Here is a 69,772-nt window from a genome sequence, read left to right on the forward strand (position 1 = left end):
GAGGGGGTCACCTGGACAGTGGGCTGGTTTAGGCCTTGCTCAAATGCCATCCCCAAGTACAGCATTTAGTTTGTCCTATACATGCCTGTGTGCTGTTTGGACAGTGCCCTGGATCTGTTCTACTAGTGGGAGTGCTTTCCTTGGGGCATGGGAAAGGTTCCTTGTGCTGGAGGAGGGGGCCCCTGTTAGTGGGACAGGTCCACAGGATCCAACCCTGATGACCCCTCCCCCCACAACACCAGTCCATGGAGAGGGGAGGGGTCATTATCCAGATGTTCTACTCTCTGCCATCCTCTGCAATATACACCCCCTTGCTTCTCCTCACTCTCATAAAAATGTGTGGGATTTTGTTAGTTAATGCTCACCCCCCCCCCATCTTCATTCTTAAAATATTTTGGGATTTGCAGTGTTTTTCCTGAGTGGTAGACAGGGTTGCCTACTCTTAGGGTTGCCAGGCCCCTCTTCGCCACTGGCGGGAGGTTTTTGGGGCGGAGCCTGAGGAGGGCGGGATTTGGAGAGGGACTTCAATGCCACAGAGTCCAATGGCCAAAGTGGCCATTTTCTCCAGGGGAACTGATCTTTATCGGCTGGAGATCAGTTGTAATAGCAGGAGACCTTGTGCTATTACCTGGAGGTTGGCAACCCTAGTTGGATTAATCAGCACCTGTATATACTTCTCAAGTTCATGCCTAATAAAAAGAGTCCTGCTTTATTTTAACCTCGTTAACTCGAAGAGGTTTTGTTAGTTTTTAAGGTTCTCCTGGACATTTTCTCCAGGGGAGCTGATCTCTGCAATCTGGAGATCAGTGGTAATTCCAGAGCTCCAGCCGCTGCCGGGAGGTTGGCAAGCCTAAATGCCAGGAAGCCTAACCCAGTGGCCAGGCTGTGCTCGCTCGTGCCTGAGCAGAGGATCTTCTTTCGAGGGTCTGGGGGGTGGGTGTCTGAAGCCTTCGCCGCTCCCCTCCCCTTTCCCTCCTTTGCAAAGACGATCCCTGGCTGGGGTCTGAGCAGACCCCCACCCCCCGTTCCGGCAGCTGCTCTTCTCGCCAGGCGCGCGAGGCTGATCTTCGCCCAGCGCCGGTGGGATCCATCTGCAGGCACCTCTTCCGCCGGGCCGGGAGGGGGGGGGGGAGGGTTTTTTTTCGCCCCGGGGGGGGGGGAAAGGTTTTTTTTTCCAGCCCTGGCAGCCTCGCCGCGTTTTGCTGTTTTTGCACTCGCGTTTCTGTCACCTGCACCCAATTGCAAAGGAACTGGGTTTTAAAAGCATCTTGTAAATTCAATCCTCCCCCTCCCCGTGTCGGTCCCTGAACAGAAGCCTCCAAGAAAGGTTTTGCTGGAAGACGTGTGTGTGTGTGTGGGGGGGGGGTGTTGAACGTCACCCCCCCAAAAAAATCCCAGCCGTTTGCCCCCACTTTTTAAAAGAACTCTCTGCAGCGAACGAGAGTTCGTCCCAGGGGGGCAGCCACAGCTTTTTTTGTTGTTGCAAGGCCAGGGTTTGTCTTTGCAACGCAGGGAGGAACATGGCATTGAATGTGTTGCTGAGCGTGTGCAGAGCGCCTTTCCCTCACCCCCAGAGCGTCCCCCACGCGTGTGGGCTTCGGTTTTGCGATGGACGGGAAGGCAGTCGGACTCTCCAGTGGGTGTCCGTGTGCTCGTGTGTCCGTCGTTTGTGGCACAGCCGCAGCCTCAAGGCTGGGGAGGAGGGTGGGGGGGGGAGAACCAGTCCCCCCCCCCCAGGTTTGGGCCACCGGGATGCGCGGCTTTTCAAAGGCTCCCTCTCAGGGCCACTCTCCGCCTGGCTGTGCGCGCGCCCGATCCCAGGCGTGCGTCTGGCGCCCGTGGGTTAAAAATAGCATCCTTTGGAGAGCAGGGGAGGCAGAGATGCTGGCGGGCCGCTGGCCTCCGGGTGGAGGTCGTCTGGGTGAAGCCCCCTCCTCCTCCTGGGGGCTGCCACGGAGAATGGGTCGCTTTGGCCTGTTTTCTTTTTGGGTTTTTTTTGATACCGTGTTTTCTGTTCACCTTCTCTATGAATGCAGGGAGAAGCCAGAAGTGTGACTGGTAGTAAAATGGGTCCGTTGTAACTGGAGAGCCAGTGTGGTGTGGGGGCTAAGAGTGTCAGATTAAAAGATTCAGGTTCGAATCCCCACTCATGCCGTGGAAGCTCACCAGGTGACCTTGGGCCAGTCAAGCACTCTCAGTCTAACCTGCCTTATAGAATTGTTGTGAGGATTAAATGAAGGAAAGAATGTCAGCTGCCTTGGGTCCCCATTGGGGAGAAAGATGGGGTGTAAATGAATTAAATAAATGAATGACAGGTTGTGGCCACTGGGAACAGGTGTATCCTGGGAGGAAAGGCTGCCAGAATCTTTAAACCCTGTGGCTACTTCACTGCTTCATTCATTCATTCATTGGCTGCACTTACAACCTGCCTTTTCTCACTGAGCTTTAAGGCAGACTACGAAATACAGAAAAGAATTCAATCAGGCAGCAGAAGGCATCCAACGCTGTGCGACTAGAATTGCAGAACTGGAAAACAATGCAGATAAACAAATGGGAGAACCTGCCTAAAGCGTGACATTCCATAATGTGGGAAGTGAGTTTGCAGTGGTATCCAGGAGGTAACTGGCACATGTGAATGGACCTCTCTGGGCTTTTTTTTCTGATCTGGGCCCATAACCTGCTGCTGGAACGAGGCCTTGGGAAACTTTCCAAAGCCACATGGCATTCCCAGGCCCTTCTTGGCTTCCTGGCTGGCTGGCTGCGAGCCCTAATAGGTTTCTTCACTGTAAATGCTACTACTTAATACCATCTGAGGTTTCTTATATACAGGCAAGCCACTCAGTTTTGATTTACATTTGCAACGTTGCCCTAATGGATAATCTCTTGATTCCATCTGTCATCTTTCTGTAAATCATTCAAAATCCATCAAAACATTATGTTGTCAGATAAATGTTCTTCTCCTGGGAAACTGAAGGACCTGGTTGACGCTCAGCCCAGCTTTTAGATTGGTGGGAGTCCCCCACCCCCCCCTTGGCCCAGGAAGCTCCACAGGCTGATGGAGTTTCCTAGCCTGCTTTGCTAGAAGGGCCTTGGCTCCGTGACAAAACACCAGCGTTGCATGCAGAAGATCCTGCAGAAGAGCCAGCGTGGTGTAGTGGTTAAGAGCAGTAGTTTGGAGCGGTGAACTCTGATCTGGAGAACCGGGTTTGATTCCCCACTCCTCCACACGAGCGGTGGAGGCTCATCTGGTGAACTGGATTTGTTTCCCCGCTCCTACGCACAAAGCCCGCTGGGTGACCTTGGGCTAGCCACAGCTCTCTCTGCCCCACCCACTTCACAGGGTGTCTGATGTGGGGAGGGGAAGGGAAGGTGATTGTAAGCCGGTTTGATTGTTTCTTAAGTGGTAAGAGAAAGTCAGCATATAAAAACCAACTCTTCTTCTCCTCCTTCTCCTTCTTCCACAACAACAACAGCAACAACTGGGCTTCCAGTTTAGAAAATTTGAGTAAGGGGACTGGGAAAGATCCTTCCCCGTGTTAGGGTTATCACACTCCAGGTGGGGCCTGGAGATCTCCCAGAATTTCAACCGATCTCCAGACTACAGAAATCAGTTCTCCTGGACCAAATGGCTGCTTTGGAGGGTGGACTCTGTGGCATTGAACCCCACTGAGGTCCCTGCCCAAGCTCCACCCCCAAATCGCCAGGAGCTTCCCAAACTAGAGTTGGTAACCCTATCCTGAGCAGATGTGCTAGACTGCCGTTGTTATGTCTTAGGTTATGCTACTAGCTGGAGATCTCCTGAAATTACAACTGGTCTCCAGCCGATAGAGATCAGTTCCCCTAGAGAAAAATGGCAGCTTTGGCCATTGGGCTCGATGGCATTGAAGTCCCTCCCCAAACCCCGCCCTCCTCAGGCTCCGCCCCAAAAACCTCCCACCGGTGGTGAAGAGGGACCTGGCAACCCTATTATGCCTCCTTCCGCCAACAGGGTACCCCATTTTATCCTCACTACAACTCTGGTTTAGTATGAGAGAGACTGTCAGACCCAAGGTCTGTTTTGTAGAGTGGGGATTTGAACCGGTGGCTCCCTGGTCTGAGTCCATCTCTAACCATACCGGTTCTCTGGAGCACCCACTTGCCAACTGCAGCCCCCCCCCGCCCCCATCTGTCTGTTGCCTCCATGTCTCTTTGTCCCAACCCAAAAAGCACCCCGTGTTCAGCCACTCCTCCACGATCCCAGCGCTGGGGAGACCGTTTGCAACGGTGGAGGCTCTTGCAGTTCAGAAGTGCTGTGCGTGCGGTACTTCATGAATAACAAGTATATTAAAGTAGACGGTGGCAGGTTTATTTCTCCCTTGCTGGGGTTGGGACATCATTGTCTGCCTTTTCATTGCGGCAAATTGTCCTCTGATTTGTTTTGGGTAATAGGGTTCTTTCGCAGCCCAACGGGGGATGTAATGTGCTTTTTATATGTGAGAGAACGGATGCCCTTAATAATGCCTGGGGCAGCCTCATTAGAGGGCCATTCCATCTCCCTCCTAAGCAGGGTGCCGGAGATCTTAAGAAGCCACTGAGCAAAGAAATGGAGAGGCCTGGAGGGTCCCAACCAGACAAGCCCCTGTGGCCCAGGCCCGGTCAAAGCAGAACCCCGTGGCAGATTCGAGCCAATCCGTGTGGCACAGCTGAGCTGGGTGGACCGTGAATCGCCAGAGAGGGGCGATTTTTCTGCTAGTCTAAATTAAAAGCCTGATTTTATTAGAACGGCATTAATGTGCAAACAGCAACGACGCCGCTTTCCTAGAAGGCAGCCTGCCCAACCTTTCCCAGAGGGGCCTTTAAGAACATCAGATAAGATCACACAGAGCAGCGGGGGTGATCATGGGCGCTTGTGACCGTGCCCCCAGGGGGTGGGGTGGGGGCACATCTCAGAGCTCCTTCCTGGGCTCCCCGTTGCCTTGTTCACAGATGCTGGCAGCTGTGGCACGTGGCTGGGAAGGGAAGAGAGGCCAGACGAAAGGGTGGGAGAGATCTCTGGGGAGGCTCTTTCAAAGAGCCTGCAACCTGTTCTTTGATGCGGGGGGGGGGGGGAGGAGTCTGGGGCTCATGAGTCCGAATTGTGATCATTACCATAGGCAAGAGTTGCCAGCCTCCAGGTAGGGCCTGGAGATCTCCTGGAATCCCAACTGATCTCCAGACCACAGAGATCAGTTTCCCTGGAGAAAATGGCAGCTTTGGTGGCCGGACTCTATGGCATCCAATCCCTACTGAGATCCCTCCTGTCCCCAAACCACACCCTCCCAAGTGTCCACCCTCAAATCTCTGGGCATTTCTCAACCTGGAGTTGACATCAGGTGACTCTGGGGTGCAGTGTTTCAAAAAGAGAGAAAGAAGAAGAGTTGGTTTTTATATGCCGATTTTCTCTACTATTAAGGAGAATTAAACTGGCTTACAGTCTCATGAATCATAGAGTTGGAAGGGACCACCAGGGCCATCAAGTCCAACCCCCTGCACAATGCAGGAAATTCACAACTACCTCCCCCCTCCACACCCCTAGTGACCAGAAGATGGCCAAGATGCCCTCCCTCTCATGAACACATGAAGCTGCCTTATACTGAACCACACCCTTGGTCCATCAAGTTCCATATTGTCTATTGAGACATGCAGGGGCACAGAAAGGTGTTTCCCATCACCTACAACCCCATCCTTATCTTGGCATGCTTTTGGGGATTGAACCTGGGACCTTCTGAATGCCAAGCAGATGCTCTACCACTGAGCCATGGCCCCTCACCAAAACATGAAGCTGCCTTCTACTGACTCAGACTCTTGGTCCATCAAGGTCAGTATTGTCTACTCAGACTGGCAGCGGCTCTGCAGAGAGGACTTTCACATCACCTGTTGCCTGGTCCTTTCAACCGGAGCTGCCGGGGATTGAATTTGGGACTTTCTGCATGGCAAGCAGATGTTCTACCACTGAGCCACAGCCCCTCCCCATATTAGTAGATATCAGCAGACTATTAGTAAGCAGAAACATTTGCACAGGTTGATGTTCAACAGCAAATGCTACAAAGATATAAAAAACAGACCTAGGGAAATGTTTTAGTGATTTCACCAAAAACCTGCAACTGACCAGGGTGTTCTGAAGTTCCACTACTAGAAGGCAATCAGTCGACAAGATCTGGCCAATGTTCACCATCTTGGGAACCCTATTTGGGGGCAACGGTGGCATAGAAATGACTTAAATAAATTAAAAAAAATATGGTTGCAGAACAAAATTGAGGCTGTGTGGAAGGGGGTATGTGTAGCACAATATCCATGAGAGCCAGTGTGGTGTAGTGGTTAAGAGCGGTGGTTTGGAGCGGTGGAGTCTGATCTGGAGAACCGGGTTTGATTCCCCACTTTGTTTGTGGCTTCCTAGAGGCACCTGGTTGGCCACTGTGTGAACAGACTGCTGGACTTGATGGGCCAGGGACTGATCCAGCAGGGCTTTTCTTATGTTCTCCACATGAGCGGCCGAGGCTAATCTGGTGAACTGGATTTGTTTCCCCACTCCTCCACACAAACCAGCTAGGTGACCTTGGGCTAGTACAGCTCTCTCAGCCCCACCTACCCCACAGGGTGTCTGTTGAGGGGAGGGGAAGGGAAGGCGATTGTAAGCCGATTTGAGTCTCCCTTAAGTGGTAGAGAAAGTCAGCATATAAAAACCAACTCTTCTTCTTCATGTGTGCAATTTGGGCCCTGATTCATGAAATTTATATTCTAGCCTTGCCCACTTGGCCGGCACTATCGGCCCTTGACTTTCTCTTTTCTTTTCTTTTCTTTTTTTTTTTTTGGGTGTGTGTGTGTGTGTGAATGAATGGCTGATGTTTTCTGGTTTGGCTTTGTCATTTTGGCAGGAGCGTCTCCCTTCAGCCCGACGGAGCTGCTTCCTTGGTTGGCACTTCTGTTTTTCTACCACGAGCAGAGACAAAGCGGATGGGTGTCCACTCCACGTCCTCACGCAGTGGCCCTGGGACAGCTCTCGAGGCTGGCTCTTCCTCTCCCACTGGAAGGCTGCAACTTGGCCCCATAGTTTGACAGGGACCCCCCAGAGGAAGACGCTGCCCGCCTATCCGAGCGCCCGTGGGAATCTTTAGCTGTTTGTTCTGCACGTTCTCTGTCTCTCTTTAATCGCAAGATCTGAAAGGGGTTTGCGAGTGAGGCAGCAGCCATGGACGAAGGCTTCAGAGACCGGACGGCCTTCATCCGCGGGGCAAAAGACATCGCCAAAGAAGTAAAGAAGCACGCGACCAAGAAGGTGGGCAAAGGCGTGGATCGGGTGCAAGACGAGTACACCAAGCGCTCCTATGCACGCTTCGAGGAAGATGACGATGACGAAGAAAACTACCAGCCCCAAGATGGCTACTACCGCGGGGAGCCGGCGGTCGACGACGAAGGGGCCTCCAGCGACGCCACCGAAGGCCACGACGAAGATGACGAGATCTACGAGGGGGAGTACCAGGGCATCCCCCGCAACGACTCCCTCAAAGGGGGGGACCACTTGACGGCCAACCAGCAGGTGGTGAGCGAGTTCAGGGACTTCGAGGACCTGGAAGGGGACAAGAAGAAGGAGAAGGAGGAGCTGTCCCAGCAGTACGAGCTGATCCTTCAGGAGTGCGGACACGGACGCTTCCAGTGGACCCTGTACTTTGTGCTGGGGCTGGCCCTCATGGCCGACGGGGTGGAGATCTTTGTGGTGGGCTTTGTCCTCCCCAGCGCCGAGAAGGATATGTGCTTGTCAGACTCCAACAAGGGCATGCTGGGTAAGTCCCCTAGAAGGCAACAGGGGGGCGCCTTTTGATGTTGGGTTGGGTGGGGAGGGGGGAAACGTTTTACTTGTCTCCCCTTGGCAATTTCTCATCAAGGTTTTGTTTATTTTGCAAGGCAGCATTCTGGGCAGGGATGGGGACTGTCTTTGTGATGCACAACAAACACTTTGACACCACCAGGCACCGTCCGCATCTTTGTGGGTTCACAAGATTTTCTGCAGCAAGAAAATGGAGACATGATGGAGGTCTATAAAATTATGCATAGTATGGAGAGAGCGTACAGGGAGAAACTTTTCTCCCTCTCTCATAATACTAGAGCACGGGGTCATTTGCTGAAGCTGGAGGGTGAGAGATTCAAAACAGATAAAAGGAAGTATTTTTTCACACAACGCATAGTTAAATTGTGGGACTCCCTGCTCCAGGATGTGGTGATGGCTGCCAGCTTGGAGGGCTTTAAGAGGGGAGTGGACACGTTCATGGAGGAAAGGGGTATTCATGGCTATTAGTTGGAAAGGATGCTGGTCATGCTGCATACCTATTCTCTCTAGTATCAGAGGAGCAGGCCTATTATCTTGGGTGCTGTGGAACACGGGCAGGATGGTGCTGCTGCTACAGTCGTCTTGTTTGTGGGCTTCCTGGAGGCCCCTGTGAACAGACTGCTGGACCTGATGGGCCTGGGTCTGATCCAGCAGGGCTTTTGTTATGTTCTTATGTTCTTAAGATAAGCTCCCATATTTCCGGTTGTCGAAGTCCTAGAGGGACTGGGAGGAAGAGAGAAGCGGGGAATGACAAGAAATAGCAGTGCTTTTAAGGGAGAGCTAACCACATTGACTCAGAATCCTGATCTGAACTTTTGTGATGCCCTGACCTGACTGGCCCAGGCTGGCCTGGTGTCATCAGATCTCAGAAGCGGCTAAGCAGGGTCAGCCCTGGTTATTACTTTTATGGCAGACCACCAAGTAATTCCAGTGTCTCTATGCAGAGGCGGTTGATGGCAAACCACCTCTGAATGTCTCTTGTCACACGTGACTTGTGGCAGTTTGCTCACAATTTTTGCGATAATTCTGTCTTGAGGTCATGAGGGCGGCCACTCTGTGGCTGGGTTTGCAGCTTGATAAAAGCCAGGCTATGTTTCTTATATATATAAACCAGTTTTAGACCCTCCATAGAGAAATTTCTAACCATGAATTCTTGGCAGCTTGAGGGAAGCTATGACAGGCTAGCTTCAAACATACCACCTTGGGAGGTGGTGGGCTCTCCTCCCCTGGGGGTTTTGAAGCAGAGGCTAGATGGCCATCTGTCAGCAAGGCTGATTCTGTGAACTTATGCAGATTGTAAGAGGGAGGGCACCTTGGCCATTTTCTGGGCATGGAGTAGGGGTCATTGGGGGTGTGGGGGGAGGTAGTTGTGAGTTTCCTGCATTGTGCAGGGGGTTGGACTAGATGACCCTGGGGGTCCCTTCCAACTCTAGGATTCTGTGGTTCCAGTGCATTGTGCCCTATGGTGGCGATGCATTCTAGGTAAAGGCAGAACAATCATTTTTGTTGACCCGGCTAATGCGGGGGAGGGGGAGGGAGGGAATACTTGCAACAAACATTTGGGTACCACAGAATTCTGCATCACCCTTAATTTAAAAAGATACTCACATGCTCAGGCGGCTGGTAACCTAGCTGATCTCAGCAGGAATGTGTGTGTGTGTTTTCCTCTCTCTCACTGCTGGTGGATGGATGCTCCTTCTTTCAGGCCCCGAGGCCTGCAGTTCAGCAGGGGACACCCTGGGGTTACCATGGTTACCAGTGGTACCCAGATAGGGAAAAGCTGCTGAGTGTGGCAAGGGGGTGAAGCGACAGCGGGAACTGAACGTACTACAGAAAGGGACTGGTGTTCTTCAAAACAAAAACCCCATGCCCTGCCCAGTACCTCTTTCTTGTAAACAGCAGGCGAGAGACCGTTTCTGTGTTTCGCCCTTCTGACAGAGACCTGCAGGACCGGGTGCTGCTGCCTCAGAACACATCAGCTGCTGGGTACCCAAATAGCCAGCAATTCAGCCAGTCTAGCCTTTCCCCCCAAAATGCTACTTTTCTGCATTCAGGGGAATTTTGTGCAGGTGTGGAGAAGCAGTCATGGGTTTTTCCCACATCTGAAAAAGAAGAAGAGTTGGGTTTTATATGCTGTCTTTCTCTACCACTTATGGGAGAATCAAACCGGCTTCCAATCACCTTCCCTTCCCCTCCCCACAACAGACACCCTGGGAGGTAGGTGGGGCTGAGAGAGCTCTAAGAGAGCTGTGACTAGCCCAAGGTCACCCAGCTGGCTTCATGTGGAGGAGTGGGGAATCAAACCTGGTTCTCCAGATCAGAGTCCACCGCTCCAAACCACCACTCTTAACCACTACAACAAACTGCATTTTGAAATGGTGCAGAACTCACATTGAAGGTGTCACTGGAGAATGAGGCCCAAGGAACCAGATGGTGCCTATTTATGGGTTATTCCACCCATGGCACAGCGTGAGGCTGTAGGTTTCTGCTGTACCAGTGCAGAATGCAAGAGAGGAAGGATTATTTTCAAAAGCCCTCTCCCACCAAGCACGTTTGGGAAATGTTTGCAGTTTCCTGCAGAAATGGCATTTTCTACTGCCTTGTTTTATGGAAGAGAGAGAACCAGCTTTAAGCAGCAGACACCTGTTCAGAGGTGCTGTCTTCTTTATTACAACTCCACATCTTCCAGGCGGTGGGACCGTGGCTGAGTGGAAGAGCCTCTGCTTTGCTTGCAGAAGATTCCTGGTTCCATCCCCGGCATCTCCAGTCAGAAGGATCTGGCAGTAGGTCTCCATCTAAGACCCTGGAGAGCAGCTGCCAGTCTGAGCAGACAATACTGTCCTTGATGGCCAATGCGTATGTGGTCTTGTGCGAACAGAGTCCTGACAGAGGAAACGTGTGAGGTTGCTGTCTCCTGAGCCAGACACCTCCTTAGGCGGTCCCCTCTAACTGGGGTGGCTCTCTGGGGTCTCTGGCAGAGAAAGAGCATCTTCAGCAGACCTGCACCCTGCTGAAGCTCCTTCCCCATCCGGCAAGGACCCGAGGGGGTGAATTGCCCCTCGGATGAGGTCAGATCCTGCACAGAGAAGCTCCAGAACCCTGCCTGGCTGGAACGGGCACTGACTCATCCCTTCTCCCCCCTCCCCTCCAAAGTTTTGAATGATGTGTCAGAATAACAGTGGCCCCAAGCTTATCTCTCTGCTCCACAGAGCCGCCGCTGGGACCGTGCCGCTGTGGAAAAAGGCTTAGGCAGAATTAAATCCCCATGAAAGAAACTGTCGGGGTGGGGGGACGTCTTTTGCGGGGGTGGGGAAATGAGGAGGAAGTGTGGGGGTGGTGTGTGAACGCTGGCAGGGAGATGCCGGCTTCTGACGTGGATTTGGGGCCGGATTTCTAGGCCCCTGTGAACCGCAGTGCGGCAAAGGTGCCATGCGGCCCTCAGCTGAGGCCCGTCCCCTTCCATGTACGTCGGTTTGCAGGGCACCCTCCCGGAGGGGCTGTGGCTCAGTGGTAGAGCATCTGCTTGGCATGCAGAAGGTTCCAGGTTCAATCCCCGGCATCTCCAGTTAAAGGGACTAGGCAAGTAGGGGATGTGAAAGACCCCTGCCTGAGACCCTGGAGAGCCATGGAGAGGGGCTATAGCTCAGTGGTAGAGCATCTTCCTGGCAGGCAGAAGGTCCCAGGTTCAATCCCCCAGCATCTCCAGGGACTAGGCAAGTAGGGGATGTGAAAGACCCCTACCTGAGACCCTGGAGAGCCGCTGCCGGTCTTAGACAATATGACAAAGGGTCTGATTCAGTATAAGGCAGCTTCATGTGTTCATATACTCCAAATGTGGATTGTCTGTTGGAGAGGGGACGTGGCTCAGTGGTAGAGCATCTGCTTGGCATGCAGAAGGTCCCAGGTTCAATCCCCAGTGGCATCTCCAGTTAAAGGGGCTAAGCAGGTAGGTGATGTGAAAGACCTGCTCTGCCTGAGTCCCTGGAGAGCCGCTGCTGGTCTGAGTAGACAATACTGATTTTGATGGACCAAGGGGGGTCTGATTCAGTAGAAGGCAGCTTCATGTGTTCATGTGAGCAATCCCTGGAGTTTACGGGGGGAGAAGAGCTGTTTTCCCAGGCCCCTTCTGGAGAGGAAGAGGCTGGTTGGTGGTGAGAAGAGGGCACCCTGCCCCACCCTCTTTTGCGTGCCAGTGCAATGCACTTGAGTTGTCCACCCCCAGGTGTAGCCACTGCCAGTGTGTGAACTAAGGGGGCAGGGTTTTGAACACACACGAAGCTGCCTTATAATGAATCAGACCATCCATCCATTAAGGCCGGCATTGCCTACTCAGACTGGCAGAGGCTCTCCAAGGTCTCAGGCAGAGGTCCGTCCCATCACCTACTATCTGGTTCTTGTAACTGGAGATGCTAGGGACCGAACCGGAGACCTTCTGCATGCCAGGCAGAGGCTCTTCCACTGAGCCACGGCCCCTCCTCACATCAGCATGGTACATAGTGGGAAAGCTCTGCTCCTTAGGAAAGATTCCACAGGGGAAGAGGGAGGTGTCATACTTACTTTCATGTCAAAAGAGCCCAACATCTCTCTCTTCAGAAATGAAACAGGGGAGGGGGCATGGGTCAGTGGTGGAACATCTGCTTGGCATGAAGAAGGCCCAGGATCAATCCCTGGCATCTTCAGTTAAAGGGACTAGGCGAGTAGGTGATGGGAAAGTCATAAGAACATTAGAAAGGTCATGCTGGATCAAGTTCCATCAAGTCTAGCAGTCTGTTCGCACAGTGGCCAACCAGGTGCCTCTAGGAAGCCCACAAGCAAGATGGCTGCAGCAGCATTATCCTGCCTGCGTTCCACAGCACCCAATATAATAGGCATGCTCCTCCAATACTGGGGAGAATAGGAGTGGTTAAAACGCTTAGGGCTGTTTAGCTTGGAAAGAAGGTTGTTAAGGGCATGATAGAGGGCTATAAAATTATGCATGGTATGGAGAGAGTGGAAAGGGAGAAGCTTTCCCCCCTCTCTCGCAGTACTAGAATGCAGGGTCATCTGCTGAAGCTGGAGGGTGAGAGATTCAAAACAGGTAAAAGAAAGTATTTATTCACACAACGCATAGTTAAATTGTAAAACTCCCTGCCCCAGGACGTGGTGATGGCTGCCAACTTGGAAGGCTTTAAGAGGGGAGTGGACATGTTCATGGAGCAGAGGGCTAGCCATGGCTACTAGTCAAAATGGATACTAGTCATGATGCACGCCTATTCTCTCCAGGATCAGAGGAGCATGCCTATTACCTGAGGTGCTGTGCAACACAGGCAGGACGGTGCTGCTGCAGTGGTCTTGTTTGTGGGCTTCCTGGAGGCACCTGGTTGGCCACTGTGTGAACAGACTGCTGGACTTGATGGGCCTGGGTCTGATCCAGCAGGGCTTCTCTCTTATGTTCTTAAGCCTGTTCCACTGAGGAACCGCTCTAACTGTTAGAAAGTTTTTCCTAATGTCTACACGGAAACTCTTGTGATTTAATTTGAAACCGTTGGTTCTGGTCCGACCTTCTGGAGCAACTGAAAACAACTCTGCTCCACCCTTTATACGACAGTCCTTCAAGTAGTTTCTACTCATGAAAGTGAAAAGTCACACCCCTTCTAGGAATTATTAGAAAAGGGATTGAAAATAAAACGTCCGGTATTATAATTCCCCTGTACAGATCTATGATCTCCCTGTACAGATCTCAGAGGAGCATGCCTATTATCTTAAGTGCTGTGGAGCACAGGCAGGAGGATGCTGCTGCGGTCGTCTTGCTTGTGGGCTTCCTGGAGGCACCTGGTTGGCTGCTGTGTGAACAGACTGCTGGACGATGGGCCTTGGTCTGCTCCAGCAGAGCTTTTCTTATGTTCTTATGGTGCATCCTCATTTGGAATACTGTGGGCAGTTCTGGTCGCTGTATCTCCAATCGGACATTGCAAGGCAGGAAAAAGTACTGTAGAGAGCAATGAAGATGACCAGGGGATTGGGTCACCTTCCTTATGAGGAAAGGCTGAAGAGTCTGGGAAGTTTCAGTCTATCAAAAAGGTAGATAAGGGGAGTCACGATAAAGGTTTATAAAATAATTCATGGGGTCGAGAAAGTGGATACAGGAAGGTTTTTTATCCTTCGCCATTAAAAGTAATACTTAGGGACACCCAATGATGTTGCTTTGAAATAGGCTGAGGATAGACAAAAGGGGAAACTTCTTTATTCAACGAGGAATTAAATTGTGGAATTCACTGTCATGGGAAGAAGGGATGGCCGTAAGCACAGATGGCTGTGATAGATAATTAGAGACCTTCATGGAGGATGGGGAGGTCTGTCAACAGTTAAAGGGAACCTCCGCATCCAGAGGCAGTCAACCTCTGAATGTCAATGCTAGGAGTCAGCATCTGTTTGTTGTCCACCCCTGCCAGAAATTTTATTAGTCTTTAAGGTGCTATTGGACTCTTGCTCTTTTCTACTGCTAGTGACAGACTAACACGGCTACTTATCGTAAAAGAGAACTATAAAGCAGCCCAGAGTTATTCCCATGTCCCGGATGATGTGAGACGAAGGGCTATGACCAAAAAAACCCTGTAGCTTGCTGAAGCCCCCCTGTGATTTGGTGGCAGTAGTGGGATCTCCATCTGGCACCTCCTGGACTCGTTCCTTCCCTCGTTGGTGCCCCCTTCCCTTCCACAGTAGCTTGGAGCCGCACGCAGTCGGGTTCTAAAGTAGGTTTCCATTTCGGCATTGGCCCTCAGTCCTAGACTTGCTTAGCTCTCGAGTGGCCGTGAAGTCAGACAAACCTGAGTGTGAGCGCTGGCTGGGGTTTGGCAGGAGGGATTCTCCGGCCAGCAGGCTGGGAAGGTCCCCCTCCCCTCTTTCCCCCATACAGAACGACCTGCCACGTCTAATCAAAAGAGCGACGGAAGCAAAGAGTGACTCATCCCAACGAGAAGAGAAGTCGGTGGAACGTTCCAAGCAAGTGCAATTCCGGGGAAACAGCAGGGGTGGGAATTATTTCTGGATGCCGCAGGGCACCGGCTAGGTTGAGTGGGACGGGATCTCTCTTTCCCCTTTACTTTTGTACAGCTGCAGTGCGAAGGGCTTGAGCTGTGAGCAAGTATAGGTGGGAGCCAGCTGGGAGCCAGTGTGGTGTAGTGGTTAGAGCAGTGGTTTGGAGCAGTGGACTCTGATCTGGAGAACCAAGTTTGATTCCCTACTCCTCCACTTGAGTGGCGGAGGCTAATCTGGTGAACTGGATTTGTTTCCCCACTCCTCCACATGAAGCCAGCTGGGTGACCTTTGGCCAGTCACTCTCTCAGCCCCACCTACCTCACAGGGGGTCTGTTGTGGGGAGGGGAAGGGAAGGTGATTGTAAGCCAGTTTGAGTCTCCCTTAAGTGGTAGAGAAACTCAGTATATAAAAACCAACTCTATTTTTCTGCTTGAAAGTATACAAACTTTACTTCATTTATAGCCCACCTTTCTCCCCAATGGGGACCCAAGGCGGCTTGCATCATTCTCCTCTCCTCCATTTTATCCTCACAACAACCCTGTGAGGTAGGTTTGGCTGAGAGTGAGTGATGGTCCCAAGGTCACCATGGCAGAGTGGGGATTCGAACCTGGGTTTCAAGATAATAGAATCCTGTAGTTGGAAGGGATCACCAGGGTCATCTAGTCAACCCCTGCACAATGCAGGAAATTCTCAACTAACCCCACACCCGCAGTGACCCTCTGTGCCTAGAAGATGGCCAACCCCCCCCCCCACTCTCCAGTGGCCAAACTGTCCTGGAGAAAAATTGCTCCTTGACCCCAAAGTGGAAATCGATTGGCATTACCCTGGGCATGTAAGAAAGGGGCATGAGAGCCAAACACTGGCACAATCCTTCCTGGCCTCCCTCTCATGATCTGCCCAATGTCATATTATCGGCATTGCTGACAGGTGGCCATCTAGCCTCTGCTTAAAAACCTCCAGGGAAGGAAAGCCCACTCCAGGGAAGGAGAGGGCACTGTTTGGAGAGAGGAAGGACCTCAGTGGGGTACGATGCCATAGAGTCCAACCCTCCGAAGCTGCCATTTCCTCCAGGGGAGCTGATCTCTGTAGTCCAGAGATCAGCCTCAATTCTGGGAGACCTGCAGGCCCTAAGTCCTATGAGGAAAGGTTGAAGGAGCTGGGTATGTTTAGCCTGAAGAGGAGAAGACTGAGAGGGGACATGAGAACCATCTTCAGGACTTGAAGGGCTGTCATATAGAGGAGGGTGCCGAGTTGTTTTCTGTTGCCTTAGGAGGTCGGACCAGAACCAACAGGTTGAAATTAAATCAAAAGAGTTTCCGTCTAGACATTCGGAAGAATTTTCTAACAGTTGGAGCGGTTCCTCAGTGGAACAGGCTTCCTCGGGAGGTGGTGAGCTCTCCTTCCCTGGAGGTTTTTAAGCAGAGGCTAGATGGCCATCTGTCAGTAATGCTGATTCTGTGACCTTAGGCAGATAATGAGAGGGAGGGCACCTTGGCCATCTTCTGGGCATGGAGTAGGGGTCACTGTGGGTGTGGCGGGTACTTGTGAATTTCCTGCATTGTTGGGGGCTGGACTAAATGACCTTGGTGGTCCCTTCCAACTCTATGATTCTATGATCCTCTTCTATGATTCTAAGTGGAGGTTGGGCAGCCCTACAACAGCGGTGCTCTTCATCAAAATCACAGGGACCTCAGGTTCGGTCAGGAATCGGCCCTGGTGATTTCTGGCCTGTAAAGGGAGCTCCTGCCTGTGAAATGCATCAGGGAAGGGGGAGGGGGCTGGTGGGTACGGAAGAGAGGGATTTTCTGATGTCATGCTTTCTCAATCCACCCCCTCCTCGAAAGTGCTGCCGGCATCCTCCTCCGCCACCCGGCTTGTCACCTTGCCTCGCTGAGGCTCCAGTCCCGTGACTGCGGGTCAACTTGATCTGGCAGCCGGGCTAAAAATAGACTCCTCTGGGCTTCGGGCGCTCCGCCTCCCGGCCGGCCGCACTCCCCTCTTCGGCTCCGGCCTTCTTCCTCCCCAGCCAAACTCCTCTCTGCCCAGACATCCATCTGAGGTGGGCAGCCTCTCTCCCCCTCTCTGAATCTGTCCCTTAATCTGTTGCGCTGCCCCATCCCATGACAGGAGCCCGTTCAGCCCCACAGGACTGGGGCAAGGCATAGACTGGGCTGTGGTTCCTTTTTTTCTATACCAAGAACTGGTTCACGTGAGTCTCTCACTGTCCCTTGTTGGGAACCAGTTCAACTGCCCAGTCTGTGCGACTGTCCCGTGCTTCTGAACCTGCCAGTGGCACAAGCGTTTCCCAGTGACGGCAATGCACATGTTGGCCACTGGACGGCTGGTTCACACGTGCATGTCCATTGCACAGTTCCTACTATACTAAACAGCTGGTTGTGCGAATTGGTTCCACCCCAAAGTCTTGTGGTTCCATCCCAAAGACTTGAAATAATGGATTTAAATTGCAGGTGGAAAGGTATTGGATATTAGGGTTTTTTTTGTTTTTTTTTTACATGAAGAGTTGTTCGACAGCGGAATCAGCTACCTAGGGAGGTGGTGAGCTCCCCCTCACTGGCAGTCTTCAAGCAGAGGCTGGACAAACACTTGTCAGGGATGCTCTAGGCTGATCCTGCACTAATCATAGAATCATAGAGTTGGAAGGGACCACCAGGGTCACCTAGTCCAACCCCCTGCACAATGCAGGAAATTCACAACTACCTCCCCACTCCACACGCACACCCTACTCCATGCCCAGAAGATGGCCAAGATGCCCTCCCTCTTATCATCTGCTTAAGGTCATACAATCAGCATTGCTGACAGATGGCCATCTAACCTCTCCTTAAAAACCTCCAGGGAAGGAGAGCTTACCAGGGGGTTGGACTAGATGGCCTCTACGGCTCCTTCCAACTCTATGATTCTATGTGTTGAAGCCACAAGACAGCTGCCTTTGTATTGGAACTGCGAGGAGCCTTCCCACAGGGGAATCAATGCTTGAGGGACATGTACATGCAAAGCACCCCTGACGGGAAGAGGGGGGGGGGTCTTGTGGGTGTGACCCAGAGACAGAACTGTCTCTTGGTAGCTTGCATGGCAAAATTCCAGCAGGTACAAGAGTGGTGGGGGGGGGATGTCACAGTGCTGTGGGGAAGACCCACGCAAAGTGCGGCCCACGTGCACACAGGTGGAAGCTGGGAACCCCCCAAGGGCATCTCGGAACCCAATGTCTTTGGCTTTGAAGCACGTGGAAAGACGAGGTTGGCAGAGGACAGGGGTTCCCCCTCTCTTCCCCCTCCCCCCCCCGAAAAGCATCTGGCAATCTTGTGTGATTGGCCTGGTGTTTGGCACATTAATCCAGGGATTAGGCAGCAGGCAGAGAAGGGCTCAGCACCACTGAGAAGAGCTACTCAGCCACGGCCCGGCCGGAGGGATTAAGCGCCTGCTGCTCTCACTGTGGGGAGATCAGGCCATGATGTTCTTTTTCTCCTCCTGCCTCCCCCTTTTGCCTGGAGCATGCGCGGCGTTGCGGCAAAGCTGGGTTGCACCACATTTGAAACCGCCAATACTCCGTCACCCTCCTGCTCCAGGGGCCATGAGCCACGTGCCGTGGAAACAGTCCCTGCGGCCTGCAGGCTGGCACATGCAACCAAAATGATCAGGGGGTTGGAGCAACAGCCCTATGAGGAGCGGTTAAAACGCTTAGAGCTGTTTAGCTTGGAAATAAGGCGGTTAAGGGGGGGACATGATGGAGGTCTATAAAGTTACGCATGGTATGGAGAGAGCGGACAGGGAGGAGTTTTTCTCCCTCATAATACTAGAACGCGGGGTCATTTGCTGAAGCTGGAGGGTGAGAGATTCAAAACTGATAAAAGGAAGTATTCGTTCATACGATGCATAGTTAAATGGTGGAACTCCCTGCCCCAGGATGTGGCGATGGCTTCCAACTTGGAAGGCTTTAAGAGGGGAGTGGACATGTTCAGGGAGGAGAGGGGTATCCTACTAGTCAAAATGGATACTAGTCATGATGCATGCCTATCCTCTCCAGTCTCAGAGGAGCAGGCCTATTCTATTAGGTGCTGTGGAACACAGGCAGGATAAATGCTGCTGCAGTCGTCTTGCTTGTGGGCTTCCTAGAGGCACCTGGTTGGCCACTTTGTGAACAGACTACTGGACTTGATGGGCCTGGGTCTGATCCAGAAGAGCTTTTCTTAGGTTCCTTTGAGCATGTTCTTATGCATATTAGTCATGATGCATCCCTATTCTCCCCAGGATCAGAGGAGCATGCTGATGGGAGAATTTTTAGTTCTCCCCTGGGTTCTTGAATTGGAATTTCCCTGCCTGCTCTACTCACCAAAAGCAATGGCCAGAGAAGGTGACAGGGCTGTGTGACCGTGGTCTTGGTATTTTCTTTCCTGACGTTTCGCCAGCAGCTGTGGCAGGCATCTTCAGAGGAGTAACACTGAAGGACAGTGTCTCTCAGTGTCAAGTGTGTAGGAAGAATAATATATAGTCAGAAAGGGGTTGGACCATATTAACATTCCACACACTCATTAGCACATTATCTGGATACTTACAGGACAATGATGAGCACATTACCTTTGATACTTTTTGCAGGACATTGATTCAGCTCAACACCCCCTTTCTGACTATATATTACTCTTCCTACACACTTGACACTGAGAGACACTGTCCTTCAGTGTTACTCCTCTGAAGATGCCTGCCACAGCTGCTGGCGAAACGTCAGGAAAGAAAATACCAAGACCACGGTCACACAGCCCGGATAACCTACAAGAACCAATGAACTTTGACCGTGAAAGCCTTCGACAATATTTTGCCATATCTCGCTTTGAAGTTTCTGTTCCCAGTATGTTACTTAGTTAATGGAGTCGCTGACAATTGTTCGTCTGTGAAGTCTGTGTACCTTAACAATTTCCCCCCAATCTAGAGGATAGATTGTTGCCGGTCCAGATGTCCGTTCCCTTCCTGAAAATGATTACAAGCACCCTAGTGTGCCTTTGGGTAACTAGCACCTAGCCTACAATTTCTTCTAAGATCAGAGGGCTTAATTTGAAGCTGGGGTCAGCTAAAAGTCAGGTCTTCATATGGCTTCTAAGCTACAGATTAATAAATTGGTTCTTATTAACCCAAACCAATATTTAATATAAAAATTCAGCCACAGCCCCCCATTTTTGGGTTAAGAAGAACCCAAACTAATTAATTTCATCCGTCGATTTTTTGCTGATGGGTTGACACAAGCATGTGACTTGCAGGCTGTGGTCTAAAAAGTGTAAATATTGCTGGCATACATTGTGAAAGGCAATAAAGCATAATCATAACAGTAGCAGAAATAACTAAGATTAGAAGTATAATGTACACAAGTATCTTAACCCATCCTGTTAAACTTGGAAACAAATTCTGTAAATGAAAAATAACCCTGGGGTTTGTGTTTGCATAAGTGTCGTGCTGAAACCATTCCATACATCCTATTTCCTTTACTTATTGGACACCTCCCTTACACTTTCTAATATATTCTTCTGTATGCATACCGTCGTTTTGTGGAGCATCTATAACGCTCCTCCTCTAACATGTGTGTGGGTGTTGTAAGGTGGTATGAGATTAAGGTCCCCCATTTGTTCATAACAAATCCTTCTTTGCATAAACTCTTTTTACAATATAGGTCTGTAGGGGTGATCCAAACTGCTTACATACCCAAACCCACACAGAAACAAAAACAGCATACCTCCCACCATCATTCAATGTTCTCGGTCATTGCTTAGTACCAATCCAAAAAACACTGCACACGCAAACACTTACAAAATTCCCTAAATAGATCTGGATTGTCGTGGGGTGTTGGGAGTCCCTTTCTTTTTATTAAAGCGTTCTGGGGGTTGGTGAGGGATTTCTCCCAGAGTCCTGTCCAGTGGTGATTTCCCTGACTGTCTACTCAATAAAAATTTCTTACTATCTTAGATGGGGTGGCAAAACTTTCATGATCAGTAAGTGTTCGTTGTTGTAGATCAAAGACTTGAAGTTCAAAAGCAAAAATGAGGGCAACAAGTTGCACTTCAATGGCAGAATTCGCCCCAACAGTTTAGCTGGTACAGGGGGCTAAAGTTGGCGGCTGTTGGGGTTCCCAAACCAAAATCGCCGCTTGGTGCTTCAAGGGTCATGAAGTGTCTCTGGCTGCTGGTGGCGTGATCATGGAAAAATATGGTTCTCTCTGGGGCACTGGGCTGGTGGTTGCAGGTAGTGCCTCCTCTTGTAACGTGAAGAGATGCGGTAGAGTAGGGATAGGGTTGTTGTCATCTGGTTGGCCTGGCTCTGGGCTGGCTCGTGCTGCTGCTGTCTCGGGGTGCGCCTCAGGGTCCACTACTTTCCTTGCATGTGAAGCATGGATCCACTGTGCTTCCTGGGTATTGAGGTCCTGGTGTGAATTTGCTAAATTTAAGCAAACCACAAGGTTCCTGCAAGGGGAGGGGCCCAAAAAGGACAAAAAGTGATGATACCTCTGTGCATGAAAAAAGTGCTGCTGGGTTGCGAGCAGCTTTCTTTCAGAAAAATAATGGGGCTTGCTGTGCAAGCCAGAGACTAAAACCCCAAATGGGAGATTAGATAGGGCAGACGCTGGGCGCGGGGGCTGATACTCCCAGGCCGGTATAACGTTTCCAAATCAAAACAAAAAAAAATTCTTTTTAAAGTGGAGCGTGCGAGGGGGGGGGCAGGACAGAGCCGGGGAGCTTGTCCTTGTACAGCTGGCTTGGGGATTTTAAACGCCGGCTGGAGGCAGTTCAATCTTTAGAATCCAGAGACAATTGACACTTTTATGAATGCTGCATTTATATCTGGTGGGAAACTTTTTTTTTTGCAGCACTGACTTAAGTTGTCGCCCCTCTAACTCACAATAGCTACTTTTTGACTATCTGATTCCCATACCATTTCATCCCGTCACTGACCTTCTGATAAGACAAGCCTGGCTGATGTTGGCTGCAGTCCCACATGAGCCATACCTTTAATTATCACTCTCTAAACGCATTCTTTCCGCACTCCATATTTACATACTTTTAACCTTCATGCTTTGCCCACCAGAAATATAGGCAAGGGGCGGTGAGGGAGAAGTGGAGATCAAAGCTTACTTGAATCCCTAGCCTCCCCTGTTAATTTTAGAGCACCCTGCGGGGGTGATGTCTCCTGGAATGGGCTGGAGAATCTCCCGGAATGGGCTGGAGAATCTCCAGGAGATGACCTTTGTGGGGAATGTTTGAGTCCTCCCACGCTTACCACATAGGGATCAGAACTTGAATTTCTTTGATAATCTAAAATTAGGGAAGTCTGCCCAAACCAGGCGCAGACATTTTGTTTAGATTAAATGAAGGTTGGGGCAAGCACTAGAAGGTGCCAGAACTTCCTCCACCCCATTTGCCAATAAAGCAGCTAAACACGTGTTCACATAAAGTCTCAAGAAACTTTCTTTCTGATGCAGTATGGCTTGCATCAGTGACCACTCAAATGCCATCTTATTGTAATGCAATTCAGAAAACCTTTTACCAACTTTCCCATAAAAAATTTCACTCGGTGGATTTTATTGATCCAGGGTACCAGAAGGATCAACAAAACCTGTTCATTTTTATTTGCCAAATTTTGTTTCCATTTCTATGCAAAAGGTGGGTGTTAATTTTCATGGTAACTGACATCACAGAGCTGGGCAGGCTCTGGGGTGACATTTACTTCTTGTTCCAGTTAGCATTTTTAAGTGTCTTCCCATTCCAGATAGATTTCTCTGGACTAGGGAGGCTTCACTACAATTGCAAACCATGACTAAACCTACACATGTTGTAACACTAAACAGAAATTAGATTAGAAAGAACAGAAAACAAACGGGCCCACGGAAGAGGTTTAGCTGTAACCTGCAAAGAAATGGTTAAGCACTGGCTGATTTTGCTACATCTCCTCCCTCTTACAGGGGTGTGTGTGCGAAAGAAACATGTTTGTAATTATTTTTCTTGGGTGCTCTGCCTTGGTCGCCTTATCTTTTAGCACCGTTGTTCGGCAGTGCTGTGATAGGAACTAGGGCAAAGGTTGTGGAAAGTCTTCCCCTGTCCGCTGTTCCTGCACAGTCACCAATAACATTTTTATGTCGAGAAGATGGCTGCAGGTGAGTAGGGGACTACTTGGGGGTGGGGTAAGAACAGGATTTATTTGGGGCGTTTGCCTGAGGTTATTAAAGACATAGAAAGAATTAAAATTTCTGCAGAGGGTCCAGATGCCAATTTGTCCCACTCATTTGCTTCTGGCATGGCTTAAAAATGGCTCTACAAAAGCCTGGTATTTAGTTGAAACCTCTAAGCAATATATTAGAGCCCTGTCTGGGGTGGCATTTATGCACTATGAGTTTCCAAGGGCAGGCTGCCACCAATTTGCCACTTTCTGTTCCCCCACCCATGATGTTTTATACACACACACTTGCACACACAATAAAGAGACAAGGGACATACACAGGGGCTCTATTGGATCAAGAGTGAGGCAAGCAGTGAGGCAAGCCCCGCCCAGACCTGGTCAACAGAGCTTATAAAGAGGAGAGGGGTAGGTACCTGAATATTGGGATGGAGAGGTCAGCGTGCTTTTACGGCTGAGCCCTGCCCCAATAGACTTATGAAGCTAAAACAGGGCAGGGGAAAGGAGGCTGCTCATCTTATCCGTGGTTGGATGAGCTAATAAAATTTTTAACAGGAACTGTCCTGCCTTGACAAGAGGTTCTTAATCAGCCCCAATATGGGGTTATCACAGAATAGTCTCCGTCAGAGGGCGGGCTGGCTCATGAATCTAGTGAGGGGTAGATGTACGTGCTTATAAAACCACTGGTTTTGGGCAACATGCATACACACTTACACACACTTCCTCCCACAAATTTTTAAAACACACTCATATAACAATAGTTTTACATAATGCAGAAAAGAAACTTCAATAATCAAAAATGTTATATTAAATACACGAGACAGAAAAAAACACACACACTGGCCACCTTGTCCTTTAAAAGGGAGAAAATTTTCTTCTTTTCAAGGAGAGGTGTCTGGGTTTCCTTCCCGCACAAATGCAGTGCCTCCTGGCACTAATTTAAGGAAAGAGGGGGAAAAAAGGAGATAGCAAAAGAAAACCGCTTCAAAATAAATAGAACAGCTCGTTTGTACAGGGACCCAGAAAAGAAAAAGAAAAGGATGCCAATATTCCCAGCTCAGCTCGTAAGAATTTTTGGCAATACTTCAATCACATAGGGTAATACCAGGTCTCTTCACTTCAGACCCCTTACTAACATCTATTAACTTCACTGTAAAAAAAATTCACTTAGCACAAAGATCTCCGTAATCATTAAACTGCACCTTACATATGTATTCAAAAACACAGGGTCTAGTCCAGCTCATAAACCCTTGGGAAATCCACTATAGTAACTGATTTGGCCCTCTCTGGCCCTATTTTCTTGACAACCACGTTCTCTAGTGGCATAAAACATTTATCACTTAATGCAGAGATCCTCTTCAACTACTATTTTCACAAAACCATAAAGGAACTTTACCCTTAGACTAACTTTTCACTAAACTGAACCTTACAAGGAAAAAAAAAGGAACAGAGCATACTTACCTACTCTTGTTGCAGGTGGAAAATTGCCAATGTCCCCGTACGGGCCACCAAACTGACGGGAGAATTTTTAGTTCTCCCCTGGGTTCTTGAATTGGAATTTCCCTGCCTGCTCTACTCACCAAAAGCAATGGCCAGAGAAGGTGATAGGGAAACACAGGCTATGTACAAAGGGACACTCTTACATAGAACACAAAACTTTTATAAAGGTAAACCATGCAGTTTTATTATACTTACAAAAGAATATAAAGCAAAGGAGAAAACAATACTTAACTGGATATATATGACACCTCACACACTGACAGACAGACAAACAGTTAGTCAGAGATCTCTGAGGTCATTCCAAGGCAGAGACAGGAATGGCAATGGGGCCATGGTCTCTCCCCTGGGAGGACAAAGACTGGATATCTTGGTTTCTTTTTTATAGGCTAAACCGTGAGAGAAAGAGTTTTACAACAGCCCTCCTTACAAGCTCTCCCGAAGATGAGCTTGCCACATCTTGCTTTGAAGTTTCTGTTCCCAGTGTGTTACTTGGTTAACAGAGTCGCTGACAATTGTTTGTCTGTGAAGTCTGTGTACCTTAACAATTTCCCCCCAATCTAGTGGATAGATTGTTGCCGGTCCAGATGTCCGTTCCCTTCCTGAAAATGATTACAAGCACCCTAGTGTGCCTTTGGGTAACTAGCACCTAGCCTGCAATTTCCTCTAAGATCAGAGGCCTTAATTTGAAGCTGGGGTCAGCTAAAAGTCAGGTCTTCATATGGCTTCTAAGCTACAGATTAATAAAATTGGTTCTTATTAACCCAAACCAATATTTAATATAAAAGAATTCAAAGAATTCTCGCCACACATGCCTATTATATTAGGTGCTGTGGAACACAGGCAGGATAATGTTGCTGCAGTTGCCTTGTTTGTGGTCTTCCTAGAGGCACCTGGTTGGCCACTGTGTGAACACACCGCTGGACTTGATGGGCCTGGGTCTGATCCAGCAGGGCCTTTCTTATGTTCTAATGATAGATACCTCTTCTCTGAAGGATCAGAGGAGCCTGCCTATTGTATTAGGTGCCATGGAGCACAGGCAGGATAAATGCTGCTGCAGTCGTCTTGCTTGTGGGCTTCCTAGAGGCACCCGGTTGGCCACTGTGTGGACGGACTGCTGGACTTGATGGACCTTGGTCTGATCCAGCAGGGCTTTTCTTAGGTTCTTATGTTATGTTTTTATGTTGTAAAAAAAACACCCTTCTGCCTAAGAGCAACGCGCCAGTTCCTCTGGGCTCTGGTCTACCTGTGACCTGATCCAGAACACCTGCTCAGGAGAGATACATTCAGGTTTTTTGATGAGAAAAATGGAGCACCTGGTGCCGTCTGGGTCGTAGATGTTGTTACTTGCTTGGAAGTGCCTCCGGGGGTCCTGGAGAGGTGGGAGCTGGGGCCTCCCTAAGCACGGCAAATTTCCCTGACACTGAAAACATGATTGGAACCGCATCACCTCTGGCTGGTGGGGGGTGGGGGTCACCTGGCCATCTGCTCTCGCTTTCCCTCACCTTCCTTTCCTCCCCCAGGCCTCATAGTCTACCTGGGGATGATGGTCGGAGCATTCCTATGGGGCGGCCTGGCGGACCGGCTTGGGCGCCGGCAGTGCCTGCTGATGTCCCTGTCCGTCAACAGCGTCTTCGCCTTCTTCTCGTCCTTCGTCCAGGGCTACGGCACCTTCCTCTTCTGCCGGCTTCTCTCTGGCGTGGGGTAAGGGCACTGCTGAGTTCGTTGTTCTGCTGGAAGGACGCCCTCCCTCAGCAGGCACTGGTGCCCGCCCTCTCTCAGTTTTCTCTCTGCCATCCTGAGGGCTAGGAACCTGCCTGTCTTGGCATGCATTTGAAATGAACCAGGGAGGGATATTCTGGGGAGCTAAGTAGGGTTGCCAGCTCCAGATTGGGAAACACCTGGAGATTTTGGGGAGGAGCCTGAAGAGGGCATTGTTTGGGGATGGAAGGGACTTCAATGCCATAGAGTCCAATTGCCAAAGCAACCATTTTCTCCAAGTGAACTGATCTCTGTCACCTGGAAATCAGTTGTAAGAGCAGGAGATCTCCAGCCATCTCCGGAGGTTGGCAACCGTACCCATCTGGAGGTTGGCAACCCGAGATAATAGTGAGAGGGAGTTGAGGCTTCTGCTCAGGGCAACTCTGTGCCTGGATCAGCAAGTGCATCTCCCTTTTGGACTCCAGAGGTGAGACCATCCAACTCGTGGTTCTTCCTCTCTCTGCTGTGCGCCTTTTTTCTGGGCAGCAGGTAGGGTTGCCAGGTCCCTCTTCACTGCCAGCAGGAGATTTTTGGGGCAGAGCATGAGGAGGGCAGGGTTTTGGGAGGGCCATAGAGTCCAATTGTCAAAGCGGCCATTTTCTCCAGGTGAGCTGATCTCTGTTGGCTGGAGATCAGTTGTAATAGAGGGAGATCTCCAGCTAGTACCTGGAAGTTGGCAACTCTAGCAGCAGGTTTAAAAAAAAAACGCACCATGGCTTTCACAAGGGCGAACCCCCCCTCTGCAGTCGGAAACGGTGCGGGGCAGGCCCAGAAGCGCTTCCTCAGCATCCTGAAGTGGTACAGCCCTGCAAGGAAGGCGGCCGAGAGTTCTGCTGACTGCATCTCAGGGCTGAGCTGCCTCTTCCTCCTCCCCTGCAGCATCGGGGGCTCCATCCCCATCGTCTTCTCCTACTACTCCGAGTTCCTGGCCCAGGAGAAGCGAGGCGAGCACCTAAGCTGGCTCTGCATGTTCTGGATGATTGGGGGCATCTACGCGTCTGCCATGGCCTGGGCCATCATCCCCCATTACGGTGAGACTCGCCAGCGCTGGGTTGGGAAACACCTGGAGGTTTGGGGGGCGGAGCCTGAAGAGGGTGGGGTTTGGGGAGGGGAGGGACTTCAATGCCATAGAGTTAGGCTGACCATAATCCGATTGGGTTACACTAATATTACATAGCCCTTGTGCCGTTTTTGCCAACCCAATGTCCCATTTTTGTCTCAAGGTCAGCCTACATAGAGTCCAATTGCCAAAGCAGCCATTTTCTCCCAGGGAACTGATCTATGTCGCCTGGAGATCAATTGTAATAGCGGGAGATCTCCAGCCACCACCTGGAGGTTGGCAACTATGGTTGCCATCTCCAGTTTGGGGAAATACCTGGAGATTTTGAAGCTGGAGCCTGAGGAGGGTGAGGTTTGGGGAGGGGAGAGACCTTAGCGGGGTATAATGCCATAGCGGCTATTTTCTCCAGGTGAACTGATCTCTGTCGCCCGTAGATCAGTTGTAATCCTGGGAGATCTCCAGCTACCTCCTGAAGGTTGTCAACCCTAGGGTAGTCGTAGGTAGGATGGAGATTTGGGGGTGGAGCCTGGAGAGGGTGTGGTTTGTTGCAGGGAGGGACCTCAGCCAGATCCTCCCTCCGAAGCGGCCACTTTCTCCAGGGGAACTGGTCTCTGTTGTTCTGGAGGTCAGCTGTAATTTCAGGAGGTCTCTATGCCCCACCTGGAGGCTGGTGACCTTAGCCACAGAGAAGGGCCCGTGGGAGAAACTGAGCTCCATCTCCCTGGGGCAAGTTCTGCCAAGGGTTGCCCGGTCCCCCCGGCCGCTGGTGGGGAATGGAGGGAGGGTAGGGTTGCCAGCTCCAGGTTGGGAAACTCCTGGAGATTTGGGGATGGAGCCTGGAGAGGCATGTTTTGCGGAGGGGAGGGGCCACAGTGGGGTACCATGCCACAGAGTCCACCCTCCAAAGCATCCATTTCCTCCAAGGGAACTGATCTCCGTCATCTGGAGATGAGATGTAATTCCGGGGGATCCCCAGGTCCCACCTGGAGGCTGGCATCCCTAGCTCTGCCCCCTGTGTCAGTGGTTCTCCTGGGGCTTCTCTGTCAACTGGCCTGGGGTGCCACAGAGCTTGGCAGAGCTTGGCAGAGCCCCACCTCCTGAACCTGGAGAGCCCAGCTTGGTACCCTGGTCTAGTTCACTAAGCCAGAAGGGTTAGAAATGCCTGTATTTGCATTAAAAAGGATCTGAATTTGTTTCCGTAGCGCTTTTCACACATGCCGAACAATGCACTTCGCAGCTGGATTTTACTGTGTAAAATACACTTGCAAACAATTATTAAAGTGGATTGAAATAGGATTGAAAGTGCATTATTCCGGATGTGTGAAAACGCCCCATGTCTGCATGGGCTGCGGACGGACTCTCCAGAAGCCCGTGGTCTGTCCTGAAATGCCCGAAGGAACTTGCTCTTCCTCCTCCGTCTGTGTCGGGGAGCCTCTCCTTTTCCTCCCCCCCTGACCCCCGCTTGTCCCCCTTGCCGCAGGGTGGAGTTTCCAAATGGGCTCCGCGTACCAGTTCCACAGCTGGCGTGTCTTCGTGCTGGTCTGTGCCTTCCCCTCCGTCTTTGCCATCGGGGCTCTCACCACCATGCCAGAGAGCCCGCGCTTCTTCCTGGAGGTAAGAGCCCCCCCCCCAAAGAGGGCTGGGTCCCAACCACCTCTTCTACTAGCGGTGGCCCTTTGCCCCAGCTCAGAGAACCTCTTGCCTTGGCGCAAGGCTGCTCGTCCTAGGAGAAAGGGTCACCATTAGTGAAATGGGTCCACGAGATCCAGACCACTGTATGGGGGGGGGGGAGGTGTTAAACTGAGGATAAGGTTGCCAGCTCCAGCTTGGGAAATACCTGGAGATTTTGGGAGCAGAGCCTGAGGAGGGCGAGGTTTGGGGAGGGGAGGCACGTCAATGGGGTATAAGGCCATAGAGTCCACCTTCCAAAGTGGCCATTTTTCTCCAGGGGAACTGATCTCTGTCGCCTGGAGATCAGGGGAGGGGCTAAGAGTCAAATATCATGAACTGCAAGGTTGCGGTCGGATAAAATGGAATATATAGTCTGAAGAAGCCATTGAAGCAAGATAGAACTGGAATCTTGTCATAAAGGGGCTTTTGCCCAAGTATTTAGAAATGCATAGCTGGTTCTAGCAGCAATAGTGCTAAAAAGGCGTGAGTCTGATTGGTCAGCAACGGTCAGCTGATCACAGAAGCAAGTGCATCTCCTTGGCAAATGCATCTTCTTGGTATTTTGCAGCGCGTAGGATCCACGCAGCTGGAAGAAATCCTTGGCAAATCACACAATAATACAGTGGATTACAACAGTATTGGAAGTTGGTCCACAGGACTATATGGGACTTTGACAACATAGGATCTCGCTAGGAGTAGGGGAATCGTTGTGCGTGTATACGTGGTCCAATAGTCTTGCAAATAGTAAAACTGTCATCTTGCTATTGTTTACATCACCCACTGTTTCATTATTTTGTATGAAGGATTATCTGGTTTCTATTGTATAATTAAGATAGTACCTCAAGAGTAGTAAAATTGCATATAAATTAATCAGTGGTTGCATACTGATATTCTTACCTTAGTGGGGTTTTTTGCACCACCTGGAGGTTGGGCTACCCCATTTGCAAAAGGCCTTGAGTCATTGTTGGATGACGAGGAAGGTGAGGAAAAACTATTCAAGTAAATATCAATCGACTTTAAATATCAATCGACAATAAATATCAATCGACTGGGGCTTTCTGTTGGGCAGTGCAATTCTGAGGCCGTGTCTTGGCCCCGAGAGCAAGTGTGGAGAACAGCCCTGAGAAGCCCAGCGGCTTCCCCCTGCCAATGCCAACAGATCAGCCATCATTGGCTCATCAGATTGGCATTGCCCCCTGCGGAAGGTTTTTTTTTCCTATTTCAGTGCCTCTTCTTTGTCTTTCTAGAACGGGAAACATGACGAGGCCTGGATGGTTCTGAAGCAGGTCCATGATACCAACATGCGAGCCAAGGGGCACCCTGAACGGGTCTTCTCCGTGAGTAGCGAAATGGGTGAAAGCCCCCCTGGAATCCTCCAGCACGGTGGTGGGTGGAGAGAGGGGGGGGGCGTGGTGTGGTGTGGTGTGGTGGTTAAGAGCGGTGGACTCTAATCCGGAGAACTGGGTTTGATTCCCCACTGCTCCACATGAGCAGCAGACTCTATCCTGGAGGACTGGGTTTGATTCCCACCTTCTCCACATGAAGCCAGATGTGTGACCTTGGGCTAGTCACAGTTCTCTCTGAACTCTCTCAGCCCCACCTAATCTCAGGAGGTGCCAGTTGTGGGGAGGGGAAGGGAAGGCGATTGTAAGGCGCTTTGAGACTCCTCACAGTAGAGAAAAGCAGGGTATGAAAATTTCTCCTTCTCTACATCCCTTTGGGAGGGGCAGGCAATCCCGCCCAGTGCCCGTGCCAGCAGTGGGCAGGGTGGGGCAGATGCTGAGGCCCACCTCTGCTGTAAAATAAGCGTGCGTGTTTTTCCCCTTGCACTGCGAACTTCACACCCCAGTACAGTGGGAACTGGCGATGCTCAGCTCTCACCAAGGCGATGCTCTATCACCCCGGGCCCACACAAACCTTGAACCGGCCCTGATCCCACCCCACAATGCCAAGATCAGTAAGAGCCACGTCTTGTGCCCCAGGTCACCCTCCCTCCCCCATGTTTGCTTGCAGGTGACCCATATCAAGACTATCAAACAAGAGGATGAACTAGTAGAGATCCAGTCTGACACAGGGACCTGGTACCGGCGCTGGATGGTCCGTTTCCTGAACCTTTCACAGCAGGTAGGTGTTGGGCACTGAGAGGGAATACAAATGGAGCCTCTATGGGCCCAGCAGAGCTCGCTTTTTGCTCCCCCCACAAAGGCCCCTTGGCTGTGCCACATCCCATTGCTGACGCTTTCATCCTGAGCAGCCAGAATGTTTGCAGACATTCTGTGACCTCATGGTGGGCAGTGATGGAATAAGGACATGGGGGATGCAGAGGGGTTCGTGTCGTACATGACGGTGAAACTGCACAAACCCGCCCTGTTCTTCCCTCTTTTCCCTTCCTGGAGACATTGTTCATAGAATCACAGAGTTGGAAGGGACCACCAGGGTCATCAAGTCCAACCCCCTGCACAATGCAGGAAACACACCTCCAGTTACCCCCTACTCCATGCCCAGAAGATGGCCAAGGTGCCTTCCTGCTCATCACTAACCTAAAGGTCACAGAATCAGCACTGCTGACAGATGGCCATCTAGCCTCCCTGAAAAACCTCCAGGGAAGGAGGGCCCACCACCTCCTGAGGAAGCCTGTTCCACTGAGGAACCGCTCTCACTGTTAGAAAATTCTTCCTAATGTCTAGACCGAGTGTTGCTGTTAATGTTTTTGCCGTTTCCAGGTCTGGGCCAATTTCCACCAGTGCTTCGCTCCCGAGTATCGCCGGGTGACTCTGATGATGATGGCCGTCTGGTTCACCATGTCTTTCAGGTGGGGCGCTTTGGGGGATGCCGTGGGTGACTCCAGCAGGGATTGGGCTTTTATTTCCTTGGGCACTGGCTAAATTTGATTTCACTGCTTGGCTTATTTGGGGGGGGGGGGCTGTGACTCAGTGGCTGAGCATCTGCTTGGCATGCAGAATGTCCCAGGTTCGATCCCTGGGATCTCCAGTTGAAAGGACCAGGCAGCAGGTGACGGGAAAGACCTTTCTCTGCCTGAGACCCTGGAGAGCCACTGCCAGTCTGAGAAGACAATACTGACCTTGAGGGACCAAGGGTCTGATCATGAAGAGTGTGAGTCAGCTTCATGTTTTGGTGAGGGGCCATGGATCAGTGGTAGAGCATCTGCTTGGCATGCAGAAGGTCCCAGGTTCAGTCTTGTTAAAAAGATCAGATAGGAGGTGATGTGAAAGACCTCTGCCTAAGACCCTGGAGAGCTGCTTCCAGTCTGAGCAGACAATACTGACCTTGATGGACCAAGGGTCTGATTTAGTAGATGGCAGCTTCATATATGTTCATGTTTGGGGAGGGCCCATGGCTCAGTGGTAGATTGTGGCCAGCACTATGTTTACTGGTAGTGAATTCCACAATTTTATTACTTGTTGATAGTTTGGTGGAGATAGAAATGCCCCTCTGCCATCTGGAGCAAGGAGTGAGAAACAATCAGATAGTTGCGTGGGAATTCCTGGTTTTCTCAGCGCTGTTTCAGAAATGAGACTAGTTGAATGGGGGTCTTGAGGCTGTTTTTGGGCTTAGATCAGCTATTGTGATTTCCACAGACATGCTTGGGTGATGTACAACCAAATGTAAAATAATATACCTTACAGTCTTGTTTCTCCCTTTGTGAGTCACGCAAGTTTTTGTATTTTTTCAGTCAGACACGGACATTGTTTGCGCATGCCCTTCCGTTACTCTCCACCCCCTGCCAACATTTTATGTTTTTTTATGTTATAAAACTGTTCTGTGGATGAGAGCAGGGAAAAGGGTTGGTGGCAGCACCGTCAATGGCCAATAGGCACCTTCTCTGCAGGCATATTTTTCCCCACCAATGCTTGGGGGGTGGGAATCTCGTCCATTTGCACTGCTGACACTGCCTGTTTCGGCCACTGCGAGGTGGCTGCCCCTGCCAGACAAGGCCTCTTGTGGTGGGGAAACAGCCGCCCTTGGTTGAAAGGATCCACAGGATCCACCCCGGTGACTTCCCACCTCGCCCGTGTGATGCCTGATGCAGAGGCGTATCTACTGTGAAACTAATGAAGCTTAAGCTTCAGGGGCCCCAATCCCGGAGGAGCCCCTGAAGCAACTTTTTTTTAATGAGTGAATTTCTCTACAATATCTATGTAGTTTTTTAGTGATATAATCATAAGCCAATGGGTTGAAGTACTTAATAATGACTTTAGAATATGCTCTAAATACCCATTTCACATGGCCTCAAAATGTCCCTGTAATTGGTCAAATTTCAAAATTTTCTTGGGGGCTTGCAGTGCTCGAACCCCCAGCAGTAAGGGCTCACTGAGCTCACCAGAATCTATTCATAGTCTACATTTTGGCAGCTGGATCATCCAGCCCCGCAAGGAAGTTCTGGGGCTCAGATTTTGAAACTAATCTGTGGTTTGGACACCACAGATCAGTGCCAAACACCGTGCTTTCCTCCAGCGGCAGGAATCTGATGCATGATGCTCTTTTGCATTTGTGTCAGAGGCCAATTCCTTGTACCGGAGGAAAGCAGCGTGGTTAGTGGCACAGATCTGTGGGATCCGACCCACCACCATGAACACATGAAGCTGCCTTTTACTGAATCAGACCCTCGGTTTATCAAAGTCAGTATTGTCTACTCAGACAGGCAGCAGCTCTCCAGGGTCTGAGGCAGAGGTCTTTACCATCACCTACTTGCCTGGTCCTTTTAACTGGAGATGCCAGGGATTGAACCTGGGACCTTCTGCATGCCAAGCAGAGGCTCTACCACTGAGCCATGGCCCCTCTCCATGGCTCTCCAGGGTCTCAGGCAGGGGTCTTTCACATCACCTACTTGCCTGGTCCCTTTAACTGGAGATGCCGGGGATTGAACCTGGGATCTTCTGCATGCCAAGCAGATGCAGATGCCTGGACTTGTAGATTGTGCCCCACTTCCCAAAGAGTGGGCGAGAGTTTTCTCTCTCTTTCCCCCCCCCCTCTTCCGACTCCTCCTTCTTTCTTCCGACAGTTACTACGGCCTGACCGTCTGGTTCCCGGACATGATCAAGCACATGCAGAACCTGGAGTACGCCTCCCGCACAAAGGTGATTGACCGGGAGCAGGTGCACCATTTCACCTTCAACTTCACCCTCGAGAACCAGATCCACAGCCGCGGGGAATACTTCAACGACAAGTAGGCGCTCGGCATTGCAAACGGGCGCGGGGGGGAGGACGCGGGGGTGGCCATGTGGGTTTCCTGTTCTCGCTCAGCCGGTCACGTCTTCAGTTGGACAAAAGAAGGCCTTCTGGTCTTCTTCTGTGACTGAAGAAGACAGCTGTGTGGGTGGGTGTGGGGGCACATTGCCTTCCCTCCCCCCCAAAGCATCTTCCAGTGGGTGCCTCTCCCTTGGGCAGGTTCATCGGCCTCAAGATGAAGTCGGTCTCCTTCGTGGACACCATGTTTGAGGAGTGCTACTTCGAAGACATCACGTCCAGCAATACTTTCTTTAAGAACTGCACCTTTGTCTCCACCATCTTCTTCAACACGGGTAAAGCTTTATTATACAGAATAATTACATTCTAATGGATAACTAAATAAGGTTATGATATATGAAAGTATTTTAGAATGGAATCATAGAGTTGGAAGGGGACCACCAGGGTCATCTAGTCCAACCCCCTGCACAATGCAGGAAATTTCACAACTACCTCCCCCCGCACACCCCAATGACCCCCATTCCATGCCCAGAAGATGGCCAAGATGCGTCCCTCTCATGATCAGCATTGCTGACAGATGGCCATCTAGCCTCTGCTTAAAAACATCCAGAGAAGTAGAGCCCACCACCTCCCGAGGAAGCCTGTTTCACTGAGGGACCGCTCTGTCAGGAAGTTCTTCCTAATGTTCCGATGGATTTATTACTTTTACTTTCTTTTATTATTATTCAGCGTGTTAAATATTATATGAGTACATTTCTGACATCAGTAAACATGAAAGTGTCATCTCCTAGGTAAAATCCATCCATCCATCCATCCATCCATCCATCCATTCGCAGGATAATAGGGCGTTAATTAATCAATATTACACTTCGTAAGTATTTAATGGTTTTATATTAGTTTAGGTTAGGTTTATATTCATTCCAGCTATTTACAAACAGTAACTTGTCCAAGACTTGTATTGATAGGTAGAACTGTTGTGTGGTGTAGTTTGTGTGTTTCTTTGTTGTATGTTTTATATTGTGTTGAAAAATTTAAAAAATTAAAATCGAACACGGGTAAAGCCTTGAGCTGCTGGCTCTGGGTGTGAATTCTGTTTTACCTGGCCACTGCAGTAACGAGCAGGAGACGGGGGGGTGAGCCACGGAAGCAGAGAACGTGGACGTTTTTCGGGACTCCAGCAGGCTGTATCCTATTCGCGTTCTGTTGGCGGAAGGGGACCTTTATCCGCCTTCCCCCAGCGCCCTCTGACCTGAAAAAAGGCGGTCCGAGGGGTGCCACACAGGTCAAGCGGTGCAGTGAGAAGGGGGGGGGATTGGGCAAGAGCTTCTGTCACCAGAATGGGAGCAGGGTCTGACCCAGAGTTGTCAGGGAAGCGCACTGTCTTGGTGCAAAGGGCCCCTGAGAGGTGTCTGCGGCTGCCTTGGATGGCGTGAACGGGTCCTGAGCAAGTGTAGCATGAAGGGAAAGTGCTGCCCAGGGGAGGGGCTATCAGGCGGCTGTAAGGGTTAACATAAGAACCAAAGAAAAGACCTGCTGGATCAGACCCAGGACCATCAAGACCAGCAGTCTGTTCACACAGTGGCCAAACAGGTGTCTCGAGGAAGCCCACAAGCAAGACGACTGCAGCAGCATTTATCCTGCCTGTGTTCTGAAGCACCTCAAAGAATAGGAATGCACCTCTGATCCTGGAGAGAATAGGTGTGCATCATGACTAGTATCCATTTTGACTAGTAGCCACTGATAGCACTGTCCTCCATAAGAACATAAGAAAGGCCCTGCTGGATCAGACCGAGGTTCATCAAGTCCATCAAGAATAGGTGTGCACCTTGACTCGTAGCCATGGATACCCCTCTCCTCCATGAACATGTCCACTCCCCTCTTAAAGCCTTCTGAGCTGGCAGCCATCACCACATCCTGGGGAAGGGAGTTCCACAGTTTAACTATGCGTTGTGTGAAGACGGGTGGCTTCGCCTTGCTTCTTTGGGGGACGGGGCTGTGAGTTCGGGTCCTAACCTCTTGCCCTTCCCACCCGCAGACCTCTTCGAATACAAGTTCATCAACTGCCGGATCATCAACAGCACGTTCCTGCACAACAAAGAAGGCTGCCAATTGGACTTCAGCGACGACAACAGCGCCTACATGATCTATTTCGTCAGCTTCTTGGGCACGCTGGCTGTGCTGCCAGGGAACATCGTCTCCGCCCTCCTGATGGACAAGATTGGGCGCCTCCGGATGCTGGGTGAGGAGCTGGAAGGGGGGGGGGCTGGCAGGGCCCCGGTCAGGGCTGACTAGCGACCGCATCCCTAGCTGGTGGGTTCTGTGGTGTGCTGCTTTGGTTTTGTTCTGGTTTAATTAAACTTTTGGTCCAAAATTGTCCATTGTAAAAGCCAAGGGCCCCCCGAATATTGTTGAGGGCCACTGAATTTTCATTTTCCCAGTTGTGAGTTTCCTGCATTGTGCAGGGGTTTGGACTAGATGACCCTGGAGGTACCTTCCAACTCTGTGTTTCTATTTCATACCCTTGAAAGAGAGCCAGCTTGGTGTACTGGTTAAGAGCGGTGGTTTGGAGCGGTGGACTCTGATCTGGAGAACCGAGTTCGATTCCTCACTCCTCCACATGAGCGGCGGAGGCTAATCTGGTGAACTGGGTTGGTTTTCCCTCTCCTACACATGAAGCCAGCTGGGTGAACTTGGGCTAGTTGCAGTTCTCTTAGAGCTCTATCAGCCCCACCTATCTCACAGGGAGTCTGTTGTGGGGAGGGGAAGGGAAGGTGGTTGTAAGCCGGTTTGATTCTCCCTTAAGTGGTAGAGAAAGTCGGCATATAAAAACCAACTCTTCTTCTCACCTTAAACAGGCACCTCCCCCCCCACAAGCATGCCATGGTGACCTCCTGTTGCTGAGCCCCGCTCAGCTTGCCAGTCCACCCTTGCCAAGCGCTTTTCCCTGGTGGAGTCTCTCGCAGCAGGCTCTGCAGCCAAAGAACAGCAGAGAGAGGGGCAGAGAGCAGCAGGAGAGCACCGAGGCGGCTTGGCGTGGGGGCCACCAAGCCCCTCCCTGCCTGCCTGCCCCTGCCATCCCAGGCAAGACCTTGGCGGCAAGCTACGCTGATGGGACTTGGGAGTCCAGAGAGCTTTCCCTGTTAGCTGCAGCCCCTGGTCTGTCGGCTTCACCGGTTGGTCCCACCCAGTTGGCAACTACTGGAACACCCAGCCGTGGAGAAATCTCTCCCTCCTTTGAATCATAGAACCATAGAGGTGGAAGGGACCACCAGGGTCATCTAGTCCAACCCCCTGCACAATGCAGGAAATTCACAACTACCTTCCCCCACCCACACTACTCCATGCCCAGAAGATGGCCAAGGTGCCCCCCCTCTCATCATCTGCTTAAGGTCATAGAATCAGCATTGCTGACAGATGGCCATCCAGCCTCTGCTTCAAAACCTCCCGGGAAGGAGTTACTATTAGAGTTATGCATGACCTCGCTCTCTGACATGTTAAGGTTGGCTCTGCCTTTTGTGGCAGCCATTTTGTGGTTGTGCCACCCATTGTGAGAATTCCAGAGGTGCCCGCAGGCTGGACAATGTTGGGGACCCATGCACTAAGGATCCTTGCCCATGGGGGAGGATGCTGCCTTAAGCAGAAGGTACCCCCGGGGTTGTTCCCATCAGTTTTCCCCCATCACCTAGGGTTGCCAGGTCCCTCTTCACCACCGGCGGGAGGTTTATGGGGCGAAGCCTGTGGAGGGCAGGGTTTGGGGAGGGTAGGGACTTCGATGCCATAGAGTCCAATGGCCAAGGCAGCCATCTTCTCCAGGGGAACTGATCTCTATCAGCTGGAGATCAGTTGTAATAGCAGGAGATCTCCACTAGTACCTGGCAGTTGGCAACCCTACCTTCGCCGCACTTTGTAAGCAGTGCGATTTCTGGGTGAGGGGGGAGCCCAGCCAAGGCTGCTGGATGAGGACTTGGTGGGTGGAATGCCCCCTCCCCCCAAACCCCACCGGTGTGCCCCTCCCTGCTGCCCTGTGACTGACAGGGCTCTCTCTTCCCCCCACCCCTCCTGCGGGCCGCACAGCCGGGTCGAGCGTCATGTCTTGTGTGAGCTGCTTCTTCCTATCCTTTGGGAACAGCGAGTCTGCCATGATCGCCCTCCTCTGCCTCTTTGGGGGAGTCAGCATCGCCTCCTGGAACGCCCTGGACGTGCTCACGGTGGAGCTGTACCCCTCCGATAAAAGGTAGGCGAGCATCCCACCCTAAAACGCCCTTCTTCTGATATGGTCGTCTATGCAATTTGCACCTTTGCAGCTTTTCCTGGTATATTAGCCATCTCGAGTTGCGGAGGGGGGGGGCTTCAAAAATTTTGTGTATTCATTTCTTTTCGGGATATCGGGGATAACATGTTTTTTAGACTCCCTTGACTGAAAATGCTCAGGGCCTTCACAAATTATCGGTGACGCTCCTTCTTCTCACTCATTTCCCCTACTGGTGTGTTCCCTTGTGCTGTGAGGATCCCGGTTGCAGATACAATGGAAAAAATGGAGGGCGGCTGTTACCCCCCACCTTGAGCTGGCTCTAGTTATAAATCAAAATGGCTTGCAAACAGATGCAATTCTTTTGAGAAAAACACCGAGGTGCTTGGGCAGTTTCCCCCCCGAAACCTGGCTGTTCCCCTTTCTTCAACTTGCCACGAGGTCTAGAAACTAGAATTTTTTAAAACCAAGAAAAGCAGTGATTCTTGGGCAACAGTGGTTTCTGCTTAGGGTTGCCAACCTCCAGGTACTAGCTGGAGATCTCCTGCTATGACAATGGATCTCCAGCCAATAGAGATTAGATCACCTGGAGAAAATGTCTGCTTTGGCCATTGGACTCTATGGCATTGGAGCCCCTCCCCTCCCCAAAACCCGCCTTCCTCAGGCTCCACCCCCAAAACCTCCCGCCAGTGGTGAAGAGGGACCTGGCAACCCTATTTCTGTTCCTCTTTTCTCGTTGGGCTGAAAGCAAGTCGCTGCTGCATGCAATTCTTGCCGCCGCTGCTGCTACTGCAAGGGTGGCTGCCCCCTCACTCCCATGGTCAGAAGCAGCGGGCGGGGGCTGGTTGGTTCTGTGCAAAGCGCTGGGCAGATGTGCTGACTGGACCCCCCCAGTCTCAGGCCGTCCTGCCTTTGCGGCTGACCAGGAGCCGCATCCTGAGAAGGAGGCAGTCGGTGCCGTGGGCTCCAGTCCAAAGGTGCTCCGGCATCCCACCTGCAGCCCTGAACTCTCCCTGCAGTTCCTCCTCAGCGCTGCGTACTTTTAGAAAACCCAAATCCGCATCTCCTGATGTCGCAGTCCCCTGTCCTCCCCCTCTCCCCCCCCCCGTGTCCTTTTGGGCTAAACAAGGCCGGCTGTGCAGATTTGGAAATGAGGACAAGCACAGCTGACACACTGAGCCGCCAGGCACGCGGTCGCTGCCTGCAGGGACCTTGAGAGCCCGGCAAACGGGGAGCCGGGGTGGAAGAGTGGGGGGAACGACCCCCAGAGAGAGGCGGGGGCCTGGGCTTGCTTCCCCTGAGGGAGGTGGGGAGGCACCGGGGACCAAGTGGACTCGGAAGCAAAACTGGGACCCCGCGCCCAGGAAGGCTGAGAGGGACTGGATCAGGAACAAGTACACACACACACAGGGGATCCTGCATTTACCAGGCGGTGCCTAAACCACGGCCTCTGCGAAGTGCAGACCTTAAACTGGGGTACCCGTTAGTGTTGCTAACCTCCAGGTACTAGCTGGAGATCGCCTGCTATTACAACTGATCTCCAGCCGATAGACATCAGTTCACCTGGAGAAAGTGGCCGCTTCGGCCATTGGACTCTATGGCGTTGAAGTCCCTCCCCTCCCCAAACCCCGCCCTCCTCAGGCTCCACCTCCAAAACCTCCCGCCGGTGGCCAAGAGGGACCTGGCAACCCTATTCTGTAATGGAGACACTCGTGGGGGTAGGGTTGCCAGCTCCGGGTGGCCAGCTCCAGGAAATACCTGGAGATTTTTGGGGCGGAGCCTGATGAGGGCGGGGTTTGTGGAGGGGAGGGGCTTCAATGCCCAATTGCCAAAGCGGCCGTTTTCTCCAGGGGAACTGATCTCTACTGGAGATCAGTTGTAATAGCAGGAGATCTCCAGCTAGTACCTGGAGGTTGGCAACCCTATGTGGGGGTTGGGCAAAAAATATTGGCAGTTGTGCAAACAGCCAGGTCCAGGAGTGGGGGGAACCGAAGGGAGGGGGGTCAGTGCTTGGCCGCAGGGTAAGGAACTGGGAAGAAAGATTGGCAACTGAATTTCACAATTAGAAATCAATCGATCCAGCACAGCCAGGTCCCTCCGAAAGCAGGCTGTGAATCAGAAAGTCCTCCGTTCGAATCTCCCCCCTGCCACCAACTGGCTCAATGGCCTGTAGTCATGCCTCCGGCCCGCACCTCCATAGCAGCACATGGTGGGGTAATAATCCTGGCCTGCCTTGCAGGGTGGTTGTACGGATGATGGAGGCCTGGATTGTTCAGGGAGCACAAGAAGAGTAGTGGGGCGCAAGTAAGGTTGCCAACCTCCAGGTACTGACTGGAGATCTGCTATTACAACTGATTCTCCAGCCAATAGAGATCAGTTCCCCTGGAGAAAATGGCCACTTTGGCGATTGGACTCTATGGCATTGAAGTCCCTCCCCAAACCCCGCCCTCCTCAGGCTCCACCCCCAAAACCTCCTGCCGGTGGCGAAGAGGGACCTGGCAACCCTAGGCACAAGGCCGGGCAGCCAGGCCGTGTGGACAAGACCCCGCTGGGCACTGCATGCCTGGTATCCCAACCTTCACTTGCAGGTGAGGTGCCACGGCTCTGCTGAGGGCACCCAGAATGGCACAGAGTGCCTCCTCCAGCCCCATCTCAGAGGGTGCCCACAAACCGGAGTGCCCGGAACACCCCGGACTTTGTCAGAACCACCCCTCTTTGCATCTTGGCCCATACTTGCTTTTGTACAGCCCGCCAAGCCTTGGCTCTGGGCGCCCCCTCGACGGCACCTGCCGCTGCACGGGGGCCCGCTCTCACCTCTCCCGCCTCTCCTCCCTCCCCTGCAGGACGACCGCCTTCGGCTTCCTCAACGCCCTGTGCAAGCTGGCCGCCGTCCTGGGCATCAGCATCTTCACCTCCTTCGTGGGCATCACCAAAGCGGTGCCCATCCTGTTGGCGTCAGCGGCGCTCGCCGTGGGCAGCTCGCTGGCCCTCAAGCTGCCAGAGACGCGGGGGCAGGTTCTACAGTGAGAGAGAGAGTGAGCGTGGTCATCCCCCCCCTTGCCCCTTCCCGCCCCTTCCCACTTGGGGGAGATTTAGAGTCGTAGGCGCTGTGACGGTCCTGTTCGCGTCATCTCAACGACTGAGACGTCCCTCGTTGGATTTTCCGTTCGCACACTCGCTTGCTCCCCAAATCCCCCCCTCTCGTGTCTCTCTCCCCCTCCCGTGGCTTTGGTGTTGATGTCAATCCACTCCCAGGCATGTGTGGGGGGGTCTCCCCCCTCTGTGCCATAGGAATGCAGAGGGAGGGTCCGGGTGCGTTATGGGGGCAGGGAGCCCTCCCCACCTTTCAGGGAACAGTTCTGCCCCTGGCAACTCAAGCCAGGGGTTCAAACATCCCGTAGAGGAAGACGTGTTAACGCTGGATGCCACGGCGTAAACGGCTCACAGATTTGGGATGTGCCATATGCTCCAAACGGATCCTATTTTTTTGTTTTGTGTAAGTTTCCAGAAGGCACGCTATATGTGTGTGTGCGTTTGTGTGAGTGTGTATATGGATCGATGCACTGGTTTCTTGACCCACCCCACTGTATGTACCCAAAAACCACACCCCCAACTAGCGTCCGTTCTGGGTGTGAAGCTCGTGTTGATTCAGGTGTAACTTCGTTTAGCTCGATGTTCCAGGAGTTCACAAGGAACCCCCATTTGCACCAAGCAACCAGATGGGTTCCTGGCGACCGCACGGGGCAAGACGGCCGTGCAATTTCTTGGGGGTGGTGGTGGCGGAGGCGGGCTTCGTGGCCCGCACACCCGACCCTTTGGTGCAGCCATCCGCAACCCGTTCCATTTTGTCGTACATCTGTGTAACCCGCAGGGTGATGATGGATCTGTTTTTCAGTTGGCGTGACGGGGGGAGGGGGGGCTGTTGGTCAAGTGAGCGGATGTCGCGTGAGGTCCTGGGCGGTCCATTCCTTGGAGCTGGGCTTTGGTGACCTCAACTGCGAAAGAAGCCTACGGAGCTGCCTTCTCCATGTCAGGACCGTGGTGTCCCTAACCCGGCGTGGTCCATTCTCACTGGCAAGAGCTCCCCCGGGTCTTGGGCAAAGATGCCTCCCCTTTGCCTTCTCCACCCCAGGACATCTGAATCCCCGCAAGCCTCCTGCCTCTACTCTCTGGCCCCAAGCAGAACCTGCCTCTGAAGGGAGGAGGAGGAGGAGATGCAACCCTCCCTTCCTGCAGTCCAGCCCTTCGGGCATTTTTATAAATGCCGCCCTGTTGATCTTCAGCGTGCCACCTCTGAATGTGGATGCCTAATAGAACACGGGAGAAAGTCACTTTTGCATCATTGCTGGGTTCTGCTGAATGCAGGGAGTAGGAAAGAGAAAACTACAAGCAGCGCAGAAGAAACCGAGATTCTTCTCTCTCTCGCTGAAGACTAGACCTTGGGGTCCCTTTTTGCCATCCAGTCGCAGCAGACATTTGGCAACCCTGGAGGGTTTTCAAGGCAAGAGGCTACCAGAGGTGGTTTTGCCACTGCCTGCCTTTGCGTGGCCACCCTGGACTTCCCTGGTGGTCCCCCGTGCAAGTACTGACCAGGGCCGACCCTGCTTAGCTTCCAAGGTCTGACGAGACGGGGCTAGCTTGTGCCCTCCAGCTCAGGACAAAAAACATAACAGAGGTGGTTTGCCGCTGCATAGCAACCCTGGACTTCCTTGGTGGTCTCCCATCCAAGTACTGACCAAAGCCAACCCTCCTTAGCTTCTGGGATCTGATGAGATGGGGCTAGCCTGGGCCATCCCAATCAGGGCTCCTTTATCTCCAGGAAGACTAAAAGTACCCCTTCTTCACGTAATGATTAGTTAACCTAGGGAATTCACTGCTGCACGATGTGGCCAAAGCTACTAGCTTCAGTGGCTTTCAGAAAAGAATAGATGACCCTGGGCAAATGTTTCTCAGCTATAAGCCTCGAGACCTAAGTGGAGCCTCCACACACAGAGGCAGTATACCTCCGAGTATGGCCTTCATGCCCACTGGCTGCTACTGGAAACAGAACGCTGGACTGACCCAGCGAGGCATCTCTGAAGCTCGTAAAGGCAAACAGGGTTCTCCGCCTCTGGCTCTTGCCGCTTGTCCTGCCCCCCCTGCGTGCACCCAGAGGGGAGTGGGGGGACCTCCCATCCAGAGAGGGATTCTCCTTCCTCTCTTTCAAGCACAATGAGAACATGGCACCAAGGGGTTCACATTACCTACTGCCTGGTCCATTTTTAACTGGAGGTGCCAGGGATTGAACCTGGGACCTTCTGCATACCAAGCACATGCTGTGCCACTGAGCCGGCTCCACCCCAGTGTCATGGGCACATTTGAAGCTGCCTTATTGTGAATCAGACCATCAGTCCACCAAGGTCAGTTTTGCCTACTCATACTGGCAGCGACTCTCCAGGGTCTCAGGCAGAGAAGGGTCTTTCCCATCACCTACAACCAGATCCTTAACAAGACATGCTTTCAGGGATTGAACCCGGGACCTTCTGCGTGCCAAGCAGATGCTCTACCACTGAGCCACGGCCCCTCACCAAAACATGAAGCTGACTCACACTCAACTTGGTCAGACCCAGGAGCGGTTGCTGGTGTCTTTGTGGGCCAGCCTTACAGACTGTCAGTAGCCCTTAGAGACCAACAAGATTTTCGGGGTGTCAGCTTTTGAGATACCTTATGAAGGGAGCTTTGACTCTCAAAAGCTCCTACCCCCCAAAATCCTGTTGGTCCCCAAGGAGTTCCTGGGCTTGAACCTCGCTCTTCTACTGCAGACCAACACAGCCCTGAAACTGCCTTTAGACTGTGTGATTTGCTCAGTTGTCAAAGCCAGTGAGTGCGAGAGATCCTGACCAGGCCACGGGCCCCTTCCCAGTTGTGGGGCCTTTCGAAAGGCCCTTCAGAAATTCCCACCAGTTCTCTCCTCCTGGAAACAGGACGCTGGGCTCAAGGGACCTGCATCAGTCTGACCTGGTGATGGAAAGGGCCGTCAAGCTGCAGCCAACTGCTGGCAACCCTGTAGGGCAGGCGTGTCTAACTCGATTGTTACCAGGGCCAGATATGACATAAATGTCACTTGGTCAGGATAGGCCATGCCTCGTCAGCCCAGATCGAGTTGGGAGGGGGGGCTCACAGGCTGGATAAGAGTTCTCAAGGGGCCAGATCCAGCTCGCGGGCTGTATATTTGACACCCCTGCCGTAGAGTGTTCAAGGCAAGAGGTGAACAGAGTTGGTTTGCCATAGCCTGCCTCTGGGTAGCAACCCTGGACTTCCTTGGCGGTCTCCCATCCAAATACTAACCAGGGCCGACCCTGCTTAGCTTCTGAGATCTGATGAGATCGGGCTAGCCTGGGCCATCCAGGTCAAGGCAAGAGACGTTCAGAGGTGGTTTGCCATGGCCTGCCTCTGCCGAGCAACCCTGGACTTCCTTGGTGGTCTCCCATCTAAATACTAACCGGGGCTGACCCTGCTTAGCTTCCGAGGTCTGATGAGATTGGGCTAGCCTGGGCCATTCAGGTCAAGGTTGGTTTGATCATCTCCCAATGTTGAATGCAAATGAGTTTATATTCCCCCCCCCCAAATTGTGCTACTTTTTCAAAAACGTGCACATTGGTCCCGTTTATGGCAGCTCTGGAAAGAAACAGATCCACATCTTTTTGAACGTATCAAAGACCTGAGCAACCCAAACACCCCGTCTGCCACCAGTTACTCGTTTCTTGCCAAGTGGTTGTCCCTGCGACTGGTCTCTTTCCATCCTGACGATGTAGCTGGTCTTTTAAACAAAACCAACATACAAACATACGTAGAACTGTCTGTATGCAAAACTCTGTGCTGTGGCGTAGTTTTTAGATGTTTGTAAAGAACAATTTTAAAACAAAACCTGTACAAAAAAATATATCAGGGGGAGGGGATCCTAACTTCGGTTTGTGGTCTTGGGTTTGTTCATTTTGTATAAAAACAGAAAATAAAAGCCAAGGATGCTGATGAGATATGGCAACTCAGAATGGCATTTGCGAAAAGAAGGGAGTGGGGGGGAGGGAAGACACACAATGTGCTGGGCATAATGGTAATAATAATAACAGGTTGTGTGTGCAGTTTGTGTAGCAGGAAAAGGGAAATTGTGTCTGTCACAGGCCACACAATGACTCTTTTTTCAAGCATTATGAACTCATAGTCAACAAAACACCATGTAAAAATGATCCAAAAAATTAAATAAAAGTGAAATAAAAAGATTGAAAAATCATCTGGCCAGGTGTTGAATGTTTTGTTTTGGATAAGCATCTAGAGCACTACTTAGGGGGCAGAGACTAAATGTTCAGTCCCACAAGCAGATAAACGATAGACCCCCCCTCCAAAAACCAGCAAAACCTCTGGCATCTGCAGGCTGCAGCTCTGGAAACCTAATTGCTGTTGCCTGTAAGAAATCTGTGTTCAGTTGATTGACATGAGAGCGAGAAATTCAAAACTGATAAAAGGAAGTATTTCTTGACACAATGCATAGTGAAATTGTGGAACTCCCTGCCCCAGGATGTGGGGATGGCTGCCAACTTGGAAGGCTTTAAGAGGGGAGTGGACATGTTCATGGAGGAGAGGGCTATCCATGTAAAAATGGATGCTAGTCATGATGCATACCTATTCTCTCCAGGATCAGAGGAGCAGGCCTATTATCTTAGGTGCTGTGGAACACAGGCAGGATACTGCTGCTACAGTCGTCTTGTTTGTGGGCTTCCTGGAGGCCCCTGTGAACAGACTGCTGGACTTGATGGGCCTGGGTCTGATCCAGCAGGGCCTTTCTGATGTTCTTATGTCAGCCAAAGGCAGCAATTTAAGGCAGCAAAACAAGCCAGCGTGGTGTAGTGGTTAAAGTGTAGGACTAGGATCTTGGAAACCCAGGTTCGAATCCCCACTCCGGCATGCTAGGTGACCTTGGGCCAGTCACATGATCTCAGCCCAACCTACCTCATAGGGCTGCTGAGAAGATAAAATGGAGGAGAGGAGAATGATGTAAACAGCGTTGGGAGAAAGGTAAGATATAAATAAATGAGTAAATACACAGAGTCCTCTCGGCTCCCTCCCCGCCCTCTTCTGCAGAAAGGACCTCTGGCTCTTCCCATGAAAGCTGCACCAGGCCACACCTTTTAATGATACGGAGATATTTAATTAACTTTGGAAAACACAAAACTGAGCACTCGTTCTCAAGGCAACCGAATCCCTCCCCTGCAACAGACGCCAGAGAGAGTGCTGGAGCAAGCCCTGCTGAGAACAGAGACCGCTGGCCCAGGAAACCTTCCCATAACAGATGGAGTGGCAGAATCCTCCCGGCTGCCCAAGTGGTCAGCCTCCTCCTTCCCTCTCCGTGGCTCCAGAGAGCCCCCATCCGGCGGCTGGCGTCAGTCCGTCTTGCCCACTTTGCTGGCCACGTGGGGGTCGTGTTTGGAGCCGCCGAGGCACTTGGGGGGCTGGCCTGCTGCGGGGTTCTTCTCCCACTGCTGCGGGGTCTTGGCTTGGATGGAAAGGGCGTGGACCGGGCCGGCCAGCTCCTCCTGAAGGATGTCGTTCACCAGCCGGTGGCGGTGGATGAGGGCAAGGCCCTCGAAGCGCTGGCTAGCCACCACCACCCGGAAGTGGGTCTCCGCGCCCCGCGGCACGTCGTGCATGTGGCTGTCGTCGATGACCTCCAGGTGGATGGGCTGCAGGGCCTCCTGGAGCTTGGCCCGGATGGCCGCCTCCACCGGCTTCTCCATGGAAGGGCTGCCCCCTGCCGAGTAGGCACAGGTCAGCGATGGCCAGCGGAGCAGGCGGGGGAGCCACAGCAGGCGGGAGGGCACCATCGGAGGAGGGAGGGGCGAAAGAGCCAGCCTGCAAGGCACACAAGAGGGGCCATGGATGAATGGGAGGGGGGCAGGTGCAGCCCCTTGGCCTGCTCCACAGTCCTGAGGGTATGGTTGCCAACCTCCAGGTGGTTGAGGAAATAAATAGTACTAGGCTCTTGCAATGCAAACAAACATCTATTGTACAAAACTGTGCAATAAGTGAAAGTGCAACTTTCACTTATTGCACAGTTTTGTATAATAGATGTTTGTTTGCATTGCAAGAGCCTAGTACTATTTATTTCCTCAGCTTAGCATTTGGTACTTGTACCTATTTCTCCAGTTTGCTAACCTCCAGGTGGTGGATGGAGATCTGCTATTACAATTCATCTCCAGGCGACAGAGTTCAGGGTACCTGGAGAAAACAGTCACTTTGGAAGGTGGACTCCATGGCATTATACCCCACTGAAGTCCCTCCCCTCCCCAAACCCCACCTCCTCAGGCTCCACACTCACCCAAATCTTCAGGAATATCCCAACTTGGAGTTGGCAACCCTACCTGAGGGTGGGTCATGGCAGAGAGAGGTTTTAAGGCTGTCGGAGGGGGGGGGGTCTTGGTTGAGCAGAGATCCACTCCCCTTTCCCCTTGTAGGGTTACCAACCTCCAGGTGGGGCCTGGAAATCGGGAATTATAGCTCATCTCCAGACAACAGAGCTCCAGGACAGATTGACCAGCGATCCTGGAGGGTGGGGTATTTTTGCTGCCATCTTCTGGGCATGGAGTAGTGGTCACTGGTGTGTGTGTGTGTGTGGAGGGGGGAGGTAGTTGTGAATTTCCTGCATTGTGCAGGGGGTTGGGCTAGATGACCCCGGTGGTCCCCTCCCAACTCTCTTGAGTCTATGAGCTCAGTTCTCCTGGAGCAAATGGCTGCTTTGGAGGGTGGGGCTCTAAGGTATGAGACCCCACTGAAGCCCCTCCCCAAACCCCACCCTCCCCAAGCTCCACCCCCAAACCTTCAGGGATTCCCCAGCCTGGAGTTGGCAACACTATTCCCCAGGGCCAGGCCAACCTCTGACTGCCATGGGGTTGACCCTCGAATTGGGGGGGGGGGGCTGCAGGGAGGGCCAGGGAGGCTCATACAGGGAGACTAATAGGCATCGCTCCCTGGCCCTCCCTGCAGCCCCCTCCCCCAATTCGAGGGTCCGCCCACTGCAGGTGAGAAGGGATGGGACCCCCTGGATATCTTCATACCCCAATCTCTGGAGGCAATGCAACAGAGAAAGCCGCCTCCCTGCCCACCCCCGCCCTGCTAGACCCCTCCCCTGCCCTGACCTTCGGAGCAGACCCCAACCTGCCTCCTCTTCCAGAGCCGGCCTGTCTCTTCTTCCAGGAGGACTCTGGGAAATGTAGTTCCCCGTCCCGGATACGTTGGCGCGAAGAGCACTACATCCCCCAGAAGGCTTTGGGGCTCGCTCGGTCGCTCCCCCCTCCCGTTTGGTCCCCTCCCTCGCCTACTGCCCTCTGGGAATTGTAGTCCTGTGCGGGGAAGTCGGGGAAGTCTTCCTGGAAGCGCCTGGGAGGGGCCGGCTCCTGACCCGCCGCAGTCCGCGTGGCTTTTGCACGGCCGGGGAGGGGGGCAATTTAGGGGGTTTTGCATTTAACTGGGAGGGTTTCCAACCTCCAGGTGGTGGCTGGAGATCTTATTGCAACTTACCTCCAGCCGATAGATCTCAGTTTACCTGGGAAAAAAAAATGCAAGAGTCCAGTAGCACCTTAAAGACTAACAAAAATATTTTACCCTGCCAGAAAATAATTCACGGGGTCGAGAAAGTGGATACAGGAGGGTTTTTTTTACCCTTCGCCATTAAAAGTAATACTTAGGGACACCCAATGATGCTTTGAAATAGGCTGAGGATAGACAAAAGGGGAAACTTCTTTATTCAACGAGGAATTAAACTGTGGAATTCACTGTCATGGGAAGAAGGGATGGCCGTAAGCACAGATGGCTGTGATAGATAATTAGACACCTTCATGGAGGATGGGGAGGTCTGTCAACAGTTAAAGGGAACCTCCGCATCCAGAGGCAGTCAACCTCTGAATGTCAATGCTAGGAGTCAGCATCTGTTTGTTGTCCGCCCCTGCCAGAAATTTTATTAGTCTTTAAGGTGCTACTGGACTCTTGCTCTTTTCTACTACTGCAGACAGACTAACACGGCCACTTACTGTGAATTATCTTCCTGGGAAAAATGGTCCCTTTCGCCATTGGACTCTATAGCATTGAAAGCCCCCGCCCCCAGGACCAAGGACAGCTTTTACTTGTCCAACGAGGCCCCCAAATATTACCTTGGGGCAATCGTTCCTGCGGTTCGTCTCCCCACCCCCAGGCAGCTGGGGGGGAAAACTCTCCAGAGTCCCGAAGAGACGCTACCTGCCCTGGGCGCACCTGTCTGCAAGCGCATGCGCACGAGCACTAAGGGGGGGGGCACGCAGTCTGCGACCGCGCTGCAAGGTCATCCCCAAACCGCTCGGCTTCCCAACGCAGTTCGCAGCCTGGCGTCCACCAGCCGCCCCCTGGTGAGAGCTCCGGAGGTGACCCCTGGCCTGGGGATTGAAGTGGGGGGCAGCCGGTCCCCATTTGGGGGGGGAGGCACGGGTGGGGGGCGCCCCCACGTTCCCCTGACAAATCCGGGGTGATAAATCGCAGGGTTGTGCTTTGAAGCAGGTTGGCCACTAGGTGGCGCCCTTGCCCGAGAAGAGACCCCCCCCCAATATTCATGGAAAGCAAAGTTGACACCTGCCCGGTGCTGTACAACCTTTGGGCATTGAAGAGGGATGGCAGATGGCAAACTGGGCAGGCCAGGTCAGCATCCAGCGGCTCAACTTGGTGGAACAATTTCCAGCAAGAGCTTTAAGCTCCTCGGGGCAGGGACCAGGGAGGCCAGCCTCTAGATGGGACCTGGGGATCTCCCAGAATTACAGCTCATCTCCAGACTACAGAGATCAGTTCCCCTGGAGAAAATGGAGCTTCGGAAGGTGTGCTCTGTGGCATTCTACCCGTCTGAGGTCTTTTTCCTCCGCAGGCTGCACCCCCATATCTCCAGGAGTTTCCCAACCAGCTGTGGCTCAGTAGTACACAATCTGCTTGGCATGCAGAAGGTCCCAGGTTCAATCCAAGCATCTCCAGTTAAAGGGACTAGGCAGGTAGGTGATGGGAAAGACCTCTGCCTGAGACCCTGGAGAGCCGCTGCCGGTCTGAGCAGACAATACTGACTTTGATGGGCCAAGGGTCTGGTTCAGTATAAGGCGGCTTCATGTGTTCATGTGTTAACCCTACCCTTCCACCCCCCACCAGTGGCCAGGGGACCTAGCAACCCTAGCAGGGACCTCTCTCTAACAGCCATGCACATTGAGGAACGCCCTGATTGCTTTACCTTCCAGAAACCGCCAGCTGTTTTTTTGCCTGAACCCAGTAGGTATTGTTCTCTACAGTTCACATAATAAAAACTGATTGCAGGTGTGGGAAGGAATTAAATATAAACGAATAAGATAATTGACAGCCTTCATTGGTGAATGAAATGCCTTGGGTGTGTCCCTGGTCTTAGCATGCTCCAAAGTATGAAAAAGGCAGCATGGGGTAGTGGTTAATTGGAAGTCTTACTCTGGAGAACTGGGTTTGTTTCCTCCCTCCTCCATATGAAGCCAGCTGGGTGACCTTGGGCTAGTCACAGCTCTCTCTCCAAACTCTCAGCCTCACTTATCTCACAAGGTGTCTGCTGCGGGCAAAGGAAGGGAAGGTGATTGTAAACTGGTTTGATTCTTCTTAAAAGATAGAGAAAATTGGCATATAAAAACCAACTTCTTCCTCAGGTTTTGCTTTGGTGCATGGGGGTGCAGTGTTTGGACAGCTCTCACATGCACGCCAGTGGCAAGCAGGGCTGGGCTGGGAGAGATTCCGTTTGAGTGGTGGATTTATCTCATTTAAAAACATTATTTTATTTTAAAACATTTAAAACATTAGTTGCCTTTCTACCCTGTGGAACTCAAGGCTGCTTGCAATATAAATAAAACACAGTATTCCAAGTGTGGTCTCACCACAGATTTGTACAAGGGCAGTATGACAGCAGCAGTTCTATCCTCTATTCCTCGTCTAATTATGGCCAGCATGGAATTAATTAACGGAACATTTTGCCATCCCCCAACAGCTGTATCAGGGGAGGGGTTTCCCAGGACTGGGAGCCAGGCATCAAATACTATTGTTGCTCCAATAGGGAGAGTAGGGAGTAAGGGCTCAGCATAACAAGCTGGGGGAAAGTCTGCGTGGGAAGTCCCAGGGACGGGAGTCCAGCACACGGGAGTTCCTGCGGTTTCGGTGCCCTCCATTGCTCCTTGGTTGTTCTTGTGGCCAGCAAAGACAGAAAAAAGAAGAAAAACCAGCCCGATTTGTTCTAATGCAGGCAGGCTGGGCTGCACTGGGAACCTGCCCCCACCCCCGTTCCAGAAGATTCATTTGGTATGTATAGATTTGAAGGGGTGTAGCTCAGTGGTAGAGCATCTGCTTGGCATGCAGAAGGTCGCAGGTTCAATCCCCGGCATCTCCAGTTAAAGGGACTAGGCAAGCAGGTGATGTGAAAGGCCTCTGCCTGAGACCCTGGAGAGCCGCCGCCAGTCTGAATAGACAATACTGCCCTTGATGGACCAAGGGGGGGTTGATTCAGTATAAGGCAGCTTCAAGGGTTCATGTGTGAAGGGGTGCTACCCTAGCAAGAGGATGGGACGGTTTTGTTGTCTTTGCCCATTGGCTGAGTTTTGTTTCCCAGGGGGAGGCAAATGTCCAGCGGTGTCTTGGGTCTGTTCTTGGCCTCTTCTTCTGACCAGGGCCTGACCCCAGATGGGGTGACTTCCCACCATAGGAGAGGAGATTTGCTCGCGGAAGGGGGTTGCGGGAGGTCAGGCCACTGCCAGCAGGCCTTCTTCAGAATTATAGCGGCTGCCAGAACTTATCAAAGTGGCGGGGGCCACCCTTGACCTCCAGAGCCAGAGGCTCTTCAAGCTCAAAAAAAAATTTTTTTTTGAATGAGAACAGTGTTTGCTCTGCAAGAAGGGGAAAAAAGAGCAGGCCACGGCATGGGGCAACGCACGACGGCCAGACCCACGGCAAACGGTCATCAAGTAGCAAGACCACGGATAGGAAATACCTGGGTCAGGGTCCCCCTGCCCCTTTTAGCAAGACTGTCCTGGGGTACTCCCTCAACTGTATTGTGCAATCCTGCAGAGCTCCAAATGGATGGGAGGCACCCCCCTCCCTTCCCCAAGCTCTGCTGGGGGGGTCATGATCCCCTTCCTGTTGGCCACCCCTCCCATTAGTCTCACACAGGAGAGGGGAGGGGCTCTCACCCTGCCAGCCCACCCGGGCAATGCTGGCCGCAAGTCCAAGGTCAGTTATTGGGCTCATTTGCAAAAGCATGCCCAACAGTTAGTTGCTGCAACATAAGGTTGCCAACCTCCAGGTGGGACCTGGAGATCTTCTGGAATTACAACTGATCTCCAGATGACAGAGGTCAGTTCCCCTGGAGGTAGGGTTGCCAACCTCCAGGTGGTGGCTTGAGATCTCCCACTATTACCACTGATCTCCAGGTGACAGAGATCAGTTCCTCTGGAGAAAACGTCCGCTTTGGTAATTGGATGCTATGGCATTGAAGTCCCTCCTCTCCTCAAACCCTGCCCTCCTCAGGCCCTGCCCCCAAAACCTCCTGCTGGTGGCAAAGAGGGACCTGGCAACCCCCACTCTATGGCATTGAAATCCCTCCCCTCCTCAAACCCTCCCCTCCTCAGGCTCCACCCCCAAAATCTCTAGGTGTTTCCCAGCCCAGATTGGATTTCCCAACCCAGGTTGGGAAATACCTGGAGATTTTTGGGGCTGAGCCTGAGGAAGGCAGGGTTTGGGGAGGGGAGGGATTTCGATGCCATAGAGTCCACCCTCCAAAGCTGCAGTTTCCTCCAGGGGAACTGAAACCTGTCGTCTGGAGATCGGTTGTAATCCCGGGAGATCTCCAGGCCAAACCTGGAGGCTGGCAACCCTACTCAGGGACCGGAGCCATCTGGGCCTCCAGTTGCCCGGTAGTCAACTTGATTCTTGAACTTTCCAGCAGCAGGAGGGCCTGACCAGCAGGGCTGAGCGAGATGGAACCTCCTGGAAACAGGGGCCTGTTTTGCGGCTTGCTGCTGCCTGCCCCCCTCCCACGCGGCCCCCTGCCCCCCTCCTCTGCCAAACAGCTTTTCCTTGTTGCTCGGTCTCAAAACAAGAAGCTCCCTTGTCGTGTCAGGCGGGCCTCTGTTCTCCCGCAAAGGTCGCAACCTCCCTTGGCCTCTGCTTGACACGCTCCGTCATGCCTTCGCCGCATACCACAAAAACGTGCATTCCGGCTGCCCAAAGAGGCCCCGTGCAAGCAAGCAAGCAAGCAAGCAAGCAAGCAGCCACCCCCCACGGCCTCTGTAGGACTCTGAATGTCTTTGTGCCGCCAAAGGAAATATTAGAATCATAGAATCCCAGAGTTGGAAGGTGCCATAGAGGCCATCTAGTCCAACCCCCTGCTCAATGCAGGACCAGCCTAGAGCATCCCTGTCAAGGGCTTGTCCAGCCGCTGCTTAAAGACTGCCAGCAAGGGGGAGCTCACCACCTCCCGAGGAAGCCCATTCCTCTGTCAAACAACTCTAACTGTAAAAATTTTGGTTCTTGTAGGTTATCCGGGCTGTGTAACCGTGGTCTTGGAATTTTCTTTCCTGACGTTTCGCCAGCAACTGTGGCAGGCATCTTCAGAGTAGTAACACTGAAGGACAGTGTCTCTCAGTGTCAAGGGTGTAGGAAGAGTAATATATAGTCAGAAAGGGGTTGGGTTTGAGCTGAGTATTGTCCTGCAAAAGTATTGTCCTGTAAGTATCACGATAATGTGCTAATGAGGGTATGGTATGTTAATATGGAACCATTGTATCCTGAAGTGATCTGTTAATGTGTGTAATCCAAAACTAATCTGTATGGCTATTGTTGAATGTTGTCTTTGTCTGGAGGTTTTTCAGGGCAGGAAGCCAAGCCTTATTCATTCTTAAACTCTCCTCTTTTCTGTTAAAGTTGTGCTGATGTTTATGAATTTCAATGGCTTCTCTGTGCAATCTGACAAAATAGTTGGTAGAATTGTCCAGTCTTTCAGTGTCTTGGAATAAGACCCTGTGTCCTGTTTGTGTCAGTCCATGTTCAGCCACTGCTGATTTCTCAGGTTGGCCAAGTCTGCAGTATCTTTCATGTTCTTTTATCCTTGTTTGTATGCTGCGTTTTGTGGTCCCGATGTAAACTTCTCCACAGCTGCAAGGTATACGATATACATGGACTGACACAAACAGGACACAGGGTCTTATTCCAAGACACTGAAAGACTGGACAATTCTACCAACTATTTTGTCAGATTGCACAGAGAAGCCATTGAAATTCATAAACATCAGCACAACTTTAACAGAAAAGAGGAGAGTTTAAGAATGAATAAGGCTTGGCTTCCTGCCCTGAAAAACCTCCAGACAAAGACAACATTCAACAATAGCCATACAGATTAGTTTTGGATTACACACATTAACAGATCACTTCAGGATACAATGGTTCCATATTAACATACCATACCCTCATTAGCACATTATCGTGATACTTACAGGACAATACTTTTGCAGGACAATACTCAGCTCAAACCCAACCCCTTTCTGACTATATATTACTCTTCCTACACCCTTGACACTGAGAGACACTGTCCTTCAGTGTTACTACTCTGAAGATGCCTGCCACAGTTGCTGGCGAAACGTCAGGAAAGAAAATTCCAAGACCACGGTTACACAGCCCGGATAACCTACAAGAACCAATGAACTCTGACCGTGAAAGCCTTCGACAATATTGTAAAAATTTTGTTTCCCAAAATCCAACCGATACCGTTCCTCCTGCAATTTAAAGCCATTATTGTGAGTCCTATCCTCTGCTGCCAACAGGAACAGCTTCCTGCCCTCCTCTAAGCCAGTGTGGTGTAGTGGTTAAGAGCAGTGGTTTGGAGCAGCGGACTCTGATCAGGAATATCGGGTTCGATTCTCCCACTCCTCCACATGAAGCCAGCTGGGTGACCTTGGGCTAGTCGCAGTTCTCTTAGAGCTCTCTCAGCCCTACCTACCTCAGAGGGTGTCTGTTGTGGGGAGGGGAAGGGAAGGAGATTGTAAGCCGGTTTGATTCTCCCTTAAGTAGGAGAGAAAGCCGGCATATAAAAACCAACTCTCCTTCTTCTCCTAAGTGACAGAGCTTCAAATACTTCATGAGAGCAATCCTCTCCTCCTGTCCAGACTGAGCATTCCCAACTCCCTCAGCCCTTCCTTGGTGGGGCTGGGTCTCCAGGCCCCTGATCATCCTCTTTGCTCTCCTCTGCACCCGCTCAGTTCTGTCCACATCCTTTTTGAAGTGGGGCCTCCAGGACTGCACACAGGACTCCGGGTGCGGCCTGACCAATGCAGTGTACAGCGGGACTACGACATCTTGCGACTTGGATGTTATGCCTCTGTTGATGCACCCCAAGATCGCATTAGCTTTTCCCCCCTCACAGCACAGCCTGTTGCCACCTAGTTCCAGTACAGGGCCTTGCCAGGCCAAGGTTGGCAGATGTCTTTGTTGGCTCAAGAACAGGGAGGTCTAGGAATGGCTGTGGCTACCAGGAGCAGATGGGGAAATTCAAACCGATCAGGGGAATCAGGGGAATGGTCTCTGAGGTATGGTCGGCAGTGCTGGGATCCACTTTGGGTTGCTTTTGGCCCTCGGCAGCCCTCCAGGGCTCCAGACTCATTAATTAAGAGCAAATTCCTTTGTGTATGCTCAGAGGCACTTAGAGACATGATCTTCTGGGCAGCAGTGGGAGAGCCAAGGGGCCTTTGGGTCAGCCTCTCTTCCAGAGGACACAAAGAGCATGCTCAGGGGCGAGGGTTGCCAACCTCCAGGTAGTGGCTGGAGATCTCCCGCTATTACAACTGATCTCCAGGCAACAGAGATGAGTTCACCTGGAGAAAACGGCCACTTTGGAAGTTGGACTCTAGGCATTCAAGTCCCCTCCCCAAACCCCGCCCTCCTCAGGCTCCGCCCCCAAAATCTCCAGGTATTTCCCAACCTAGAGCTGGCAACCTTATCAGGGGCGAGAGGAAGGAGAGGGCCCTGTCAGGAGACCAGAGCACTCTGCCTCGCTGAGGTCTAGCCGCTCGATGCCTGGCTTTTCTGGCAAATGGTCTCTCTGGCTTCCAGCACAGATCTGTTCAGCTGCTGTGGCGGCTCCGTTTTCTCAGGCCTCCAGTCCCAGTTGGGTTAACCTTTTGGGACCCTTCTCAGAGGAACACAGAAGGGGGGGAGGGAGGGGCCGAAGGAGCCCCCTGCAACACAATACAGGGGCTGGAAGAAGGAGCCCCCCCTTGAGGCTTGCAGAGCACACAAGGTCAGCACAGGAACCTATTAATCTGGCTCCGTGACGCCAAGCTAAGCCATAATTTTACGTGAATAATTCACTCCTTCCCAGGCGAGGAAACAGGCGGGTCGAGTGTCAGAGGGCCCTGCCTGCTCTATGGCCGTTCACAGGAGGGCCACGTTCCCACCCTCGAATCCAGGACCCCTGCCCGGAGAGCCTCCCCCCTCCTGTACTGGGGTTCTGGGGCCGGTCTCTGGGGACACGCTTGGGGGATCCCTTCCCACATTTAGTTGGCTTCTTCACTGAGAGGCCCCACCATGTCTGCGAGGGGAAGCGAGGGTGCCCCAAAGGGTTCTGGGCAGGGCTTGACCGAGGGCTTGGTAGGGTCACCCTATTGGGCCCCTGTGGCCGTGCAAGAAAGAAGGCAGAGGTGTCTCTTGGGGGAAACTGGACTGAGGAACCTCTTGAGAATTGCTTCAGAGGGTTACCATGTTGGCCAGCGGTAGGAACCTAAGAACCTAAGAAAAGCCCTGCTGGAGCTGACCCAGGCCACCAAATCCAGCAGTCTGTCCACACAGTGGCCAGCCAGGGCCTCCAGGAAGCCCACAAGCAAGATGACTGCAGCAGCATTGTCCTGCCTGTGTTCCACAGCACCTCATATAACAGGCCTGCTCCTCTGATCCTGGAGAGAAGAGGTGTGCATCATGACTAGTATCCATTTAGACTAGTAGCCATGGATAGCCCTCTCTTCTGTGAACATGTCCACTCCCCTCTTCAAGCCTTCCAAGCTGGCAGCCATCACCACATCCTGGGGAAGGGAGTTCCACAGTTTAACTATGTGATGTGTGCAGAAATGTTTCCTTTTATCAGTTTTGAATCTCTCACCCTCCAGCTTCAGCAGATGACCCCGCGTTCTGGTATCATGAGAGAGGGAGGAAAGTGTCTCCCTGTCCGCTCTCTCCATACCACTCCAGTTTGGGGGCAGCTCTGCCAGTTTGATCGGCTGGGAACTGGTTTCAAAACGGATGGATGGTAGCCACGCTCTTCCGTATTGTTTTGATTGGCTGGGATAAAAACTCCCGCCTAACTTTTGTTTCCGGATTGCGCCTCGGACCAAGACACCTACCTGCGCCTCTCCCTGAATGAGAGAGGGAGAGGCTGCCAGGTGTGTCTCCTCCTGATTCTGGCCTGCCTGCCCTCATGGGGTAGGGTTGTTCTTTCCAAACCGGAGTCTTCCTTCCAAAGTGTTTGCTCAGCCTGTAAATTACCACAGAGGCCCATTCTCCGGGCTGAGCCTGACCCTCTGCTGACACTGCCCCCCCCCCGTCGCCTTCCGTCCTGTCTTTGCATGGGGCAGGAGCCAAGGGGGGATGAGGGATTTGTTGGGTTTTGGCTCCACAAGACCGGAGACTAAAGGCAGGGGACCCCTGGGCTGGTTCTCCTGAGCCTGCCTGTTTTCCGGCCTTGAATAAAAGCGAGGCAGGTTGGCTCCTGGTCATCCGGTGGACATTTTTTGGGGGGGAAGCGGGGGCAAAGGGATCCTGCTAACAGCTGCTGGGGAAGTCCAGTCCTGGTCATCACTTAATGTAGCTGAGGCCTGTAGCCAAAGAGGCATCCCGCCAGTTTGCAAATCTCCGCTGTCTTCTTCCCCTCTGCCACTCTCCTCTCTCTCAGATTCCCACTTGGAGTTGCCTCTAGGGTTGCCAACCTCCAGGTGCTATCTGGAGATCTCCTGCTATTACACCTGATCCCATAGAATCATAGAATCATAGAGTTGGAAGGGACCACCAGGGTCATCTACTCCAACCCCCTGCCCAATGCAGGAAATTAACAACTACCTCCCCCCCACATCCCCAGTGACCCCAACCCTCCCCCCACCATGCAGGATCCCACAATCAAAGCACTCCTGACAGATGGCCATCCAGCCTCTGCTTAAAGACCTCCAAAGACGGGGACTCCACCACCATCTCCAGCCGATAGAGATCAGTTTCCCTGGAGAAAATGGACTCTTTGGCAATTGGACTCTACGGCATTGAAGTCCCTCCCCTTCCCAAACCCCGCCCTCCTCAGGGTCCAACCCAAAAACCTCCCGCTGGTGGCAAGGAGGGACCTGGCACCGGTACCCTGTGTAGCAACCCTAGATTTCCTTGGTTGCCACCCATCCAAAGACTAAACAGGGATGACCCTGCTTAGCTTCCGAGATCTGATGAGATTGGGCTAGCCGGGGCCATCCGTGGCCTTTTATGCAAAGACATTTCCCTGTGGTCACCCCCGCCGACTGCTTCGGGGCTTCCTTTCGATTATTCTGCTCAAAACAGCATCCAGAAAATACAGGCAAAACACATGGGGAGAGCGAAGCGACCTCTGACAGGCGGGAAAGGCATGCATAATCAAAAGGAAGGCCGAAGCAGTCGGCAGGGGTGACCGCAGGGAAACGTCCCTGCATTAAAGGCCCTAGCTGGCAGTTAAATTGCTGCCATGTATTTTGTCTTGAGTTCTGCCTTTTGAAATCCTTTAGCTTCTTGACCTACATCTCTAAATGTAGGAAATGGAAGACCTGTGTCCATAGAGCCCTGGATGGAAATGCATGCATGAGAACACTCGCACGTAGCTTTTGAACGGAGGTGCCGTGGCTCAGTGGCAGAACCAGAGAGGGGCTTTTCAGTTTGGAGCAGGACAGGCCACAGCAGAGGAGATGAAAACGGCAATCCCAAAGATCCTTCAGCAGTGTGTCCTTAAGGGGGGAGGCTCGGGTTCTGAACCGCCCGACCAGCCCACGGGGGCTGTACCCGCTGACCCGGGCAAGGTGCGTCAGACATCTGTGAACCAGCCTCCCATGTGGAGCAAGGACAGGGAGAGAAGAACATAAGAAAGGCCCTGCTGGATCAGCCCCAGGCCCATCCAGTCCAGCCGTCTGTTCACACAGTGGCCAACCAGGGGCCTCCAGGAAGCCCCCAAACAAGACGACTGCAGCAGCACCGTCCTGCCTGGGTTCCACAGCACCGAATATAACCGGCACGCTCCTCTGATCCTGGAGAGAATAGGGATGCATCATAAGAACATAAGAAGAGCCCTGCTGGATCAGACCCAGGCCCATCCAGTCCAGCAGTCTGTCCACACAGTGGCCATCCAGGTGCCTCCAGGAAGCCCACAAGCAAGACAGCTGCAGCAGTATTGTCTTGTCACCAGCTGTGCCAGCCTGTGTGGGCCAGAAACGCCTCAGCAATCCCACCCAGGCCCTGTCAGACAGTATTATGGGCAGGCTGGCCAGATTTCAGACATGTCACCCTTTTTGAACACCCCCCCCCCCACACCAATAACTACTGCATATTTTAAAATCGGTGTTCTCCTCTTAAGTCTTACCTGAGTCGTAAAACCAAACGGAGCAGTTCTGAAACCCACCCACCCCTGCCCTGTCCCCCACCCCTGCCCTGATAAATCACCCCGTGACCCTTGGAAGGCCTGACCTCCACACAAGGAGGTTTTTTTGGCTGCAACTTGAGAGAAAAGGTAATGAAGACAGCCCTGCAGCGAATTTATAGGAGCCCGAGTGGCCTTCTGGCCCTGCCGGGAATGAATAATGAGATTCCGAGCAAAGTCTTTCCTGAGCAATCACAAGCCGTGGCTTTATTTACAGTCCCCTCCGTCTTGCGGGAGGGGTCTCTGGCAGAGGGACCCCCCTCACCAGGAGCAGAAGAGAATCTTATGTGCCCGGCAGCTCGACTCTTTTCTAACCTGCCTACCCCCGGAGCCTCACAAGGCTGTTTTCATTTTAAACACAAGAGCAAGCGTCTAGTCCAGGGGTCTCAAAACTGCGGCTCCAGAGCCTCATGCGGCTCTTTGGCCCATTGAGTGCGGCTCTCCGAACTTGGTTCGGAGCCCCTGCTCTTGTGCCCGCTCGCGCCGGCAGCCGGGCTGCGGAGCCGGCGCGCCTGAGAGAGAGAGAGAGTGGGTCTCCCTTGCCCTTGCCCTCAATGGTTGGGAGGCTAAGGCCTCCCCTCTAGCCGCGCGATTGCTGGGCGGGCGGCTCGGTGGTTCCTGGGCACCCCCGCCTATCAGCTGTTGGGCGGGGCGGGCTTCCTTTGGTAGACCTGGCCTCCGGCTGAGTCCCATTGGGAGGCCATGTCTACCCACTGGCTTTCTTGGCGGTAGACCTGGACTCCGAGGAGGGGAAAAAAGTCCCCCTTCAGAGGCCAGGTCTACCAATTGGTTTCTATGGGCCTCTGGAGGCCAGGTCTACTGCCAAGAAAGCCAATGGGTAGACCTGGCCTCCCAATGGGACTCCGCCGGAGGCCAGGTCTACCAATAGGCTTTTATGGCGGTAGACTCTGATCTGGAGAACCAGGTTCGATTCCCCACATGAGCGGCGGAGGCTAATCTGGTGAACTGGGTTTGTTTCCTCACTCCTTCACATGAAGCCAGCTGGGTGACCTTGGGCTAGTCACAGCTCTCTTAGAGCTCTCTCAGCCCCACCTACCTCACAGGGTGTCTGTTGTGGGGAGGGGAAGGGAAGGTGATTGGAAGCCGGTTTGGGTCTCCCTTAAGTGGTAGAGAAAGTCGGCATATAAAAACCAACTCTTCTTCTTCTCCTCCTCCTCCTCCTCCTCCTCCTCCTGCTGCTGCCCCTGCCCTAGGGGCTCCATTTGCCTTGGACTGCCCCCCTCCTGCGAAGCAGTGGCATGACCCCCCCATCTCTCCCCCTCTAAGCTGCAGCTGCTGGGACCAGGACTGCCTGCATCACGGGGCAGGGAACGGGCTCCTTGTGGTTACTCTGTGCCACACCAGTTATGGAAGAAAACCACCATAAAAATAACAAACTGTAGCATGTGAAGCTATATTACAGAGGGACCTTTAAAGCCAATATTTCCCACTGGCAACACCCACCCTGCTGGAATCTGGAAGCCACACAGGCACAGAGGAAGTCCCCTGCGATTAGAAAGGGTGCCCTTCCATTCCAACCAATCCCAGCCTCATGGCAGGGTCATGTAAACACCCCCCCCCCCATGGAAAGAGGCTTGCAGGGTGGTTTCACACTGCTTGGTTCCTATTTGGATATCTGTCTCCACCCCCCTCCCTGACCTCAATGACCAAAGCTAGCCTGATCTCATCAGATCTTGGAAGCCACGCAGGGTCAGCGCTGGTTAGTACTTGGATGGGAGACCACCAAAGAAGTCCAGGGTCCCTACGCAGAGGCAGGCAATGGCAAAAGAAGAAGAGTTGGTTTTTATATGCCGACTTTCTCTAGCTTTTAAGGAGAATCAAACTGGTTTATAATCTCCTTCCCTCCTTCTTCTTCCCACAACAGACCCCTTGTGAGGTGGGTGGGGCTATGAGAGTTCAGAGAGAAGTGTGAGTAGCCCAAGGTCACCCTGCAGGCTTCATATGGAGGAGTGGGGAAACCAACCAGGTTCACCAGATTAGAGTCCTCTGCTCATGTGGAGGAGTGGGGAATCAAACCTGGTTCTCCAGATTTGAGTCCACCGCTCTTAACCACTACACTACGCTGGCTCTCTGTTTGTCTCTTTCCTTGACCTGGATGGCCCAGACTAGCCCGATCTTGGAAGCTAAGCAGGGTCGCCCCTGGTTGGGACCTGGGTGGAAGACCACCAAGGAAGTCCAGGGTGGCCAAGCAGAAGCAGGCAATGGCAAACCACCTCTGAATGTCTTTTGCCCTGACCTGGATGGCTCAGGCTAGCCCGATCTCATCAGATCCGGGAAGCTATGCAGGGTCAGCCCTGGCAAGTATTTGGATGGGAGACTGCCAAGGAAGTCCAGGGTTGCTACACGGAGGCAGGCTATAGCAAACCACCTTTGAACGCCTCTTGACTTTAATACCCTGTGGGGTTGCTGTAAGTCAGCCGTGACTTGATAGCACTTTCTACCACCTCCACACCACTGAGAACGGCTTCATCTGGAGGAGCAAAGGTCACTGGCGGGGGCAGGGTGGCACCTGAGGGCAGAGAGATGTGGCAAGGACAGAGAGGCAGATGCCCTGCCCTTTTGGAGGGGGCCCAACTGCCTGGCCATGCCAGGTCCTGCTATTGGGGTTATTTCATAGAATCATAGAGTTGGAAGGGGCCGTACAGGCCGTCTAGTCCAACCCTCTGCTTAATGCAGGATTTCCCACTGGGGTTTCATATCTTGATGGCTCCAGTCAGGAAAATGTCTTTAGGGCTGGGGTGGTGGTGGTAAAGAAAGATGGCCAGGAGGGGGGCTCGGGCAGCTTGAGGAAGGGGAGAGGGTGGTTTTATGCTGTCACCCACCCCGATATTTCAGGAGCGGGCAGGATAGGTCTCGTCTTGCTTTGCTGTAGAGGGTCAGCCTGGCCTTTTCCCAGGGCAAGGATCTGGGAGGCCCTCCCTTGGTGAGAGTAGAGACTTCTGGAAGGTGGTAAATAAAGGGCCCTTCTTGCGCACAAAGGCGGGGAAGCGCGCAGGGTGTGTGGCGAAGCCGGCTGCTTGCGGGAAAGCTGTTTCTACGCAACGTCTCTTCAGCAAGATGTCTCCTTCGTCCTCGGGCCCCTCCCCAGCCCCCACTTCGAGTTGTCACATCTTGAGGAAGCTGGCAGAGATTATTCACTTTGTCTTCGCAACGGGAGACATTTTTTTGTTCGAACAAAGCCCTGTCGTTACTCTTCCCCCCACCCTTGAGAATTATGCTTAATTATTTCCCTCTTCCTCTTGCCGATCCAGATGCCCTCTGTCTGATTTTTGGGAGCACAAACTGGAGAGTCCAGCTCATTGGATCAGTCACTCAGAAATGGCTGGTCCAGATCATGAACACATTAAGCTGCCTTCTACTGGATTAGACCCTTGGTCCGTCAAAGTCAGTATTGTCTGCTCAGACCGGCAGCAGCTCTCCAGGGTCTGCTGCAGTCGTCTTGTTTGTGGCTTCCTAGAGGCACCTGGTTGGCCGCTGTGTGAACAGACTGCTGGACTTGATGGGCCTGGGTCTGATCCAGCAGGGCCTTTCTTATGTTCTTATGGGTCTGAGGCGGAGGTCTTTCACATCACCTACCTGCCTGGTCCCTTGAACTGGAGAGGCCGGGGATTGAACCTGGGACCTTCTGCATGCCAAGCAGATGCTCTACCACTGAGCCACTGGCCCCTCCAGGTGTGGCCCCGGGGAACTCAATCCCTGCAACATTTGATTTCTGCAGCCTCTCCATCCTGAGAAGCCAAACATCCCTTTTCGTCCCTCTTCTTCCTTCCAAATCGCCGGGCTTTTGGCACATGCCCATTCTGCCAAGCTATCGAGGCCCCTCCTTGCTGACAGCCATTTGCCAGGACTTCCGCCTGCAATGCCCTTGGGACCCTGGGCTTGGAGTGCCCCTCTGGCCTGATGCCAGCTGCAGACACAGGGGCAGGTGGCTCAAGCCCTGGAACTTCGTTCTTTTTCAAGTTCAGAGGAGAGGAACAAGAAGAGTTGGTTTTTATACCCTGCTTTTCTCTGCCTTCAAGGAGTCTCAAACAGGCTTACAATTGCCTCCCCCCCCCCAACAGACACTCTGTGAGGTAAGTGGAGCTGAGAGAGTTCAGAGAGAACTGTGACTGGCCCAGGGTCTCCCAGCAGGCTTCATGTGGAGGAGTGGGGAACTGATCCCGGTTCTCCACATTAAAGTCCACTGGTCTTAACCACCACACCATGAAGCAATAAGATAGCTTTCATTGCTTTTGACAACAGCGTACTCCACCCATGCTCAGAGGCCCTGCATATATACATCTCTGTTCATTCAAGGAGCTCAGCAGTTACCAATTGTATCCTGATCCACAGTCTTATGAATCCAGCAAGGCTGAGAGAGAGAAAAAGAAAGCCTGCTGCAAAAGACCCTCCAATAGCAGGATGGACACTTGAACCCAGGACCCCCTGACCACTGATCTATACAAAGGCATTACAATATCAGCCACTTTATTCCCAATTCCTTTCTTAATAATCCCCAGCATAGAGTTCCCCTTTTTGACTGCTGCGGCACTCTGAGTTGACATTTTCACTACAACCCCAAGATCTCTCAGCCATCAGCATATAGGATTTGAGATTTTGTTTCCCCGCTCACCCAATTTAGAGAAATCCTCCTAGAACTCTTCACAATCCACCTGGTTTTCACCATCCTGAACAATTTTGTGTCATCTGCAAACTTGGCTACTGCACTTCTCTCTCCGTTCCAGAACATTTATGAACAAATTAAATGCCACCAGCCCCAATACCAGTCTTTGAGGGACCTGACTTCCCTCCACCCACCGCAAGAACTGTCCATTGACCCCTACTCTGCTTCCTGTTGTTTAACCATGCATAAGCAGATCTGTCCTTTTGTCCCACGACTGCTAAGTTTACTCTGGAGTTTTTGGTGAGGTTCCCTTATCAAAAATCTTTTGAGAGTGCAAGCATTTGATGTCTACTTGGTTGCCCTTATCCACGTGCTTCTTAACCCATCCAAAAAACTCCCAAGAGGTTGGTGAGGCAGGACTTCTCTTTGCAAAAGCCAGGACAATTTCCCTCAACAGGCTTCCTTTCTCTATGTTCTTAATAATTCCCCATTAATGTGATCTTATGCACATCACAAGAGGGAGGGCAGGAAGGGTTGCATCAGTGCTTGGCTCTGGTGGCCCTTTCTTGCATGCCCAGGGTAGTGTCGGTCGCCACTTTGGGGTCAGGAAGCAATTTTCCTCCAGGCCAGATTGGCCAGGGAGCCTGGAGGGGTTTTTTTTGGCCATCTTCTGGGAGTGGAGTGGGGGTCACTGGGGATATGTGGGGGGGGGAGGTAGTTGTGAATTCCCTGCATTGTGCAGGGGGTTGGACTAGATGACCCTGGTGGTCCCTTCCCACTAGATGATTCTAATAACAATTTCTACTTACCTGGAAGAGGTGTTAGGCTAATTGGCCTGTAAATCCCTGAATCCCCTCTGTATCCCTTTTTGGTTGGCTATTTGCTACATTTCAATCTACTTCTAGGGAAGTCGATTTTAGAGACAACATATATACACTGCTTTGGAGGTCGACACATTTTATTTTAATGTTTTAAATTTATTTTAAAAACAATTTAATAACTTCTTTGTAAAATATCTACAGCCTGCAAACAGAAAAGAAACAGTAGCAAGTCCAAAAATAATCCCTCATTTCAGAACCCTCCTTTATCTGCCATCCGGAACCGGAGACCTTCCTTTTCAGTTGCCCGGTGGTCCTTTAACCTCAATTCTCATCTCCTCAGTTTGACTGTTTTTCAGACCCCCATCCAGAGAAAAGCTGACCCCCCATTTTAAGTTGGTTCACTTTCTCTGCCATCTCCCCATCGTCCAACCTTCTCCAAAGATATTTGAAGACCTGCTTCGGATTGGTCTGGATGTTTTGAGCAAAAGGAAAGAGGGCCGCACCAATCCAAAATGGAGACAAAAAGCAGCAATTGGTGCAAGGGAAAAGGTTTAATGGTCAAGGAGAAGAAGAGGAAGAGTTGTTTTTTATATGCCGACTTTCTCTCCCACTTAAGGAAGAATCAAACCAGCTTACAATCACCTTCCCCTCTCTGCAACAGACACCTTGTGAGGTAGGTGGGGCCAGTGCTGGATTTACGTATAAGCTAAACAAGCTATAGCTTACGGCCCCACTCTCTTGCCCCCCAAAAAAAATTAAAGGAAAAAAACCCCTGGATGTACATTTCCAAAATATAAAAAAATAAAACCTACATACGGCAACAGTGTTTTGTGTTGTGTAGGCTCCTATGATGTAAGTAATGGACCCCGCCTGCTGGCCTGCTCCCTAAAATATCTCTGGTTTGCTCATTTCTATATATTCTATATATATCATTTTAAGTTAGAGCTTAATAATTATTTCACTATTAATATACTACTTAATTGCATTTCAGTTCAACAATTACTTTGATAAAATACATATTTTGTTATGTGCAAATGGCTTTAGATACCTATTAGGTCCATAAATGACCATACAGCCTATATTCAACACAAAAAACAGGGACAATTTGTTGTCGACAAAGGACAGCTGGACAGATAAAGGGCCCCCGTTACCTTCAATAGGTTAGGGCCTCATCCAACCTCAATCCGGCCCTGGGTGGGGCTGAGAGAACTGTGACTAGCCCAAGGTCACCCAGCTGGCTTCGAGTGGAGGAGTGGGGAAACCAACCCAGTTCTTTGGATTAGCCTCCGCTGCTCATGTGGAGGAGGAGAGGGGAATGGAGCCGGCTTCTCCAGATCGGGGTCGGCTCTTGCCCCAACCCGTCTCGCATACGTTTCTACAGGGGGGTCTTTCTTTTCTCAAGCGGCCCGAGGAGCCACAAGGAGCCACCGGCGTCTTTGGGACTCCGCTTTGGGGGTTTTGAGCCCCCCCCCCCGCTCCCCTGCCCTCTTGGCTCCCCTGCGAGGTGTTGAGCCGGAGCGTGCGCAGGGAGACCCGTGCCGGCTGCCCCTCCGTCTCTGGGCACCAGGCAAAGCGCTGCTCTTCAGCCCCTCTCCCCCAGCCCCCCGAGGGGCAAGGGCCCTCCCCGGCAGGGCTGGCCGCGGGGCTGCCCCTCGCCTGCCCTGCCCTCCCCCTCCAGGCGGGCCGGGCGCCGACGGGCCGGGGCTTCTCGCGCCCTTCGCCCCGCTCTTCTTCAGAGAATCCCAGAATCGTCGAGCGGGGAGGGGGTCTCCGGGGTCATCTAGTCCAACCCCCTGCACAATGCAGGGAATTCCAAACTACCTCCCCCCCACGCATACACCCCCCAGCGACCCCTACTCCATGCCCGAAGGGGGAGAGCCGGGATCCCCCCGCCAAGCCTCCGTGGGGCCCCCGAGGGCGAGTCGGCGCCCCCCAGCTACGGCCCCGCTACGCCCCCCGGGCGCCCCCCCTCGCCTGGCCCGGCGCGCCTCCTCGGGCCGGACTTCTGGGGCGGAGGGACGGGCCAGCCCCATTCCCGGACGGGGAGGGCGAGCGCCGTCCCGGGCGGGTCGGGGCGCGGAGGCAGGGAGGGAGGGAGGGAGGGAGGCTCGGCCAAGCCCCGCCCGCAGCCGGCGAAGCACCCCGCGGGGGGGGGGGCTTATTACAAGCCGAACCGAACGCCCCCCCCCTCCCGCCAGCGGAGTCCGCCTCGGCCCCGACGGGCGCGCCACCGGCTCCATCGCAGCCGCCCGGCCCGGGCGCGCCTCTGCAGGTCGGCCGGCTGCCCCCCTCCCCGGCCGCGGCTCGCCTCCCCCGACAGGGACCGGCGCCCCCCCCCCCCCGTCGTGGGAGGGGGCTGGCTCGGGGCCGGAGCGGGGCAAGTGAGCCGCTGCCGGCCCCCGACGGCGCCGGGAACTTCTGGGCCCAGGGCGGGGAGGGGGCGGGGGTCCCCGAGTCCCGAACCGATATCTCTGAAGGGGCGGGCGGGGGCTCAGCCGCGGAGCCGCGGGGGGGGGCAGGCTTAGAAGCGTCCGGCAGTTCCGCGGGAGGAAAGGGGGCTTTTGCGGTGCACCCCCCCCCAAAAAAAAAACACCCCTGTGCAATAAACCCTCCCTCCTCTTCTTCTTTGGCAGCGGCCGGCCGGGGTCTGAAGCGGCTCGAAGGAAAGCGGCGCGGCGGAGGCTCCCGCCCCGGGGATCGATCCGGCGGAGACAGAAGCGGCCGGCAGTTCTGGGAAGCAGAGACGCGGCGGCGAGACGGGGAAGGGGAGCCTCTGGGCCCAGCAGGCACGACTGTTGAGCCGGGCACTAAAAGGGCCCAGCCCCAGAGCCACGCCAAGGGGGCGAAGATCCCTGCCTGACCACCCCGCCGTCCAAGAACACCCTTTCGGGCCGGTGCTAATACTACGAATCGATGCCGTCGCTTGCAAATCTGGTTAGCAGAAGCGGGGCGGGGGGAGAAACGCGGGTGTTGCCCAGAACCCTGGAAATCCTCCTGGCGCTGCCCCCACTTGCATGGCTGCTGAGGGGCCCCCATTTACCCACAGATCATTTCCCGCAAACCCCCCTCCTGGTTGTTGCGAGCCTGCCAGGCCCCCTCTTTGGGGGCCAAGAAAAAAACGGAAGCCCCTTTCTCTGCCACTGCCTTTGCTGTCAGGGACCAGCCCCCGTCAAAGCGGAGGAGATCCTAGGGAAGGGGTGGGGAGTTGGGGGGGATGCGCCCCCCCACCACAGATCGTTTGGGATGGTCCTGAATTGTCCACCCCAAGCTGCTCAAAAAGCCCCCGTGCCGGCATTCGCCGGAGCCTCTCCTCTGGGGAAGGTGGTGCTGGGATCCAGCCAGGATAATTTGTCTGGCCCCGATCCAGTTTTCTCACCTGGTGGGTCCTGGGAGGCCCGAAAGAGCGAAAAGCAACTGGTTCCCAAAAGCTCTGCTTTTCAGGTTGGGCACCGGCAGGGACTAGTTGGCAGGGAGAGAAACCGGCAGGGGAAATCTTGAAGATTTCTTGAAGAAGTCTTGAAGAGCGCAAGTCTCTCCTTCACCGTCTCTGGGAATGGGAGATGTTGTAGATTAGGGATGCTGGGTAGACACTGGTTTTTTTTTGGGGGGGCATTTTCTGAGCCGCTTCTGAATTCGCCCCTCTTTTCTCACAGTATCTTTGTGTCTTTTTCCAGCCGCCGGTTCCCCTCCACCCTCCAGGTCTTGTCAGGATCGGAAGGCCTTCTGGAAGTTGCAGGTCCCCGGCTGAAGTTTTCCTGCAAGCAAAGGTTGCCTCTCCCCCGACTCCCTGAAGACCCAGCAAGGGGAAGGGGGATGGCCACGCTCCGCGCCCCGGGCAGAAGTCTTCCTCCGCTCTGGCAGCTGGCTAGACCCCCTCTTTCTCCTCGCAACGGGACTTCCCTGCCGGATTTTTCTGCAAATTGAGCTGTTTTTAAGCAAAGAGGAAGAGACAGGAAGGGAAGAGGGATTTTCCCACGGAGAAAAATGCCAGGAATGACTTGCTGTTTTTTAGCCTTGCTCTGATTTATTACCATCATTTTCTTTTTCTTTTTTCTTTTTTTGCTAGAAGAATTTGGGCTCTCTCAGTGGTTTGGGAGACTGGAAGGAAGGCCTTGTGTCGATTGTCTGCTCC

At 52.5% G+C, this 69,772-nt stretch overlaps 2 protein-coding genes across 2 annotated transcripts; one reads left to right on the forward strand and one right to left on the reverse strand.

The window, feature by feature from the left end:
- The first annotated feature begins 7,207 nt into the window (after positions 1 to 7,207).
- Positions 7,208 to 41,503, forward strand: SV2A (synaptic vesicle glycoprotein 2A). Its single transcript, XM_056852890.1, has 12 exons — positions 7,208 to 7,799; positions 26,050 to 26,230; positions 27,167 to 27,318; positions 28,828 to 28,961; positions 30,266 to 30,355; positions 31,032 to 31,142; positions 31,742 to 31,830; positions 34,042 to 34,206; positions 34,428 to 34,561; positions 36,262 to 36,465; positions 38,301 to 38,460; positions 41,319 to 41,503. The coding sequence occupies exons 1-12, from the start codon at positions 7,208 to 7,210 to the stop codon at positions 41,500 to 41,502; spliced, it is 2,196 nt and encodes a 731-aa protein (XP_056708868.1). The 3' UTR covers position 41,503.
- A 5,389-nt stretch (positions 41,504 to 46,892) lies between these two features.
- BOLA1 (bolA family member 1) lies at positions 46,893 to 47,333 on the reverse strand. Its single transcript, XM_056852904.1, has one exon. The coding sequence runs from the start codon at positions 47,331 to 47,333 to the stop codon at positions 46,893 to 46,895; it is 441 nt and encodes a 146-aa protein (XP_056708882.1).
- Between the last annotated feature and the right edge of the window lie 22,439 nt (positions 47,334 to 69,772).

The sequence above is a fragment of the Euleptes europaea genome, chromosome 7, assembly GCF_029931775.1.
Source record: "Euleptes europaea isolate rEulEur1 chromosome 7, rEulEur1.hap1, whole genome shotgun sequence".
Classification (NCBI taxonomy): Eukaryota; Metazoa; Chordata; class Lepidosauria; order Squamata; family Sphaerodactylidae; genus Euleptes; species Euleptes europaea.

Coding starts and splice junctions, on each gene's coding strand:
- BOLA1 (XM_056852904.1), bottom strand. CDS start 47,333: ATGGTGCCCTCCCGCCTGCTGTGGCTCCCCCGCCTGCTCCGCTGGCCA.
- SV2A (XM_056852890.1), top strand. CDS start 7,208: ATGGACGAAGGCTTCAGAGACCGGACGGCCTTCATCCGCGGGGCAAAA. Junction 34,562..36,261: donor CACCATCTTCTTCAACACGG/GTAAAGCTTTAT, acceptor TCCCACCCGCAG/ACCTCTTCGAATACAAGTTC. Junction 38,461..41,318: donor CTGTACCCCTCCGATAAAAG/GTAGGCGAGCAT, acceptor CCTCCCCTGCAG/GACGACCGCCTTCGGCTTCC.